The 72,089-nt window shown below is 43.9% G+C and overlaps 1 protein-coding gene across 1 annotated transcript; it reads left to right on the plus strand.

Moving 5' to 3' along the window:
- Positions 1–568: 568 nt before the first annotated feature.
- Positions 569–18,914, plus strand: GPR160 (G protein-coupled receptor 160). Its single transcript, XM_075864042.1, has 4 exons — positions 569–865; positions 16,472–16,526; positions 17,520–17,601; positions 17,794–18,914. The coding sequence occupies exon 4, from the start codon at positions 17,823–17,825 to the stop codon at positions 18,888–18,890; it is 1,068 nt and encodes a 355-aa protein (XP_075720157.1). The 5' UTR covers positions 569–865; positions 16,472–16,526; positions 17,520–17,601; positions 17,794–17,822; the 3' UTR covers positions 18,891–18,914.
- Positions 18,915–72,089: the final 53,175 nt, after the last annotated feature.

The following is a 72,089-nucleotide window of genomic DNA, read 5'->3' on the forward strand; positions in this document are numbered from 1 at the left end:
CTGTTACGGACGCCGTCGTGTGAACATACCCCTAGCGTCGTACGTAACTATGATGCTAGGAGCCGGTCCCTGCAGTGTGCTCGGTCCGGGACTTGCAGCCGAAATACGTTCCGTCCTTTACAGACTGAACATGCTCGTGTGAATCCAGCCTTAGTATCGGCGTCCTGGGGACACAGATACAGTTCAAAGTGGTCCCCCGTAACAGCTGCTTTGGCGGTTATTACACCACTGTATCTGCGTCCTGAGGACTAATTTATAGTTAAAAGTAGTGGCGCTGTCGGTGGCCTAACAAGGACCCCTTGACCTCTAGGGGCCCAACACAATTGCGTTGGTTGCATGATAGCAAAGACCGCCACTGGTTCTTGGAATGCTGTGAGGCAAAAACAGAAAAACTTTCAGCGTCTTGCAGACAAAAAGTGGCAGTGTTGCCCATAACAACGAATCATCACTTTTTTGAATGTAGAATGTAAATGACCAATAAACAATCTGTGTGTAGAACAATTTGTACAGAGAGTGGATGCAACCAATCTAATCGCGGCTTCCATTTTCTACCCTGCCCTGAATACTAGTGACCTGACAGGTTGCTATGGGCAACTGCTCCATTCTTGTCTGGCCTCCTTTACATACATGAAGCCCAGTAAACAGGGGCTGACTTATCACCACGGCTCACAGTCACCGGGCAGCGCTGCAGGGAGAACGTCTCTCACACCCTAGTGTACAGAACCCGCCCTACAGGGAACCGCGCTGCTCACACCCACCGCTGGGCAGAACACGGGGGAGGAGCGCACATGAGCAGCAAGAGGTCGTGTGTATGTCCCGCAGATAAGACGGACTGCAGCCAGTATGTGACCGCCGGAGACTCGAGGTAAGAGCTACGGTCTATGTACAAAGGTGTCATGGCTACAGGTAAGGTAAAGTCCTCCACAGGTACTCCGGTCCCAGTCCTGCCGCTGTACACAACACTAGAGGCTCGCTGCTTCCTCGTCTTCACAATAAGTATAGTTCTCAATGATAGCAGCTTCTTGTATCAGCCCTGTCTGTATATACAGCGTTTCTAGGACCCTGTGACATCATGGGGATGGATATACATGGTCCTGCACCTGACAGGTATTCTGTCTCTATTACAAGATGTTTCTAGACCCAGGGAAGATTCTCCCACTGCAAATATTATTCTCCCCCCGGTCACCCCTCTTTCCTAATTGGATCCAATTCCATATTTTGGTCAATATAGACCCACATATACAGCCGTGTGCATGTACATCGGACAAAAGAGGAGCGACAGAGTTGCACAAAAACAGACAAAAAAAACAACTACGTGCCAGTAACTGCTGCGCTGTCTAGGAATTGTCATTGCGGTACAACACGTTACTTGTAGTTTTTATTGTGATTAAAAACCGCGTTCTGTTGTTTCCAATGACATGAGCAGCTTCCAGACCCTCCACTTATTTTACATGACCTAGAATTAACATCTGATATTTTAGAAAACCTTTGACACGTCCTAGAGATCTGTCAGAAGAAGATGAGGTCAGGTCGCTGAGACCCCCACGATCTGTAGAGCAAAGGGGCTGCTGCGCTCTACTGACTGCCATGCCACTTTTAGCTTCTTTTTTTTTTTGGAGAGTGGAGTTTGGGTACTGCTACCCAGCCTGACTTAACACCAGGACTCTTCCCCCCCCCCCCCCCCCCCCCCCCCCCCCAACAAAACCTGTCACAACTTGTGACGTGGTGTTTTTTTTTGTTTTTTTTTGTTTTTTTTCCTTACAGTCATCCCAGACGTGTTGGTATAGATATGTCACGAGTGACGAAAAGTTTTAGAAACTGAGATCACACAAAACACTTTTTTCAGTTTTTTCTCTCAAATGGAGCATTACAAGGGAGTGGCAGGAACTGGCGTGTTATTTGCAGCAGTGAGATATTTATCAATGGCTAAACACAGAATTTGCCAGGTGAGATAAGGGCCTGAGCTTGTGCCTGTTTCAGAGACATTGATCATAAGTTAGAAGTTGTCTCCAAAACCAGTCAAGGACATTGTTAATGACTCTGCTCCGGTGTCCACATGGCCGCACAGGCTCCGTCAGGTGCCGTATGTATGAAGATTTTTCTCCCCACTAGAGCATGCCTTTTTTTGGGTTAATACAGAATCTGACACCAAAAAAGACTCCGTATAAAAGCAGGGACATAAGGAGGTAGAGTCAGGCTGGGTTCACACACCCTATTTACGGACGTAATTCGGGCGTTTTAACAAGGAATTACGTCCGAAAATACGGCACCAAAGCCGACGGTCATTTTTTTTACGCGCCACTGTCAAAAGACGGCGTGTAAAAAAGACGCCCGTGTCAAAGAAGTGCCTGTCACTTCTTGAGACGTAATTGGAGCCGTTTTCCATTGACACCATGGAAAAACAGCTCCAATTACGTCCGTAATGGACGCAGCGAAAAGCGCCTGCACATGCCATTACGTCTGAAATGCCGGAGCTGTTTTCTCCTGAAAACAGCTCCGTAACGGAGGCTGACGTGTGAACATACCCTCAGGGCCTGTACGCTCGTATGGGGCGCCTTATTACAGCTCCCTGCCACTCGAAGTTTATATGGAGCCGTGATACGGACTTGTGGATGAGCCCTAATTTTAGAGCTGTAGATGGACAGACGTGCTGGTGGCATATCGTCAATATGTAATTTATTGTCAAGTATGAGAAAATGTACTGTAGACTGATGGAATTTCCTAAATCCGCTCACAGTGGCCTACTCTCCTTATGTCTTGTTGGATGGTAACCATTCCAATAGATTGTGCGCTACACGTAACTGGTCCTTCTGTTCCACGTACGTACACGTATTTTCTCATAAATAAATGACAACTCACGAACGTCACATCCAGTTATGGACCTGGTTGTTAGACCTGTGTAATTTGTCACTTTTTCTCTTGCAGCTAAAGTAAATAGCCGATATTATTTTTCACACTTCCTTTAGAATCTATCAACGCCCCCACATCATCAGTATGTTCCCTATAAAGGGAGGCTAAGCCAGGAGCAGGTGAAAATATACAACCACCATTTATAGTTTGCTTATTATCAAAATATATATATTTATTCCACTCACCGTACTTCATATACCCAGGGCACAACAGTAGTACAAGCCCTAATTATAGCATAGGTGTCCGACAATTACGGATCTCCTAACGCTGGGTTTCACACAATATATTGTCCCCAATGCACACATTCCTTAAACATTAAACGACCCTACGCGTTTCAGATACTCATCCTCAGGGGTCCGTATCTTGGTAACTCTGGCCTCATCACCAGCGATATTAGTATTTCAACAGCGGATATTCCGCTGTGCGTCACGGGAAGATGCACGTATCGATGTCAACGGCATACTCCATAGCAGGCGCTAGGTTACTATAAACGCTAAACTCCACCCATCGTGTACGGCGGCAAAACATGAATTGACCAATCACAACACCCTCTCAATTCGTGACACCTGCCCATGTGACCCCCCGCCGTCAGCTGACAGCCAGGGGTCATCATCGGCCGCATCAGGCCGAACGCGCAGGCGCAGTGGAAGCCAAGGACGTGTCGCCCGGACTGCCAAACACGAGGAGGTAAGCGCTAAAAGATAATATATTGTAAGTATATCTTGCGGCACAGTGTACCACCGCAAGTGGGCAACCTCACAAAGCAACTCAAGAGAAAAAGACACATATGAGGTGGAAGAAATTGCTGAGGTCCCTATTCCTTAGAAAAACTGACAAAACGATCTCTTTGTATGTTGGCTAACAAGTATAGCCATCTCAAATAAGTAATGCACAAATGCAGATAAACACTCACCCACCCCAGGGTGAAACACCTATAGGGGGATGGTATCACACATTTTAAATAAAACATGTATAGTTAGTCTGCTCATTTAGACCTAGTGGTTGTATGCATTCCAGTCTATGGATCCACTGCGCTTCCTTCCGTAGAATCAGGTTATCCCAGTCCCCTCCTCTCTTGGGGGGTCTGACAAGTTCAATTGCTTGAAATTTTAACACTGCTGCCTGGCCTTGGTGTTTTGCATGCACGTGCTTAGATATTGGAGTGTCCCTACCATGAATAATGTCTCCAACATGCTCCCTAATACGACGACGAAATTGTCGTGCTGTTTTACCCACATAATTTAGGGGGCATGGGCATGTAATGAGGTAGACTACTCCAGCTGTCTTGCAATTGACATAGTCCCGAATATTGTATTGTTTTTGGGTGACAACACTGGTAAAGCTATTTCCTTTAAGAATGAAATCACAGGCTTTACAACCACCGCATCTAAAAGTGCCTGGTGTTTGTCTATCCAGCCATGTACCCCTAGGTGAAATGGGGTCAAAACAGCTGTGCATGACTCTGTCCCTTATATTTTTCCCTCTCCGATACGTGACAGAAGGCCTCTGTGTGATCTGATCTGCTAGATCTATATCAGAACTGAGAATACGCCAATACCTATTCAGTATCTGCATAATGTCATTCTGTTTTGAGTCATAGGTGCCTATGAGTCTGGTAACTTGTTCCTCTTTCCGTTTTTTAGGGACCAGAAGACATTGCCTATCTGCATCCCTAGCTCCCTCATAGGCCTTTCTAATAACACTCTTGGGGAAACCTCTATCCTTCAATCTTGTTTTGAGTTCCTGGGCCTGGCACTCAAAATCACCCATAGAGCTACAGTTCCTACGTACTCTCATAAATTGGCCCTTCGGAATGCCACGTTTGAGGGAATAAGGATGACAGCTATTCCATTGCAAAAAACTATTTGTTGCTGTCTCTTTCCGATGTACCTTTGTGCGAATTGTACCTCCTTCCGTTTTTATGATTTTCAAGTCTAGAAAGGACAGTTCATTCTCACTGATCTCACATGTAAACCTAAGTCCTACATCATTTTTATTGAGGGCTGCTACGAACTTATGGAACTCGTCTACTGAAGAGTTCCAGAGAATAAGCACGTCATCAATATATCTAATCCACAGTCCAACGGATGAAGTCCAATTTACAAATTTGTCACCAAAAACAATTGTCTCCTCCCACCAGCCAAGAAATAGATTTGCATAGGTGGGAGCAGCGGGACTCCCCATTGCAGTTCCACATTGCTGATGAAAGATCTTATCTTCAAATATAAATATATTTTTTTCAAGAACAAACTGTAATAACTGCAAAACAAATTGGTTATGAGCAGCAAACTGTGTACCTCTTGATCCCAAATAGTACTCAATCGCTTTATAGCCACATTTGTGAGGTATGGATGAATACAAAGCCTCAACATCCAAACTAGCCAGGATTGTATCTTTCTCCAGAGAAATACCATCAATCTGTTTCAAGACGTCCATGGTGTCACGTACATATGATGTAAGACTTAAGACAAAGGGGCGCAACACCTGATCAACATAAGTACTCACATTTTGAGTTAAATTGTTAATGCCTGAAACAATGGGTCTGCCACGTAAGGGAGGATACCCTTTGTGGATTTTGGGCAGGCTATAGAAACACGCCATAACAGGAAATTGTGGGTACAGGAACCCAAACTCTCCTGCACTAATCAAGGATCTGCTCTTTGCATCACTCAGAATGCTCAGCAACTCCTTCTTGAATAGTGCTGTGGGGTTATCCTTTAAAATGGTGTAACAATTATGGTTAAACAATATGTCCTCACACATTTTTTTATAATCATCCCTACTCATGACCACAATGTTACCACCCTTATCAGATGCTTTTAACACGATGTTCTGTTTTTTCTCTAGAGTGGTCAGAGCTAATCGTTCGGACCAGGACAAATTGTTATCCATGCCCCCTATGAACTGTCCTTTCTAGACTTGAAAATCATAAAAACGGAAGGAGGTACAATTCGCACAAAGGTACATCGGAAAGAGACAGCAACAAATAGTTTTTTGCAATGGAATAGCTGTCATCCTTATTCCCTCAAACGTGGCATTCCGAAGGGCCAATTTATGAGAGTACGTAGGAACTGTAGCTCTATGGGTGATTTTGAGTGCCAGGCCCAGGAACTCAAAACAAGATTGAAGGATAGAGGTTTCCCCAAGAGTGTTATTAGAAAGGCCTATGAGGGAGCTAGGGATGCAGATAGGCAATGTCTTCTGGTCCCTAAAAAACGGAAAGAGGAACAAGTTACCAGACTCATAGGCACCTATGACTCAAAACAGAATGACATTATGCAGATACTGAATAGGTATTGGCGTATTCTCAGTTCTGATATAGATCTAGCAGATCAGATCACACAGAGGCCTTCTGTCACGTATCGGAGAGGGAAAAATATAAGGGACAGAGTCATGCACAGCTGTTTTGACCCCATTTCACCTAGGGGTACATGGCTGGATAGACAAACACCAGGCACTTTTAGATGCGGTGGTTGTAAAGCCTGTGATTTCATTCTTAAAGGAAATAGCTTTACCAGTGTTGTCACCCAAAAACAATACAATATTCGGGACTATGTCAATTGCAAGACAGCTGGAGTAGTCTACCTCATTACATGCCCATGCCCCCTAAATTATGTGGGTAAAACAGCACGACAATTTCGTCGTCGTATTAGGGAGCATGTTGGAGACATTATTCATGGTAGGGACACTCCAATATCTAAGCACGTGCATGCAAAACACCAAGGCCAGGCAGCAGTGTTAAAATTTCAAGCAATTGAACTTGTCAGACCCCCCAAGAGAGGAGGGGACTGGGATAACCTGATTCTACGGAAGGAAGCGCAGTGGATCCATAGACTGGAATGCATACAACCACTAGGTCTAAATGAGCAGACTAACTATACATGTTTTATTTAAAATGTGTGATACCATCCCCCTATAGGTGTTTCACCCTGGGGTGGGTGAGTGTTTATCTGCATTTGTGCATTACTTATTTGAGATGGCTATACTTGTTAGCCAACATACAAAGAGATCGTTTTGTCAGTTTTTCTAAGGAATAGGGACCTCAGCAATTTCTTCCACCTCATATGTGTCTTTTTCTCTTGAGTTGCTTTGTGAGGTTGCCCACTTGCGGTGGTACACTGTGCCGCAAGATATACTTACAATATATTATCTTTTAGCGCTTACCTCCTCGTGTTTGGCAGTCCGGGCGACACGTCCTTGGCTTCCACTGCGCCTGCGCGTTCGGCCTGATGCGGCCGATGATGACCCCTGGCTGTCAGCTGACGGCGGGGGGTCACATGGGCAGGTGTCACGAATTGAGAGGGTGTTGTGATTGGTCAATTCATGTTTTGCCGCCGTACACGATGGGTGGAGTTTAGCGTTTATAGTAACCTAGCGCCTGCTATGGAGTATGCCGTTGACATCGATACGTGCATCTTCCCGTGACGCACAGCGGAATATCCGCTGTTGAAATACTAATATCGCTGGTGATGAGGCCAGAGTTACCAAGATACGGACCCCTGAGGATGAGTATCTGAAACGCGTAGGGTCGTTTAATGTTTAAGGAATGTGTGCATTGGGGACAATATATTGTGTGAAACCCAGCGTTAGGAGATCCGTAATTGTCGGACACCTATGCTATAATTAGGGCTTGTACTACTGTTGTGCCCTGGGTATATGCTGATTCCTACAAATATCGTTTATACACAGAGATATAGGTATCATAATAACTCAGTGTTTCCTTGTTTAATACATTTTTTAAATTTTCACGGTGGGGCTTATGTCACAGTGGTGTGTTACCCCTGTTTTTAAACTAGTTACTATTAAAGATATCTTTTTACTCAGTTGTCAATTCAGTGAACCTTATAATTAAAATTCTTTATATTGTGGGAGCACAATTAGATTCTATCTAACTATACAGTGAAACACTCACCGTACTTCCTATCGTATCAGGGGTCTCTTCATTCAGATGGTACTCGGATTAATCCGCATCGGCAGACGGGATAATCCATGAAGAAAGGCAATTGAAAAATCCAGCATTTCATCAACCAATTTTTTAATGTTGAAACAAATGGAGATGTTTTTAATCTCACTGGATGAAGTGCTGGATTTCTCAATGGCCTTTCTACATGTATTATCAAAATAGTCGCATGTTTGGCCAAATGTTCATGTTATTTGGGGAGCCTTTAACATTAGATACAACATGAGGTGAGGGAAGGTTGGCCGCAGCAATGTTCTTACCACGGTGGCAGATGTGTAATGTGTGTGAATAGGATGTTATTTGGGGTCTGTTACGGTTTATTAAATCCCTATTCCTGGTGGTTTTGTGACCCTTCAAATAGAGTTCTATCAAACAACATCTTCTATGGCGGTTTGTTGTTGTGATAGTGGCGTGATCAAGAAACGCTACAACAGTACAAAGTGTGAATAGAACCTAAAGAAACCCCTAACTGCTAATGACTAACCAATACTGATCCCAGTGAACATATAATACAGTATAGTCCTATGTACTTGTACGTAATATAAATGTGAGTTAAACCATAGGTAGAACAGCTGGGCGAGACTTTGTAAATGGACACCATGGCTATTGTATGTGTAAGTTGAGTACTTCTAAGTCTACAGGTGTGTGGAACCTGAGCTCGGCATTGTTGAACGTGTTAATGACTTCCTTTTGTATAGGACTGCTCCTCCTGTATCGGAGTACAAATGGGCTGTGTTGTTGCATGGTGCCGAAACTGCATGTAGCTGGCGGAGAGGGGTATTGTCCCACCACAGCTCCGCACCCTCGTCTAAGTGTAGTGACATGGAAGAACATAAATACAATTCTTTGGTCAACACCATAACGTGTGACGTAGAGCCATGGATACAATGTCTGCATTCAATTAAGCCTCGGCAGCCCTCTATCTAGTTAACTAGATTCACATACAGCGTTTACTCAAATTTTCTTTGTCTTTTTTGCGCTTTTAGTTTTTTGCACAAAAAATTCTACAGCCAGATGTTGGTTCAAAATTTTTAGTAAAATATGAGAATACCTACAAACATAGGCCAAGATTTACGAAGACTAGTGTTTCATACGAGGAGATGTGAATATGCAATGAGTAGCTCTCTTACATAATACACTGCACTACTTATCTAGCGCTGTGTATTATTACTGCCTGTCAGTATTATACTGACAAGAAATCTATTAGGCCTTCCTCTGGAGGACTTGGTAGGAGTTCAAATATGGCAGACCAGGGGGACTGTTAGGCCCCCGGTTTACATAGAAACTCATTGACACCCAACGATTGCATTGCTGGTGCCCCCTCCCTCTGTCAAACTGCTTAGATGTTGCAGTCATTATGGGGTTAAACAGCCAGGATCGAAACTACCTCGTGTCCTTGCTGTTGTGGCATGGTCTCAGTTGTATGTTATAGCTGACACCAGTTGCTGACGGTGTGGCAGTATTTACATTTATGGCACAGGGCGAGAAAAGATTTAAAAATGTGTTTAAAATTGGCCAAACTAGAAGTTTATAAACTTCTTAACAGACTAAGGCCTGATTCACACTGGCACATTGAATTACATAGGTCCGTGGGACGGCCGCTGTTTCAACGGCTGTCCCACGGACATTTAAGACGTTCGTGTGAATCGGGCCTTAATGAGTTGCTACTAATAGGTTAGTAGCTATGAGCGCTCATTCCTTCACTAGCGGCAGATGTCGCAGCATAGCGCAGCTCCTGATATTTCTACCAACGCAATCCGACAGTTTGAGAAAGGTCTTATTGTTTTGACCGAAACATCACTATTTAAGTCTGTGTATTGCAAACGAAAATTGTTTTGGTTCAAAGAAATAACTTTTGGAGTGGCCGGTCTTCTATAATATTACGGAGTTGAACCCTACCTGTGCACCCTCTATTCCGTGTTCTGTGGTTTCTTCAATAATTATATATATATATATATATATATATATATATATATATATATATTCGAAATAGTACCCGGCGCTGCCCATGTATAACGTGTCAGTCTGTCTGTGTGTTCATTGGATTTGTTCCAAGGGTGCTCAGGAGTCTAATCCATGCCCTCATATTTTCTTGGTTAAAGGGGAAATTGCTACTAGCCCTTTATACCCCGGCAGTTACACACTGTTTATTTCAATTTTCACTTCCTAAATACCTAACAGCTAAACTGGTAGGAAATAGTCCAATGACTGTGTCAGAGCCTTTTGATTATCAACATTGGCAGTTTTATTACCAGTTGGCCATAGACTATGGTTGGATCATAATTGAAAACAGCATCATGAATGAACGGCCACTCATTAGCACGCTGAACACGATGCGCTCTATCAGCTTGCTTTCTGGTCTGGGTTCGGGCAGGAGTCTCTGCGCTACTGAGAGCCACATGTCTGATCTGTTGCTGAGAGAGCCCGAGTTTGATGAGGAGTTTCAGCAGCTCGAGCAGCAGTATGACGCATTTCATCAGCTTGCAGTTGGGCAAGAGGAGTCTCTGCAGCTAGTAATGCAGCTTTCCTCCTGGCCATCAGTAATCTGATATGATGCTATGGGTAACATGTAGTCTAAAGAGAGAAATGGCTTGGTTGTTATGGAAACCTGGTCTAAAACTGTGTGTATGTGAGTGAGACTAAGAATGAAGGACCTGCGAGCTTCTATGGGCTAATAGGGGTAATCTCATGTGATATGGAGGAAGGTCCTGGATGTGGAAGCCAGTGGTGCCATATTTGCTTTCGTGAATATGTAGAACGGTCGGTCCTAGAGAGCTGAAACCCATTCTAAAACCTTCGGAAGCGCGTGATATACATATCTGCTAAATTTGGTGCAGATTGGTCCAGTCGTAAGGCCTTATTCACACAAGCGTATTTCAAGTTCGTGTTACGCGCGTTAAAACCAAAGGATGTCACACGGATCAATGCAATTCAATGGGGCCATTCAGACATTCTGTTTTTCATGTAGCGTGTGTCCGCAGCGTGAAACTCACTGCATGTCCTATACTTGTGCATTTTTTTTTACGCATCACGCACCCATTGAAGTCAATCAAGGACAGCACACGGACGTCATCTCTGTGCTGTCCGTGATTCACGCAGTTGTTAAAGAAATGATGGAAAAAAGAAACACCTTCATTTTTTTGCTGATGTAAAAACACGTGACATACGCACGTAAAAAAATAGACACGCACCGTACACTGATGTCACACGGAACTGCAACGTGCCCAAAACTTTGTGTTTTTTACGTGCAAAACGGACACGCTCGTGTGAATAAGGCCTTAAGAACAGACATCAGAAATTCATTTTTATATATCTCTACTAGCAGAATTACCTGACTTCGCACCGGTCTATGTTGTTTGTGTGTGATTTAAAACTTTGTTTGCTACTGGTATGGATTGTGGCGGTACAACATGTTTTGCAACATGCGGACAATGTGCGGCCTAGTGAGGGGATTGTTTCTATGACCGACATCTACATCTGTAGTGCTGTCATCCATGAATAAAACTTGAAGGTATAAACGCGATGCTTACAGATTGTCTTAGTTAAACGGTGGTAATAGAGATCCGATCGTGTGGTAGACTTGCCCCTGGATCTTGGACGTTGGTACGTATCCTGGCTCCAGCACACGTTACGTCACAGCCAACAGCGATCTGCTGAAACTCCTCAGCAGACTTAGGCAAGACTGCAGTCTCAGCGACACAGATAAGCGTTGGCTTCCTATCGGTAGGACACAGTTTTTAACCACACACAAACCACTAGACCCATGAAAAAAAACAAAAAAAAAACAGATCGCAGCTAGATGGGCTGGGCGTAACTCCCTAAGGTGCTGGTAGGTTGTCTCCGGTATCTGGAGCCTTGCTGACTGTAGGGCATCCCACATTTGCTTGAGAGTGCGTGGAGGAGGGTCTATAGAGCGAACAAGACTATCGAGGTGGTCCCACAGATGCTCAATTGGGTTCAAGTCTGGTGAATTAGGGGGCCAGGGAAGTACTTGGAAGTCTTGGTCGTACCCATGTGACATGTCGCATTGTCTTGCTGGATGATTCCATCTGCCCCAGGGAAGACAAACCGCATATGGGTGGACGTGATCTGCAACGCTGGATTTATACCCAAATTGGTTCAGAGTGCCTTCCACATGTATCTTCCAGCAATGGTTGCAGGGTGTTTGTTCTCTGATGTTTCTCGTCTGACACCCCAACGTCCATCCGTTCGACGAAGCAGAAAACGTAACTTCACTCATCGGAGAATTCAACCCTTTGCCAATTATCGGTGGTCCAATTCCGATACTGCCGTGCAAATTGAAGCCTTTTTTTTCCAATGCACCTTTGTTGGAATAGGAGCAGTGACCATCCGCCTGCTTCGGCGCACCATGCGCAGTAAGGTCTCGCTGAGCTGTTTTAGACTCACGTCTGGTAGCCCCTTGGTTGATTTTCATGGTGAGCTGCTCCGAAGTAGCGTGACATACCTATGTGACTGGACTGTGTGTATGTGTGTGTGTGTGTGTGTATATGTATATATATATATGTATATATATATATATATATAATCTAAAAAATTTTTTTGTGTGTGTATTAAAAGTTGAAAAGAAAAACTTTTTACAATTTACTCCTAAGGTAATGTAGTAAAAAAAAACGTAAATGGTATCGTCACATCCGTATAAAAGTCAGAACTTTGTGGGGGGTTTTTTGTCACCTCGTCTCTTAGAAAAATTTGAATAGAAAGTGATCGAAAAGTTGCATGTACGCCAGAACGGTACAAATAAAAACTGTCTCGTCCCGCGAAAAACAAGCCCTTACAAAGCTCAATGGAAAAACAGGTTAGAATATGGCAACACAAAATGTTTTAATAACAAATGTTTTACTATTTTTACAAAGAAAAAAACTATATGAATTTGGTATCGCCGTAATTGTATTGACCCACAGAATAGAGTTAACATGTGAATTTTACCGCATGGTAAAAACGGAGCTTAAAAATACAATGGAGAAAGCGCTGGGTTTTTCTCATTCCACCCCACAGTGTTTTGTGTTTTTTCAGTTTTCCAGTACATTATATGATGCAGTAAATGCTGCCACTAAAAGCTACATCTCGTCCAGCAGAAAACAAGTCCTCGTAAAGATATATTGACGGAAAAATAAAAAGTTATGGCTTTTGGAATAAGTGTAGACCTTTTTTTTTTTTTTTTTTTAAATGTAAAGCCAAAAAATGGCTGCGGCAGCAAGGGGTTAAGGGGCTAAGGCCTGAAATGTTTTGGTATCTCCGCTTATTTTGTTTGTTCTCATCATAGAACCACGAGTGTTTCCCCAGGTGATACTACTTTTTTTACTCATCTTGCATAGTTGAGGAACTAAAACTAGACTCTTCTCGTAGTGAGAACAGGCTGTCTGGTTTCACTTGTAATTTTGGCCACTTTCACATGGTAATATTTTGTATTTGTAAACTAAAACCAGGAGTGGAACCTACATAGAGAAAAATTATAAGGGTCAGTTCACACATTGTGTAAATAATGCGTTTTTTCAGCAACGGAATTCAGGGGAGAAAATCGGCAGAATAATACAGTAGCAGCAAATGGATGAGATAAAACATTGCATCTACACGCTGCATAAATGAGCGGAAAAAAACCACTCAAACTACCCTGCAGTGTGGAATCTTATTCCGCAGTATGTCATTTTTGTAATTGCGTAAATGCTGCTTATCTGTTGCGGATTTTCCCCATTGAATTCAATGACTAGGTAAAACTCTTAACAAATGGCAGTTGTTGCGTTTTTATGCTGCGAGTTTGCAGCGATTCCAGCGCAAAAAACACAACTCAAAAAAAAAAAAAATGTTATACTTACTCAGTTTCTTCCTCCAGGCCGGCCTCCTGGGATGACGTTTCATCCAATGTGGCCGCTGCTCCCAATCATATGGTCTTCCCAAGAGGCCTGCCTGGATGATGTTAGGGGGTTGGCCTGGGATGGTGCTTAATCCCATGTGATCGCCGCTGCAGCCAATCACCAGCTGCAGCAGTCTCCTGGGATGAAACGTCACCCCAGGAGGCTGGCCTGCTAGCAGTTTTCTACAGCGAATATTCTGGGCGAAAAATTGCACCACAGTTTGGTGCGGTTTTTCGCCAGGAAATCCCCGCGGCGCACAGGGCAGATACGCTGCGTGCTTTTACGCAGCATATCCGCCCTGTGTAAACACTTTATTTTAAAAAAGATGTTTAAATGTATGATGGTATTTATGGCAACTTTTGAATAGCTGAGAATGCATGCAGAGCTTCTGGTGTGCTAAGATCGCATTGTCAACAGCACCGCTAACTCGTCTTCTGCCATCAGATTTAAACGTTTGGTGAGAGGCTTAGCAAAGAGCAGCATTAGGGCCAGTTCACACTGAGTTTCTCAAAGCTCAATTTGACACGGAAACCGCGTCTGAGTCAGCGCCAAAAAGAAACTGAAACCACCTCCCATTGATTTGAGTGTGAGGCGGAGGCGTTTTTTTCCCTGTGTCTGCTTTTATCCGCTCGTGGGAGAAAGAAGCGGCATGTTCTTCCTTTCCGCAGTTCCGAATCTGACCTCCCATTGAAATCAATGGGAGGCAGAAAAACATTTTTTCCGCAGCGTTTTTTGCCCGCAGTGCTCAATGGACGCGGGTGAAAAACACTGCAAAAACCGTGGCAAAAAAGTGCAGGCAGGTCAAAATGTGCTTCAAAATTCCTGATGAAATTTTGAGGCAGATTTATTATTATTTTTTTTTTCTGCCTGCAAATACCTCTGTGTGAACAGGGCTTTAGAGGAACCCTTTAATGACAGATAACACTATTAGGGTATGTTCACACGCCCTATTTACGGACGTAATTCGGGCGTTTTTGCCCCGAATTACGTCTGAAAATAGCGCCTCAATAGCGCTGACAAACATCTGCCCATTGAAAGCAATGGGCAGACGTTTGTCTGTTCACACGAGGCGTATATTTACGCGCCGCTGTCAAATCACGGCGCGTAAATAGACGCCCGCGTAGAAGAAGTGACCTGTCACTTCTTTGGCCGTAATTGGAGCCGCTATTCATTGACTCCAATGAATAGCAGCGCTAATTACGGCCGTAATTGACGCGGCGTTCAAGCGCCTGCACATGCCGGTACGGCTGAAATTACGGGGATGTTTTCAGGCTGAAACATCCCCGTAATTTCAGCCGTAACGGACGCCCTCGTGTGAACATACCCTTATGTTACAGTGTTTATGTCTAGCATGTGTTGGGAAGCCTAAGGCTATGTTCACACTGAGTTTTTTTGCAGGCGGAATTTCTGCCTCAAAATTCCGTTTGGACGTTTGAGGCAGATTTTCCTCTCCCTGCACGCCGATTTTCGTGGCGTTTTTCGACCGCGGCCATTGAGAGCCGCGGGCATAAAACGCCATGAAATACGCTTTCTCTGCCTCCCATTGAAGTCAATGGGAGGTCATAGGCGGATACGCTCGAAGATAGGGCATGTCGCTTCTTTCTCCCGTGAGGCGGTTTTACCGCTCGCGGGAGAAAACTGCCCCCGCCTCCCATTCAAATCAACGGGAGGCATTTTTGGGCTGTTTTTGACGAGTTTTTTGGCGTGGTTTCCGCGTCAAAAAAACTCAGTGTGAACATAGCCTAAAGTGGTTTTCCAGCCATCAATAGCTCATGGGTTGGGGTCTGACTTTCGGGACTCCCTGCCAATGCGTGTCAACGACTCACAGTGAGCAAGGTGAAATGAAAGGGAAGCAGCGCTCGTACAAAGCAGGAACCGGGAGGTCAGCTGTCCCCGACAGCTGGCGCTCCACACTTGCTGGCCAGCGGTCCATCGCCGCTGATTTTGGCAATTAACCCCTTAAATGTGGCGATCGATTGCGATCGCCGCATTTAGGGGGTTTGAAGCTGATCAGCAGCCCACACAAAGCGTTTTTGGTTTTTTTCTCCACATATCGAGCTGCTTTAATTCCTGTGAAACGCCTAAAGGGTTAAGAAACTTTCTGAATGCTGTTCTGAATATTTTGAGGGGTGCAATTCTTAAATTTAAGTGATTTAAGGGGGTTCTCTAATATTTAAAGCACTTAAAACCACTTCAGAACTGAACATGTCCCTGAAAAAATAGCCTTTTGATATTTTCTTGGAAATGTGAGAAATTGCTGCTAAAGTTCTAAGCCTTGTAACGTCCTAGAAAAATAAAAGGACACTCATAAAACGATGCAAATATAAAGTAGACATATGGAAAATTGTTAACTAGTAACTATTTTGTGTGGTATTACTATCTGTTTTACAAGCAGATAAATTTAGAAAAATGCTAATTTTTGCACATTTTCTCAGTTTGTGTTTTTCACATACTGAATTTATTGACCAAATTTTTTCACTAAAATAAAGTACAATATGTCACGAGAAAACAATCTCAGAATCGCTTGAATTTGAAAAAAATCGGCTGTGTCCTGATGGGCAAAACAGGCCGCGTCCTGAAGGGGTTAAGTATACTAACTGATATTTAAAAAAAAACTTCTGGGAAAGTAAATCTGACAAATTGCTCATACATAGTACTCATGCAACAAGCAATGTTTTGACGCCTATACGTTTTTTATAATTTTTTTTATTTTTGTTCTTCTTTGCAGGTTTCTCCGTTTTTAATTCCTGAATAGTCCAAGCCACACTGGTCATTTTATGCAAGTAAGTATATGCACAACACCTTTATTGAAGTGAAATGTTCTTTCCTGCTTTACACAATGCTTTTAAACATTAAACTGATAAATGTGTTTCCGAATTATCCCCATCTTATATATGGCCACTTTCACGCTGCAGTATATAAAGCGTCCCTCCACTTTCACTAAAAAAACGATTCTAGTGCAGGACTGTGCCCAATAATGGTTCTTCTAAATAACATGTATTAGGGATTCCGCTTCTAGCAGCAGCACAGACTGTGTATAGTCCATGCTGCTATAAGAAGCAGAAACCGTTATATAAGTTATTAAGAAAAACGATTATTGTGCACAGTCCTGCACTGTGATGATTTTTCAGTGAAAGTGGAGGGACGCTTTAACTCAATACCTGGTGTGGAACCTTCACAGAGGAAAAGTATAATGCTTTTGGCTAACAAACACTTTTGATTAAACATTTATCTTCTGTAAGATGGGACACTTGTTGGGACGAGAAAAGTTAGGTTTTCATGTTCCCTTTATAAGGAGACGCGCGTTCGATGATCAGACAGTGGATAAGTATGAGCTGAGCATTACCGGAGAACATCAAGATCAGTCCTATCACTATTTACAAGCTATTGTGCAGTGTATTATATACATCTTTCAGCAGTAAAGACTATTCTCAATACCTGGAGAACTAATGATGGGTTCTGTATGTTTTCAACCTTTCTGATATTATAATTTCATTGGTTAAAAACAGGGTCAGCAAATTGTTAAAATATTTATCAGAGACTTCAACAAAAAATAGTAATGGTGGGTTTAAGATAAAACGGTTATATTTCTGAGCTAAAAATGTCTTACCCTTCTTTTTATGCAGTTATGGTCCAGGCTGCAGCTATATTGATTTATAATAAAAGTAGGAGGAGAAGCTAGATATTTCCTCCATCACTGAAGCTGTACTACACTTCCCAGCATTCCTTGATTCTAATGTAAAAAAAAAAACAATAAAATCATTGTAACCTTACAGGCGATCTAGGAGTATGAAGACGCTGTTCTGACACATCCCGGATGGAGAAATAAACATTAGGTCACTTAATACCACTTTACAGGTAATGTCTGAACAGTGAGGGAGATGGGGAGTCCTTGTGACTTACAGGTTTCATTCTGTCCATAAAATAGCTGCTGTGAGTCAATAGAATATTTTTAATTAAAAGATACTTGTTTGGTTTTTGATGGGGTGGGACTTTTATCAATCTTTACCTAGGATATTATTTGAAATTAATCTCTTTTTTTTTTTCCAGGAGGAGGAGGAAGTTCGCACATCCTCACCATGTACAATGGGCTATTTTTTATCAGTATTTCTGTGGCAGACAACACTTCTGACCAGGACACAATGAATGGACATGAGGTGGTGCTCACAGACTCGCAGAGCCTTGAACCCAGCTGTATGCTGATCTTGATAATAGCCGGCAAAGTAATCATGAACATATTTATATTTGGGGCGAGACACAGGAACGTGAGAGACAGCTTTTTGGGCTATTGCTGCATCTCTCTTGTCATTGTTGACTTTGCGTTATTATTTGCCATCTCTGCCATCCATTACTTCCAGGATTTTACCATTTTAGGCTTCAGGTTCACCAATTACCACATTTGTCTGTTTACACAGATTATATCTCATACCTATGGTATCCTGCATTTGCCATTTTTCTTGGCATCTGGACTGGATTACTATTTGACGATCGTCAAGTCTATACATATCCCATGTGGATGCTCAGGACTTCTATACACAGCTTGTGTTCTTCTTTTATGGACTGGGGCCTTTACCATTGTTCTTTTCTCCTCTGTTGGATCTCCAGAGTTGGACATAGGACAGTCTTCATATCTGTGCAATTTTTACAACAGCAGTCAAAGTTTTTACTTATCCATTTGTTTAGTCTGCACCATTTCCATGGCGCTTGCTTTCTGCTGTTTGGAAATTGTGACTATCTTAAAGTCCTTAAAAGTGATATCCTACGCCAAGAACACAGTGGTCCTATTTTCATTTCCTCCGGGAGAAAGATGGCCTGTCCAAAGAGGCAAAAGTCTCATGGCTGCTCTTTTGTTTTCCTTTTTGGGCACTTGGGCCCCATTTGTTATTTTCCAAATAATCATATTCGTTATGTGCGCGCATATTCCAGGATACATGGATATGAATGTCCCTTGGTTGTATTTCATGAACAGTTTCCTAATAGGAGTGTCCTTTGGACTTAAATATCCTGACCTACAAGTGACAGAGAAGACTTTTTCCATAGATCCATTTATTAGCTGGAAATACTGTGTTTTGCCTTTTATGGATGCTGAAAATAACACCGCAACGTTTCTCGTGAAAGAGCTGACGTCTCCGGTTATGATTGTTTAATGATTTTGTTATATTTCAAACTACTCAGGTTGTAAAGAATAAAGTATTCTTTTTTTACAATAGTATATATGGTCTTCCTTGTGTGTGTATATGAGATCATTCACAACCATTCCCCAGTGAATTTGTAAAAGCATAATTGGTATTTTGGATGATGGTTCTACCTATAAGGCCGGATTCACACGAGCGTGTGCGTTTTGTGCGCGCAAAAGTTCCGTGTGGCATGAGTATTTGGTGCGTGCCTGCGTGATTTCCGCGCATATGGCAACGTGATGAGACACTGTTTTTATGTTTACAAACATAAAAGCAGGAGGTGCTTTTTCTTTTTTCATTTATTTTACTACTGTAGCGCGAATCGCACGCGGAAGTGCTTCCGTGCGCGATTTTCACACACCCATTGACTTGAATGGGTGCGTCATGCGCGAAAAACGGCCAAGTATAGGACATGTCGTGAGTTTTACGCAGCGCACATACGCTGCGTGAAAATCACGGACTGTCTGAACGGCCCCATTCACTAACATAGGTCCGTGCGACGAACGTAATACACGTTCGTGTGAATAAGGCCTAAAACTGAAAAGTACTCCGATTGACAGACATAGCAGTAATACAGAAGATTGAGGAGAACATTTTCTTAGTAGTAGATCATGTTTGATTTCTCTAGTCACAAGTAAATCCCTATTGCTCCCTTGTGCTTTGGGTTTATGTGCGACTAACAATGTGTAATTCTTTTTATATGGGTTTGTTCACACAGTGCAAATTTGATTCAGATTTTGCATGCGTTTTTTTTTTTTTTTTTTTTTAAAGCCAAAACCTGAATTGGATCCAGTAGAGCAGACTCTTTAGGGCCTTCCTTTTATATATTTCTTCTGTTCAGGTTCTGTTCCTGTTTTTGGATTAAAAACAACATGCAAAGTCTGCATCAAATTTGCAGTGTGTGAACCAGGCCTTAGGCCCCTGCACATGGGACGGAAATAGTGCATATTTTACGTGCGGCTTTGCGCATTGAAAATCCGCAGCAGATTACAGTTCCATCCATGTTGATGAGATTTAAATAAATATCAGCTGCATGCTGCAGAAGATTTCCCACACGGCACTCTACGAGGCAACGTGTTCTCTGCTAGAAGGAATGCTTCTAGTGTAGATTACCTCCATAATATAGCACGCAATTTGATCTGTCACCAATTTTATTTTTTTAAAACCCTATGTACCTCCATATTAAATCAGAGCCATAGAGAAGTGCCAATATGAGCAACATATTATGGATCCCTAATACAGCTGTGTGCATGAGCCCTAATGTTTTTTCAAAATAGTCCCTTGCCAGTTCCCTTATTCAATTCGTATATGATATTAAAAAAAAATAAGTAATTTGCCTCTGCTTCCCTGTAATGGAGTAAGGTTAATCGTTCTTGGTTCTTCTATGGTGCCAGAACCCAGTTACTGGCGGCTCTTATCAATCTATGCCATAAGCAGTGTTTCTATGCCAGGGTATAATAACTATGTACAAGAGCGTCTAAGGCCCTGTTCACACAGAGTTCTTTGACACGTTTTTTTGCCGCGGCAAAAGACGGCCGAAATTGCCTCCCATTGTTTTCAATGGGAGGTGGAGGCGTTTTTTTTCCCGCGGGAAAAAGCAGCAACATGCCCTATCTTGAGGCGTTTTCCGCCTCAAAAGCCCCATTGAAATCAATGGGAGACGGAAAAACACAGAACGGCCGATGCGTTTTTTGACGCGTTTTATGTATTATGTAAAAAAACGCTCACTGTTTTTCCTTTTGCCTGTTCAAGAAATAGGTAAAACAAAACTGCGTCAAACGCCTGAAAACCACTTAAAGAGGCTCTGTCACCAGATTTTGCAGCCCCTATCTGCTAATGCAGCAGATAGGCGCTGCAATGTAGATTACAGTAACGTTTTTATTTTTAAAAAACGAGCATTTTTGGCCAAGTTATGACCATTTTCGTATTTATGCAAATGAGGCTTGCAAAAGTACAACTGGGCGTGTAGAAAAGTAAAAGTACAACTGGGCGTGTATTATGTGCGTACATCGGGGTGTGTTTACTACTTTTACTAGCTGGGCGTTGTGTATAGAAGTGTCATCCACTTCTCTTCACAATGCCCAGCTTCTGGCAGTGCAGCACTATGACGTCACTCACAGGTCCTGCATCGTGTCGGCACCAGAGGCTACACTTGATTCTGCAGCAGCATCAGCATTTGCAGGTAAGTAGCTACATCGACTTACCTGCAAACGCCGATGCTGCTGCAGAATCATCTGTAGCCTCTGGTGCCGACACGATGCAGGACCTGTGAGTGACGTCACAGTGCTGCACTGCCAGAAGCTGGGCGTTCTGAAGAGAAGTGGATGATACTTCTATACACAACACCCAGCTAGTAAAAGTAGTAAAAACGCCCCGATGTACGCACATAATACACGCCCAGTTGTACTTTTACTTTTCAACACGCCCAGTTGTACTTTTGCAAGCCTCATTTGCATAAATACGAAAATGGTCATAACTTGGCCAAAAATGCTCGTTTTTAAAAAATAAAAACGTTACTGTAATCTACATTGCAGCGCCTATCTGCTGCAATAGCAGATAGGGGCTGCAAAATCTGGTGACAGAGCCTCTTTAAATAAAACCGGAGTGTATTTTTCCAAGCAGAATTTTCTGCCAGCAATAAACTCAGTGTGACATACTCTAAAGGACTCCCTAATGAATAATTACAATGGGAACTCTAAAATATCTCTGTAATAATGAGCTCCGTAAAAATATGCAGCATGATAAAAAAAAAAAAGAAATTCACAGTATTAGCAATTAGGCCGTGAAATGAATATCACCATTTTTTTTCACTAAAGTGTTGACATTTTACATTTCTACGAAGGTTAAAAGAGAATTAGCCACCCCACATTTGTAAAGCAATTTCTCCAGAGTACGGCAATATCCCACATGTGGTCATAAACATTTGTAACGTGAACTTTTCTGAGCACGGCAATACCCCATATGTGGTGATAAACTGTTGTTTGGACACACGGCAGGGCTTAGACTTCTGTTTGGATACACGGCAGGCATGCCGATTTTGCTGGAATAGTTTTTGGGTGCCATGTCGCAATTATAAAACGCCTGCTGGACCAAATCAGTGGAAACTCCGCAAATTTAACCGCAGTTGGGAAACTATACCCCTAATTTTTAGTTTACCAAATGAAGTTACTTTTGGGGGGTTCCACTGTTTTGGTCCCGCAGGGGCTTTGCAAATGCGACATGGCACCCAAAAACCATTCCAGCAAAACTTGAGCTCTGAAAGCCAAAGGGTATGTTCGCACGCAGTGACCAAAAATGTCTGAAAATACAGATGTTTTCAGGCGAAAAGAGTTCCTGATTTTCAGACATTTTTGTAGCAACTCTCGTTTTTCGTGGCGTATTTTACGGCCGTTATTGCAGCTGTTTTTCAATGGAGTCAATGAAAAACAACTCCAAAAACGTCCCAAGAAGTGACATGCACTTCTTTTTCGCGGGCGTATTTTTACGTGCCGTATTTTGACAGCGACGCGTAAAATTAAGGCTAGTGGGAACAGAACACCGTAAAACCCATTGAAAGCAAGACGTTTGTAGGCGTATTAGGGGCGTTTTTTTCAGGCATAATTCGAGGTGTAAAATGCCCGAATTACATCTGAAAATGCTTCGTGTGAACATACCCAAATAGTGCTTATTCCCTTCTAAGCCCTGCCATGTGTGTCCAAACAACAGTTTATCACCTCATATGGGGTATTGCCTTGCTCAGAAGAGTTCACGTTACAAATGTTGGGGTGCTTTTTTTCTCCTTTATCGTGAAAATGGAAAAATTTGAGCTAAACCTACATTTTATTCAAAAAATCGTCGATTTTTTTTCCTGGCCTAATTCAACTAAATTCAGCAAAAAACCTGTGGTGTCAAAATGCTCACTATATACCACTCGATAAATTCCTTCAGGGGTGTAGTTTACCAAATCTGGTCACGTTTGGGTGATTTCCACTGACTTGCTCCTGCAGGGGCTTTGCAAATGTGACATGGCACCCTAAAACCATTCCAGCAAAACTTGAACTTCAAAAGCCAAATGGTGATTCTTCCGTCTAAGCCCTGCCGTGGGTCTAAACAGCAGTTTATTACCACATATAGGGTATTTTTGTAATCTGGAGAAATTGCTTTTCAAATGTTGGGGTACTTTTTCTCCTTTTATGCCTTGTAAATATTGAAGATTTCTACATTTTATTGGAAAAAGTTTTTTGATTTTCATTTTGACATCCTAATTCCACTAAATTCAGCAAAAAAAAAAAAACTGTGGGGTAAAAATGCTCACTATACCCCTTCATAAATTCTTTGAGGGGTGTAGTTTTCCAAATGGTGTCTTTTTTTGGGGGGGTTCCACTGTTTTGGCACCACAAAACCTCTTCAAACTTGACATGGTGCCTAAAATATATTCTAATAAAATGGAGGCCCCAAAATTCACTAGGTGCTCCTTTTCTTGTGAGGCCGGTGCTTCAGTCCAGTAGCACACTGGGGCCACATGTGGGATATTTCTGAACACTGCAGAATCTGGGCAATCAACATGGCATTGCGTTTCTCTGGTAAAACATTCTGTGTTACAGAAAAAAATGACTTAAAACAGATTTTCTGCAAAAAAAAATTACATTTGTAATTCCTGTGAAACACCAATAGGGTTAAGAAACTTTCTAAATGCTGTTTTGAATACTTTGAGGGGTGCAGTTTTTAAAATGGGTGTTTTTATAGGGGTTTTCTAATATATAAGGCCCTCAAAGCCACTTAAGAACTTAACTGGCCCCTGTAAAAATAGCCTTTTGAAATTTTCTTGAAAATGGGAGAAATTGCTGCTAAAGTTCTAAGCCTTGTAACATCCTAGAAAAAGAAAAGAATATTCAAAAAAACAATGCCTACATGAAGTAGACATATGTTAACTAGTAACTATTTATTGTGGTATTACGATCTGTTTTACAAGTAGATACATGTAAATTTAGAAAAATGCAAATTTTTTAACATATTCTCTAAATTTTGGTATTTTTCACAAATACACTCAATGTATCGACCAAATTTTACCACTAACTTAAAGTACAACATGTCATGAGAAAACAGTCTCAGAATCACTTGAAAAAATAAAGGCATCCCAAAGTTATTATCACATTAAATTACATGCAAGATGTGAGCAAAATATGGCCTAGTCCATTAGGTGAAAACAGGATGTGTCCTTAAGGGGTTAATGCTCATATTTGTTTGTTTTTTTTCACTACATGTGGATGGTGTTTTTAAAACTGCAGGCACATGTATTGTACTTTAAATTGCAACGGATTTCCAGTACGGATTATAAACCAATAACTCCCTCAGTGTACTCCTCTTTGTCCATGTCTCCTCTGCTGCTCATCTCTGTTGCGGGCTGCGGCTTCCCCGTCACGTGGGACGCCCCTTTAACATAGAGGCTGAGCACCAAGTCCTCCTCCCCCTTGCATGACATCACCCCCTGCGCCCCATGGCAACATTCTTTCTGACCCTCACCGGGGCTGTTGAATGCTGGTTGCTCACCAATGAGCAGAGGATTGGAGCTGTCGGTGAGTTTTAATTTTTTGGGTACTTAGTTGGGGCTTAAGGGGCACTATTGCTATGTGGTAGGCAGTGGCATTACATTGCGTTATTAGCATGGCAACACTGTTCCTTTCCTAGCGGTATTAACTAGTCCAGGGGTCTCAAACTCGGCCGGGTAAGTGGACCGCAAAATTTCACTCTGTAGATATTGCCACGATGCCCCCTGTAGATACTGCCACACTGCCTTTGGCCTGCTCTCTCCTCTCCCAAGGGAGCTTCTGTGCCTGAACTAGTCTGATCTGACGCTGTATTTAACTATACTAGTACCTGTGTGTACTAGTTAAAAAATCTCTTCGATAAAACTGAACATAAAATTTGTGTAAAATAAAATGAAACAAACCGCCCTCTGTGGATGGTGCCACACCGCCCTCTGTAGATGGCGCCACACACACACACACACACACACACACACACACGCACACGCACACACACACGTGCACACACACACCCCTATAGATAACTCCATTGGGACTCCCTCTAGGAGTGGAATCCCCAGCCAGAGCGTTGCTGGCGATTACTCTGCTGGAGGAGCCCCTGAAGTCACCGTCCGTATATGGACAGTGAAGTTGGGGGATCCCCCTGGACAGGATTTCCTGCCTGAGAGTTGCTGATGCTCGAGCCGGTGACTTCTCTGCTGGAGGAGCGCCTGAAGTTACTGTCCAAATATGGATAGTGACTTCAGGGGTTCTTCCAGCAGAGGAATCCCCGGTCAGAGGGTAGACAACGCTCTGTCTGGGGTTTCCACTCCTAGAGGGAGCCCCAATGGAGCTATCTACAGGGAGGGGGTGTAGCGCTGTCAACAGGGTGGGGCACTATCTACAGGGGGCTGTGTGGCCATTGCTCACCTACCACCAACGATCCAGCAGCACGGGAAAGGGACTGCGCTCCTTCATGATGTCATGAAGGAGCACCAGCGTGCTCCTCCTTCGGCATGCTCTCTCCTCACCCGAGGGCGCTTCGGTGCCTGAACTAGTCTGATCTGACACTGTATTTAACAATACTAGTACCTGTGTGTACTAGTTAAAAAAAATCTCTTCAATAAATCAGGACATGCATTTTATTTTACATAAAAAATGTTAACATATTGCATCAAAATTTTCTGCATTTTTTCGACACATTCCAGACACAGAAAATTTGACCCATACTGTATTGTTTTTGGTGTTTCTGTAGCATTTTTCACATCAGTGGCATTTTTATCAAAAGGCAGCTAAAAGTGTTCAGACATACAGTATTTACAAAACGTGGATTTCTCCTTTAAGGTGTAACTTTCTTTGTAGGTTGGGGGAAGGAATATCAGTAAAACTTTGTTTTATATTTTACAACCACAGGCAGTACAGCACCAACAATTTGCGTAAACTTTTGGAATGGTCAGTACTATGATAATAAGTGAACATAAAGGGTATGTTCACACAGGGCGGATATACTGTTTAAAAGCACATAGCGTATCCGCCCTGTGAGTCGCAGGGTATTCCGGCCGAAAAATCGCATCAAATTGTGGTGCAGTTTTTCGTCCAGAATGTGAGCTGCAGAAAACTACACGAAAAAAGAAAAAAAGATTCACACTTACGTGGCCATGGTGACGCGCCCCTCCGCCATCCTGCAGTCCGGCCTCTGGGATGACGTTTCATCCCATGTGACTGCTGTAGCGGTCACATGGGATGAAACGTCATCCCAGGAGGCCGGCCTGGACAAAGGAACACACACTTCTGGATAAGTATAAGGTTTTTTTTTCCTGAGTTGCGTTTATTGGGGCGGAATCGCTGCTTTTCCGCCGCAAAAACAAACAACATCTGCTATTTGATACAGGTTTTACCTCCCCATTGAATTCAATGGGGGAAAACCTGCAACAAAAAAGTAGCGATTACGCAAATACAATTGACATTCTGCGAATGAAAAACCTGCACGGCAGGTCAATTTCTAAGCGTTTTTTTCCGCTCAGCATTTATGCAGCATATGATTATTTGTTCAAATCTCATCCACTTTGCTGCTACTGTATTATGCTGCGGATTTTCCGCAACTAAATTTGTTGAAGAAAATCCGCAGTATTTACGCTACGTATGAACTTACCCATAGCATGAGTGTTCATGCTGTAGCGACCGCATGCAGTGGCCAGCGGCCACACTATTTTACCGGTATTACCACAGTTACCGGAAAAATTTTGCGCCCATTGGCCACCGCAAGCGGCCTCTGCAGCATGAGGACATTACCTAAATGTTAACACAAAAGTAGCTTTATTAGCTTGTAAGGGTTCATTCAGACAAGCGTGATTCTCTTCCGAGTGCTGTGTCGAAAGAACGCATAGCACACGGACCCATTGATTTTAATGGGGCTATTCACACGTGTGAGGTTTCACGCAGCGGATGTCCGTTGCATGAAACTCACTGCATGTCCTACATTGGTGCGTTTTCACGCACCTAGTCATCCATTAAAGTCCATGGGTGCGTGAAAATCCATGTGCTGCCTCTGTTTCACGCATCAATTACATTGAAAAAAAGTGCCTGAAAAGCACATGCCACACGCAAGGCACGCAGACAGATTTACCCGTGTTTTTTACCTAAATCTGTCAAACTCGTCCAGGCACATAGCTGTGGAACTGTACATATTGTTTGTCGATTGTGCTCCGTATAATTATCTGTTATCTTTGTAAACAGTCCACATTTCTGACAAACCGGAAAATCTGCTCTTTAAGAAATCTATTGCCATAGCAGTAGTAGAATGAGGAAGTGGTCTTTAAGAAAAAACCTGTAAGTTAGGTTCAGCAAAAGCTTTTCAAGTCTTCGCCTTCAAGTCACCTAACAAACACTATATGGACAAAAATATTGAGACACACCTCTTAAAGCAATAGCCAATTTGAGTTTTTACATTTTCATTTTTTTTCCTCCCCGCCTTTCAATATCCATAGCCTCTTTCTTTTTTCGTCGACTTAGCCGTATGAGGGCTTGTTTTTTGTAGGACAAGTTGTTGTTTTTCATGGCACCATTTATTGTACCGCATAATGTACTGGGAAGCTGATTATTTTTTTTTTTTCATTTGTCGGGTGAAATTGGAAAAAAACACTGATTACGTTGTTTTTTTTGGGGGGGGGGCTTTGTTTTTACGGCATCCATCAGGCAGTAAAAACGACATGTGCATCTTATTCTACAGGTTGATATGATTATGGTGATACCAAATGTTATGTTTTTTGCTTTACCACTTTTAGAAAAAACAAAACAATTTGCTAAAAAAAAAAATGTTTTGTGTTGCCATGTTCTGAGAGCCATATCTTTTTTTTTTTTCTTCCGTCAATTTAGCGATGTGAGGGCTTAATTTTTGCGGGGCGAGCTGTAGTTTTCACTAATATTTTGGGGTATATGCGACTTTTTGATCACTTTTTATTAACATTTTGGAGCGCTAAGATGACTAAAAAACAGCAATTTGCGTGTTTTGTATATATATATTTTTTTTTTACAGCGTTCACCGAGCGGATTAAACAACGCTATATTGCCATAGTTCTGACTTTTTCGGATGTGGCGATACTGGTTGTTTTTTATTTTGTTTAACATGGGAAAAGTTGGAAAAGGGTTTTGTTTTTGTTCTTTAACTATTAATACTTTTTTTTATTTTTTGGGAACATAAAAAAAAAACTCACTTTTTTTATTAGTCCCCCTAGAGGACTTGAACCAGCGATCGCTTGCATGATATACTGCAATACTAATGTATTGCAGTATATCGTGATACTGACAGTCTCCTTTCAAAGGAGTACAAAGATGGCAGACCTGGAGGCCTCCCTTACCCCCCAGGCTGCCATGACAACCATTGTCATGGGCCGGTCGCGGGTGGTGGCGCGATGTCGTGTTTGAGGTGGCGCTCCCTCATTCTAACAATTTAAATGCAGCCGTCGCGATTGACCGCGACATTTAAAGTGTTAAACTGGCGGAATCAAAGTGATTTTTGATTCCATCCATTGGAGTGAGGTGTCGACTGTATAACACAGCCGTCACCCGCTGATTATGGAGTGCACTCCGCTTGTGAGAGTGCTCCATGCTTCCTCTTAGCGACATCTCAGTAATAGTACGTCAGATGTCGCCAAGGGGTTTCATTGATTTCATTCGGTCCCATTGCCACAGGTGTATAAAATCCACCAACTAGCTCTACAGTTGCCTTTCCAAACATTTGTGAAAGAATGGGTCGTTCTAAAGAGATCACTGAATTCCATTGTGGTACTGTAAGGGTATGTTCACATGCAAACGCAAAATACGTCTGAAATTACGGCGCTGTTTTTAGGCGAAAACAGCTCCTGAATTTCAGACGTAATTTCAAGTACTTGCGTTTTTCGCGGCGTCTTTTACGGATATAATTGGAGCTGTTTTTCATTGGAGTCAATGAAAAACTGCTCCAAAAACGTCCCAAGAAGTCCTGCACTTCTTTGACGCGGGCGTATTTTTACGCGCCGTCTTTTGACAGCGACACGTAAAATTACAAGCAATGGGCAGATGTTTGCAGACGTAATTGAGCCGTCTTTTCAGGCGTAATTCGAGGCGTAATACGCCTGAATTACGTCTGAAAATAGGTCGTGTGAACATACCCTAATAGGATGCCACCGATGTAGCAAGTCAGTTTGTGAGATTCCTTCTCTCCTAGATATTCCACGATTAACTGTGAGTGGTATTATTGCGTAGTGGTAGTGGTAACGTTTAGGAACCACAGCAACTCAGCCATGAAGTGGAAAACCACGTAAAGTTACGGAGTGGGGTAGCCGAACGTTGAAGCACGTAGTGCATAAAAGTCGCCACCGCTCTGCTGAAACCTCTGGTATTAACATCACCAAAGACTGTGTGCCGGGAGCTTCATGACATGGGTTTTCATGGCCGAGCAGTTGCATGCAAACATCACATCGCCTATTACAATGCCATGTGTCGGATGGGGTGGTGTAAAGCACACTGCCACTGGACTCTGGAGCAGTGGAAACTGTTCTGTCAAGTGACAAATCATGCTTCGCTTTCTAGCGGTCTGATGGATGAGTCTGGGTTTGGCGGATGTCAGGAGAATGTTACCTGCCTGACTGCATTGTGCCAACTGTAAAGTTTGATGGTGGTGGGATAATGCCATGGGGTTGTTTTTTAGGGTGTGGCCTAGGCCCCTTAGTTCTAGTGAAGGAAAATCTTCGTGCTCCAGCATAAAAATACATCTTGGAAAATTGTAACTTCAAACTTTGTGGGAACAGTTTGGGGAAGGCCCTTTTCCGTTCCAGAATGATTGTGTCCCAGTGCACAAAGCAAGGTCCATAAAGGCATGGTCGGGTGAGTTTGGTGTGGAAAAACGTGACTGGCCTGCACAGAGCCCTGACCTCAACCCCACTGAAAACCTTTGGGATGAACTAGAATGACTATTGCGAGCCAGACTCTCTCGTCCAACATCAGTGTCTTAACCCATAAATGCTCTTCTGGGTGAATAAGCAAAAATTCCAACAGACACACAGAAAGGAAGCTGTTTATCCTGCAAAGGTGGGACCACCTCCATATCAATACCTATGGATTTATAACGGAACTGAATGGGATTATGAGGATGGAGGAGTTAATGTCTGCTGATCGTGGTAAGCCCGAGATTTTTGTTCGAACTTGGTCAGTTTGGTCAGAATTCCGGGGGTGTCCTGATATACCTCTTTGGTTAGATGGCCTCTATTGAACACTGCTTTCGCCAAATTCTGTGTGCTTTTGTCCGTGTGTGTTTCCCTTTGTTGTCTTGTGTTTGTGTAACTTTGTGTTAGACTTTGCACTTAAACGTGTCATTACTTTGGGACTGGTTTCCCTACATATTGCACTACTTTTACTGTAGTTATGATGTTATTACTTACCATTAGATCTTATTATGTAGTTCATATTACTTCAATGTTCAGGAGGCTACCTCCTACCATTAATCTTATGTTTTTGTAACATTTCTTGCAATTTGACTTTCTTGTATTGCACTATGTGCCAACTTTTGCAATTTTGTGTAATGTTTTATATGCTTTGTTTATTTTCTAATAAAAATGCTTTGATAATGAAAAAAAAAATGCCTATGGATTTAGAATAGGATATCATGAAAGCTGCTGTAGCAGTAATGTATAGGTGTCCAAATACTTTTGCCCATATAGTGTAGGTGAGTGCTTCTTCTAACAAAAGGCTGGGTGTGAACAGCTAAAGCCTCTCCTAACTAAGAAAAACAGGTGTTTTTTTTTTGTTTTTTTTCCCTGAGGTTTAGCTGTTTTTATTCAATGCCTTGTTTGGAAAGTCTCTATTAATAATTTGCTCACCGCATTATTCTATTGAGAATATCGGGGGCAAAAGGAAAACGTATAAATCTATATGTACATAATTTGGGCTAAATAATGCTGAAAATTTGGCAAAGATTCACCCAAATTACAAATAAAAAAATAGGGTCATTCAGGCACGGGAGGTGGACATGTATGGCTGTCCTGACCTGTTGTAAATGTGCAGATGTTCTGTAACTAAAGCTGGCCGTAGAGACAAATATTATAGTAATGACTCATATGATTTGACAATATTATTGTCTGAAAATAATACTTCAGGTGATTTTCCAGGAAACACGCAGGGCGTTCCCTGGTGGCTCATGACAACCATTGCTCTGGACCTGAACAAGCAGCCACTCGTATAAAGACCCCCATGGATCTTCATAAAGGTGGGGACCAGGCAATTATAAAGTATCTTTATACGATTATATAGTACCTTTATACGATTATATAGTACCTTTATACAATTATACAGTACCTTTATACAATTATAGAGTACGTTTGGGGGTGGGGTGAGTGCCTTCCTTTTAGCAAAAGCAGTAATTTAAGCTTTTTCCTGGAGAGTTGCTTTCATACTGTCTGAAATATCAGTTATGACCCTTTTCCCACATGCAGTCTGAGTTTGGAAGAATCTTTAGGCTGGGTTCACACAACCTATTTTCAGGCGTAATGGAGGCGTTTTACGCCTCGAATGACGCCTGAAAACAAGGCTCCAATACGTCGGCAAACATCTGCCCGTTCATTTCAATGGGCTTTACGAGGTACTGTGCCGACGACCTGTAATTTTACGCGTCGCTGTCAAAAGACGGCGCGTAAAATAACAGCCTCGTCACAGAAGTGCAGGACACTTCTTGGGACGTAATTGGAGCCGTTTTTCATTGAATCCAATGAAGAACAGCACCAAATTACGTCCGTAATGGACGCCCCACAAAACGCGAGTACGAGCAATTACGTCTGAAATTCAGGAGCTGTTTTCTCCTGAAAACAGCTCCGTAATTTCAGACGTAAATGCAGTTATCGTGTGCACATACCCTTACATCTATGGTAATCTTAAGACTTGACATATGCCGTGATAGCCATGCTCTAATGGCCCTTCCATAAGTAGGGTCTAATTCATACTTGCGTATTTCAGTCAGTATTTTGCACCAGTATTTGTAAACCAAAACTAGAAGTGGGTCTAAAACACAGATAAGGTGCAATCTTTCCATTATACTTTTTCTCTGTGTAGGCTCCATTCCTAATTTTGTCTTTTGAATACTGATGCAAATACTGCAGTGTGAATGAGGCCTAAGGCCTGTTTCACGCACATCGTTTTGTCACGTTTTGGGTATGTTCACACATACGCTGCGTAAAAGTACACATCCTATCCACCCTGGGCGTCGCAGGAAATTCCGTCCGAAAAACTGCACCAAATTGTGCTGCAGTTTTTTGGCCGGAATGTCAGCTGCGGAAAACTGCACATAAAAAAAAAAGTTTGATACTTGCGTAGCCCTGGCGATGCGTCCCTCTGACGTCCTGTAGCCCGGCTCCTGCGGTGAAGTTTCATCCCATGTGACCACTGCAGCCTGTAAATGGCTGCAGGGGTCACATGGGATGAAACGTCATCCCAGGAGGCCGGCTGGATGAAGAAACACAAAATTCTAGGTAAGATTTTTTTTTTTGAGTTGCGTTTTTTGCGGCGGAATCGCTGCTTTTTCACTGCAGAAAAACTTATCATCTGCTATTTGTTGCAGGTTTTACCTCCTCCTTAAATTCAATGGGGAAAACCCGCAACAAATAAGCAGCGATTACGCAAATACTATTGACATGCTGCGGATTAAAAAACGCACCACAGGTCAATTTCTGAGCATTTTTTGCACTCAGCATTTACGCAGCGTGTGGATGAGGTTTGTTCAAATCTTATTCACTTTGCTGCTACTGTATTAGCTGCAGATTTTCCACAACAAAATCTGTTGTGGATAATCTGCAGTATTTACGCTACATGTGAATTTGCCCTTTCTGTGTTTTTTTTTGTTTTTTTTTACATATTTTTTCTTAGGACCGTCTGACCCATGTTCAAGTGCTGTTAACATGGAAGCTTCTCCACTTTGCCTTTAAAGTTCTCATTAAATATTTGCTACTGCCACCAAGATCTACTCCCACGACTGCGGCCAGATGATTATATATGGGTATAATTAAATATGAGTGCCTATCTACACAGTGTTTTGTTTATTGGCATTTTGTAGCATTTTTGGGGTAAGTGGTGTTTTTATCAAAATGCAGCATGCTCTAGGTATGTCTGTTTTCTAGCATTTTTTTTTCTCCAAACAACTTCAACAATGCCAAGAAAAACACCTACAAAATGACACAAATTAAAACATGCCATAAAACCACTTAAAGCACGTGACATTTTTTTTTCATGTTTTAAGACACAAGAAAAAGTTTGTGAAAGAGGCCGGCAGCAAATAAGGCAGTATTCAGCTGACTATAATATATCTCAATAGGGGCGCAGCATTCTTTGTGCCTAAGGCCGGATTCACACGATCGTGTGCGCTTTGCACGCGCAAAAAATGCTGCGTTTTGTGCGCGCAAAAGGCACTTCACAGCTCCGTGTGACAGCCCAGTATGATGCGCGGCTGCGTGCTTTTCGCGCAGCCGCCATCATTATGACACTCCGTTTGGATGTTTGTAAACAGAAAAGCACGTGCTGTTTTCATTCATCCTTTTCACAGCTGTTGCACGAATCACGCTTGTCACACAGAAGTGCTTCCGTGTGGCCTGCATGATTTTCACGCACCCATTGACTTCAATGGGTGCGTGATGCGCGAAAAACGCCCAAAGAACGGACATGTTGTGACTTTTTCGCAGCGGACTTACGCTGCGGAAAAATCACGCAACTGTCTGCACTGCCCCATAGAGTAATATAAGTCCGTGCGACGCGCGTGAAAATCACGCGCGTTGCACGGACGTATATCCCGTTCGTCTGAATAAGCCCTAAGTGTGTATTCACACGGTGCGGTCAAACAGCAGTTTATTCCCGCAATATTGCGTGAAAATGCAGCAGATATACCACAATTTTGCAAAAAATGCTGTATTTAGCCATGTTTTGTGGTAATAAACCGCAATTAGACAGCACAGTGTAAATAGACCTTTAAGAAATTTGATTCCATAAAAAATAAAAAAAATCTTTCCCAATGGTTTTGTTTGGTAAAATGTTGTTTCATTACTTAGCTCTTGTTGTCGGTACTTGGCATTAAAGTCTTCCATTAAATGCAATATTTGCATCCGATGATCTTTGAATCACGGTTTACTAGATATATACAGGGAATTGCTATAAGTCTGGGGATAACCCTAGACTTTAACCGTTTTTTTTATCTAACTACAAAAAAAATTGTTGTCCATAGGAATGCATTGAGCAGCTTCAAAATCTCTTCAGATTCGCTGCAGTCAAGCTTTGCTAGCGATTTTTGTTGTAATCGCTACATGCTGGGATTTCAGAGCTACACACTTGTCTGGAGCGATTCTCATCACATGGCTGATACAGTAATCTGCAACATTTCCAGCCCATATGCAGAGGGCCTAATAGTAGAATGTAAACCACGTTCAAAGTCGCGTACCTGGAGCCTGTAGGCAGCACACACCGTCCCATATGTCACTGTTTTAAGGCGATCTTCTCTAGAATCATTGCTGCTAGAGGAGAAGATTTCTACTATGGCCAATGTAACCAAGCGATACTCTAAAGTCATGGGGACAAATCGGCTTTAAGCGCAATGTGTATAGTAATAAAATGTCAGGGCAGAATATAACTTTTAGCCCCTGACATTTTATGAAAAATGACCCTCCAAACGTAAGGTAACTTTAAAGGCTATGGACAATTTATTAAGTGATAAAAAAAACACTTTTGTAATGCACTTTGAGAAAAAAAACAACACACTTCTTCTGCAGCTTCTATGTATCACAGTACAACCCAACAGTGGCTCCTGTGTGATCCTGAGTAATTTTCTAAGCTCAGTTTTGATCAAGTCAAAGTGGTCCAGATCACTGGCAGATTCGGCTTAGAACAGCTTTCTGCAGCTTCTATGTACTGCGATACATGGGGGCTGTAGAAGTGAAACAGTGCATTTTTTTTTAATACAAGTCCGTTACAAAAGTATTTTTTTTAATCACTAAATAAATCCATTTCAATAAAAAAAATTCCAAAAAATATTCTAAAGGTGTACATAGAGTTTAAGTTGGAATTTAACATGTGAAATAATAATTGCTTGCGAAAACTTTTTCATGAATTATCACACACAATGTTATAATTGTATTCGCTATAATGTTTAATAAGAAATCAAACTGGTATTGCAGGCCGGCCTCCCAACTTTCAATTATCGCAAATAGGGACAACCGATGCGGCGTGTGTAGCGCATCGTGGCAAAGGTTTTCCTTTTAAGCCAAACCTCTAATCCCGCCCAATGCCCACCCATACACACCCAGTTCAGCCCACGCAGTATCATGCTCCCAATGGCCTCCCACACAGATGCCCCCTTGCAGTATAATACCCACACAGATGCCCTCATGCAGTATAATGGCCAAATTCTGCCATACAAAATTGCTTCATAGCTGCCCCCATACAATATAATGCCCCCATAGCTGCCACCATACAGTATAATGCCCCATTAGCTGCCACCATATAGTATAATGCCCCTTTAGCTGCCACCATACAGTTTAATGCCCCCACAGCTGACCCCATACAGTATAATGCCCCATAGCTACCACCATACAGTATAATGCCCACTTAGCAGCCCCTGTGCACGTGCCCACATAGTGCCACAGTGCCCACATAGTGCCACAGTGTACCCTGACGATAGCGCCACAGTGCCCATGTAGATAGTGCAACCACCCGTAGCTATTGGGACTCCCTCTAGGGGTGGAATACCCGGCCAGAGCGTCGGCAACGTTCTGGCAGGGGAATCTGCACCAAGAGTAGCTCCTGACGTCAATATCCATATATGGATAGTGATGTCAGGGGTTCCCTCTAGGAGCCGAATCCCCGGTTAGGGGACTCTGCTCCTGGTGGAGCCACTGATGTTAAGTGTCCATATATTGACAGAGACGTCAAGTGCTTCCCCGGGCTCATCGCTTAAAGTAGCGCTGTGCCCTGGGAGTCCTCTATGCTAATGGTGAAGCAGGGAGCTGACTGTTCCCTGCTTCAGCATTAGGTTCAACTGTATCTGCGTCCTGAGGACGCAGATACAGCTTACATCGGGAGTCTGGGACATACAACCAGCAGCCTGGGACAGTGGGACACTGCCCGAAATCTGGGAATGTCCCGCTGAATCCGGGACTGTTGGGAGGTATGGTATTGGGTGCATACCCTGCAAACCACAGTCGGTAAATCTCTTGCAATTTAGAGTCAGGTTCAGAAGTATTTGGACAGTGATGCAATTTTCAGAATTTCGCCTCTGTACACCACCACAATTGATTTGAAACAAAGCAATGAAGATGTGATTGATGTGTGGACTTTAAGCTTCAATTCAAAAGGTTTAACAAAAATAGGAATTACAGCCATTTTTTACATACTGCAGTCTGTCCATTTTCACAGGCTCAAAAGTAAATGGACAATTGACTGATAAGCAGTTTCATGGCCGGCTGCGGCCTGTTCCCTCCTTATTTAATGACAAATGAAAGCGATAAAAGGTCTGGGGTGGATTCCAAATGTTGAGTTTACATTTGGCAGCTGTTCATGGGAACTCTAAATATGTGGTCCAAAGGGGAGTCAATGACAGTGAAGGAGGCCATTGTTAGGCTTAAAATACAAAACCAACCTCTCAGACAATATCAAAAACGTTAGGAGCGGCCGGATAAACATTTGGGTTCTTAAAAAGAAGGAATGCACTGTCTGTTAAATATGATGTCACAATTTAATTGCGATCTCACTATACAGATATACATATAGAATATATGTGTGTGATTGTGTTACGCACACTTTTTTTTCCAAAAGAAGAGTCAGAGCTGGCTAAATTTAAGTAGTCCCAAAGAAATCTTTTCAAAATATACACAGATAAATATATACTTAGCCGCTCTGACGACCCAATGAATCCCCATAAATCCAAGCCCTTACTTGGCGTGCCACGTTTTTAATTACAAGCTCTCTTTAAAACTGTTTGTGAGTAGCAATAAATACCTTTTGCTTTTTCGTAAGTTAGGCTTCGTTCTCATCTGCGTCAGGGCTCCGTTTACGGGTTCCGTCTGAGCTTTTCATCAGGGGAACCCATGAACGGAATCCAAACGGAAACCATAGGATTCTGTTTGCATCACTATTGATTTCATTGGGAACAGATCCGGTGCAAATGGTTTCAGTTTGTCCCCATTGTGTAAGGGTTTTGTTACTTTGACAGAATGAATAGCGCAGTCGACCACAGTATTGATTCCGTCAAACGATGGAACCCTTGCACAACGGTGACAAATGGAAACCATTTGCACCGGATCTGTCACCATTGAAATCCATGGTGATGCAAACGGAAACCTATGGTTTCCGTTTGGATACTGTTCATGACTTCCCCTAATGGAAAGCTCAGGCGGAACACATGAACAAATTCCCAATTCAGATTTGAACAAAGCCTTACTGGCGGTGCTACTGGTCGTCTCCCCTATAGTAGGCTTATTTAAAAACATCGGAAGAAGCCAGGGGCGGCTGTAGAACTACAAAGCCCAGCCATCACTGAAAACTGCTGCGCCAGTACCTTTTGTGTTCTTACCTTTACATAAGGTGGATTATAGAAAAAAAGGAGGACACCTTCAGTACCATTGGACTCCCGTTTTGTGGATACATTGGGTCATCAGAGCGGCTAAGTATATAAAAAATTGTGGAGGAATCCTCCAGCTCACCAGTATATGTGTCCAAGTTCAGACTGCGCACGGATCCACGTGGCGGCACACAATATAATCGGAACAAGAAGGAAAACTTGATCCAGCGCTAGTTGATTTGAAAGGAAATGATATTCCACCTTTATTCTAGATAATGATAAAATCCAATGTATGCAGGGGTTGTTGCCTCAGCAATAAGCCTATGTGTTTCATACACACAACCTGTCCTTAAGGGCCTTTTACACCGGCCGAGACTTGGCCGGTGCAGCGAGCGCCGATCAACAAGACATCGTTGATTGGTGCTTGTTTGCTCCTGTCACACGGAGCTGTGGATGGGGACGAGCAGTTGTTACTCCGATCGCTCGTCCCCATACAATATCATCACGTCGGCAGCGCGCAGGGAGGTGTGCTGACGACAATATTTCACTTTTTTAAAACGATAAGACCAGCGGATGATCAAGCGTTTGCTCGTTCATCTGCTGATCGCTGCCCTTTTTACACCGGGTGATTATCAGCAACGAGCGTTCTCAACGCTCGTCTGCACGATAATCGCCCAGTGTAAAACCTCCTTTAGTCATGGCACGTAGATCAAGTTTTCCTTTTTATTCCGGCTAAGTATATATTTATCGGTGTACAATTTAATAGCTAACGATACACTTTGCTGATAAAACACACCTGTATTTTTTGGTATATATGACAGACTTGGGAGGGAGGCCCAAGACACAATCTGATGCTGGCTGATGGTCACACAGAGACCTGGGGGGGGGGGGTCATGCAGTGGCAGATTAAGTAGACCATAGGCCCTGGGTTATTCCACAAACTTGGGCCCCCCTTCCCCACCTGCTCTGCCGTGTCTATAGTGAACACCAATTTTCTATACGAGCATTGACATTGGGTGTTATGATTCCTCTTGTCAAAGGGCTGTGTCCCTACCTACTGACAGTCTCCAACCATTGCTGACTGTATCACACTGTGCAGGGACACATCCTCTTTACAATCGAAATGGTAACACACATTTGTCTGTTAGTCCTGGATACACAAAGACTTTATGTGGAATACAAGGATTTCCTACAACAGACATGTCAGGAGAGGGGACAGATCCTTTATAGATCCAGTGACTCACAAGTGACGTCTTCTCTGATGGGAGACATTCTCTTTTCTTCTCCATCCTACCCCGACCTGTATGGCAACTTCTCCTGAAGAGACATCTTTGCTCCTCGCTACTGCAGCCATTTCCAGTCTCTATAGAAACACAAAAATTAAGAAACCAAGGCCCAGCACCATACTTTAAAGGGGTTGTCTGGGCACGGACTGGTTTTTCATACTGATGATCCATCGATGTGCCCGGACAACCCCTTTTACTCAGACTAATAAATTATAATACATACAGACCCCAGACCTTCTAAACTATTGTAGTCCTTAGACCAGACCCCCCTAAATAAATACAGATCCCAGAACAAGCATCCTAAATACTGATCCCAGACCTGACCCCCTAAACTAATAATGACCCTAGACCTGACTCCCTGAACTAATACAGACCCCAGACCAGACCCCCTAAACAAATACAGACCCCTATATCAAGACCCCTAAACTAATATAGACCCCAGACCAGACCCCTAAATACAGACCCCTTAAACTAATACAGAACCCAGATCCCCTAAATACAAACCCCTTAAGCTAATACAGACCCAGACCGGACCTCCTAAATACAGAACCCCTAAATACAGACCCCTTAAATGAATACAGACCTCAGGCCTCCTAAATACAGACCCCAGACCACCTAGGTGGTCTGGTCTGTACTTAAGTACAGACCCCAGATCCCTTAAACAAATCCATCCCCTTATACTTACATAGCACCTCACGGTCTTCTCTCTTGCTGCTGTTCTAGGACCTGTGGTCATGTGACCAGCAGGTCTCTAAACCGTAACAAGGAGTGCAGACATAAGGCCATGTGACCTTTACGTCTGCAGGTCCTTTTGCAGGACATACACAATGCTGTTTTGTCGCGGTACAACTGCATTGTACTTTGGGCGGCCATGGGCCCAAAACGCCCTAATGATGATCCGCCATTGGGGTCATGTACCTTCAGCGTGACTTCTGATTGAGACAGAGCATGACAGCTGCATATGTAAAACTATTTATCTTTCTCCTGTAAATTACAAATTACTCTATTTTCTAATGTATATTTCCTGTTTCTTTTCCCGTATCTTTAAATATTCACAAAGATTTACATAAACTAAAAAATTTTGTGTAAGTATCGTGGTCCTCCGCTTATAAATCAACAAGAATTTCTGACAACTGCATAATATTTAACACTGGTGTGCACTATAATAGTTTTTCTTAATCATATTCTGATTTGGCTTCTAGCAGCAGCATGGACTGTATAGCCATATCAATATTTTTTTCCTTCTGATTGCTGGGGGCAAGTGTCGAGTACTGTACATGCAGGCATCAGAAAAATAAAAATCGAAGAATCTAGGAATCTTACAAGTGCTGGACATGCTAAGACATACTGATGACAGAAACCCAGATGATCCATAAAGGAAAGTTACAGAAGGAAATCTTCTAAGGCTGGCCATACATATTAGATGTATGTCGGTTGAAACCGCTGATTTCAGCGGGAGCGGCCGACCATCTAATGTGTATTGTGGCTTATCGACTCTCCCCCAAAGCCAGAAGGGGAGTGAAGGGTCTAGGATGTTGAGTTTCAACATGCTCAATCCTTTTGTTTGCAAATAGATAAGCTGCTGCCCGGGACGTCTGGAAGCGGCTTTCTCACTTCTCCCTCTATAAAACCAATGCACGCTCAGGCGAGCCGAGCGTGCATCTGTATGGGGGAGTCTGGAGGAATAACGGCCTGTCGAAAAATCATAAGCAAGTATATGGCCAGCTTAAAGTGTACCTTTACTTTCAGTGAAAAAATGATCACAGTGAAGGAGTGTGCAGTATAATAGTTTTTCTAAATCACTTTACCGAATTGGTTTCTAGCAGCAGCAGCACGGACTGTATAAATCCCGTGCTGCCAGCTGCTCATAACTATGCAGTTAGAGACAGAACGTCCTGCTTGTCTCCATGGCTCCGGTATTCAGATCGGAAGTTAGTGCTATGGGATTCTATAAAAACAATTATACTGCACATTCCTTTACTATAATCGTTTTTCACAGAAAGTGGAGGTATGCTATAAAGTTGTAAGTAAGGAGTGGCCGCACTGCTGCCCTGCGAGAATAAGGGGATGCCGCCATGATAGGATAGGAGGGAGTGGGTAGGAAGGAGTTAATGATGATGCGTAGCGGTTAGGGGAGTGAAGGTGAGTGACTAGGAGGGGAGGAGGGAGTGAGTAGCGTGGCTTCCTGCTGTTTTCCTCAGGTCGAGGGAGACAGCGAGTGAAGCAACAGCAGCAGAAGTCGGCAGCGTCTTACCTGATCGAGATGACTTCATTTGAGGGACTCGTGGAGCGGCTCCGGACGGCGGCTGAGTTCCAGGAGGCAGGATGGTTAGAGGCGGCAGTGACAAGTTTAGTGGGGATGCCTGTGCCGTCGACAGCTGGGCCCCGGCGCTCACATCGCGCGCTGTCCGGGGAGGGGGGAGGGGCGGTTTCTTCCCTGTCGTCCCCTGCTGTGATGGATTTAGCTCTGGGCAGCCCTCTGCTGCTCAGCCCCCCGGCTAGTGGAGGGATCATCCCTGATGCAGGTTCATCTGTTGCCGTGCCTGCTCGCAGGTCAAGGCGTGCCCGCCCTCCAGCTAGATTAAGAGCTGAAGAAATCCTGCAGGCACGGCGCCGCAGGGGAAGGCCCTCCAGGGTCGCTGCAGGCTGGTCTCCAGGGAGAGCTGCATCCCCTCGAGGGCCCGGCCTGGCAGAAATCCCCAGCCGCGGCGGTGCTTGGCGGTTAGGGGGGGTTGGCTCCTGGCTTCCCAAATACCCCCCCGCCGTCTGGTGTGGTGCAGGAGACAGGGACGTCGGCAGCCCCGCCTGGTGATGCGCCAATCAGGGGGCTGGCTGCTTCTTGGCCTTCTTCAGGGGGGACGGTGAGTCCGGTGGGCCGTGGCGTACAGTCCGAAGTCTGGATACCGCGGACCGGGCAGCAGGCGGCTGGCCCTCTCAGCATCAGGGCCTCTAGGGAGGCCAGCCCTTCAGGACAATCGGTTCAAGGATCTCCGTGCTCACATTGTGGGTGTGGGCAGCGGTCGCAGATGGGGGTTGCATTTGAAGAAGGAGCGGTTGAGGAGCCCCAGCGTGTTCAATTTCGTCTGGCTGGCGGGATCACAGCGCTTGAGCAGCCAGGTGGGTGTTTCTCTTCTGTCTCTTTTGCTAATACTTACATGTCGGGGGTTGCGTCGGGCAATGCGGACATTGGCGGGTCGTCAGGGGTGAGTGGTAGTGGTTTCACTGATCTAGTGGGTTGCTTGCGCGAGCTGGTCAACAAATCGGAAGGGTCGCGGGCCCTGGGGTCGGGGGGAGTGGCTCCGGTTGCGGTTTGGGTGGGTGGCGGCGCTGGCGGTGGTCGGACAGCCTCAAGATAGGGCGCCGGTAGGAAGTTCTGGGGGGGCTGTGGCGGTGGCGGTGCAGACGGATGGAGCGCAGGAGGGTAACAGGGTGCGGTTAGATGATAGAGCGCGGGGGGAGGTTTATGTATGTTTTGAGGGCCCGTTGGGGGCGCATTTGAAACAGGAGGTGTGCAAAATGTATGCGAAAAGGAAAAAAGGGAAGTGGAACAGGGGGTACAGCTGGTCAAGGGGGTGACGCCGGTGAAGTTGGAAAAGATGTCCCCCTTTCTAAGTAGGTATCCGGATAGGGCTGGGGCGCAGTTGCTTGCAGATGGTTTTAGTGTGGGTTTTGTGATTTCTCCCCCCCCCCCCTTATGTTGTTCCGGTCACTCGTCGGAATCTCCTGTCCGCTTATCAACACTCTGGGGTGGTGTCGGATAAGCTGCGTAAGGAGGTGACCTTGGGCCGCATGGCTGGACCTTTTATGGAACCACCGGTGCTGGATCTTGTTGTTTCCCCGTTGGGTGTGGTGCCTAAGCATGAGCCAAACAAGTTTAGTTTGATACATCATCTTTCTTTTCCCCGGGGGGCTTCAGTGAATGATGGGATTGATCTGGTGTTGTGTTCAGTGGTGTACGCGTCATTTGATAAGGCGGTAGTTTTGGTTCGGGAGGCGGGTGAAGGTGCCTTGTTAGCAAAAACAGGTATTGAGGCAGCCTTTCGGCCATTGCCGGTTCATCCCAAGAGTCAACGGTTGTTGGGCTGTTTTTGGGAAGGGGAATTTTTTGTGGACCGTTGTTTGCCTATGGGTTGCTCCCTGACATGCGCCTATTTTGAGGCTTTCAGTTCTTTTTTGGAGTGGGTAATTCGGGAAGTCGCAGGTGTAAGATCTGTCATTCATTACCTTGATGATTTTCTGTGTGTTGGCCCGGGTGGTTCGGGGGTGTGCGCCAATGTTTTGTATGCTTTGCAAGGTGTCATGCGAGAGTTTGGAGTCCCGTTGGCTCCGGACAAAACGGAGGGGCCGGTCACGGTTATTTGTTTTTTGGGCATTGAAATTGACTCAGTGTTGATGGAATGCAGGCTCCCGGAGGACAAATTGACGGCTCTGCGGGCGGAGGTTCAGGCGTTGTCTTGGCTTAAGAAGGTTACGTTACGCAGTTTGCAGTCTGTCTTGGGGAAGTTGAACTTCGCGTGCCGGATATTGCCCATGGGCAGGGTTTTCGTTTGGCGGCGGCAACTGCGGGTGTGGTGGCACCGCATCATTTTGTGAGATTGAGCGGTGAGCATCGGGCAGACTTGGAAGTGTGGCATCGGTTTTTGGGGCAATACAACGGTCGGTCTCTTTGAATGGCCGGGGCTCTTGATTCCGTGGACTTGGACTTGTTTACGGACGCCGCTGGAGGGGGCGGTTTTGGGGCCTATTGTGGGGGCCAGTGGTGTGCTGGGGGGTGGCCTGATAGCTGGGTTGAGCACGGTCTGACAAAAAACTTGGCCCTGCTCGAGCTATTTCCTATCATGGTCGCTGTGACCATTTGGGGGGATAGGCTCAGGGACAAGAAGATCCGTTTCCACTGCGATAACATGGGGGTGGTTTTGGCTATTAATAATATCTCGGCGTCGTCTCCTCCGGTGGTTCAACTGTTGCGGCATTTAGTGCTAGTTTGTTTGTCATTGAATGCTTGGGTGGTGGCGGTGCATGTGCCGGGGCTTGACAATTGTGTTGCTGATGCCCTTTCTCGCTCGCAGTGGGATCGTTTTCGTCAGCTGGCGCCGACAGCAGATCAGATCGGCAAGGTGTGTCCGGATCATCTATGGGATTTGGTTTCTCTGCAGCAGAAGCGTTGATTGAGCGATCTTTGACGAGTTTTACGTGGGCAGCATATCGGGCTGGCTGGGCTCAATGGGTGCGTTGGTTGGGAGCACTAGGTGACGTCCGGTCTGACGGACAGATTAGTGGCCCTGTTTTATTGGCTGGGGGACGTGTATGAATCAGGTGTGTCAGTGTCAAAAGTGAACAAGTTTGTATCTGCGGTGGCGTTCGGTCTGAAGTTGAATGGAGTCTCGGATGTGACTAAGGAATTTCTAGCGGTGCAAGTGTTGAAAGGGATTCAAAGGGGGAGAGTGTCGGTTGACAGGCGGCGGCCAGTTTCGTTCCGGATTCTTTGCTTGTTGGGTACGGCGGTGGAGGGGGTATGTAGTTCTGGCTTCGAACTCCGATTGCTTTGCTTGGCTTTTTCGTTAGCCTTTTTTGGGGCTTTCAGAGTGGGTGAATTGGTGTCGCCGAGTGTGTCGCGTGCCGGAGGCATATGTCAGGATGATGTGGAGCTGTTTGCGGATAGGGTGGAGATCGTGCTGCGCAGGTAAAAAACTGACCCGACAGGCAGGGGGAGGCGGATAGTGTTGTTTTCGACTGAGGGTTCGGTAATGTGTCCAGTACATTGCGTTTCTGCCTTGGGTGTACAGGTGGGGTCACCGGGGGTTCCGTTATTGCGACATGAGGATGGGTCTTCTTTTTTATTTAGGTTTCAGTTTGGTGCGGTGTTCAAGCGCTGTTTGCTGGCAATCCGGATACGGGCGACTGACTACTCTTCCCATTCTTTTCGAATTAGCGTGGCGACTGAAGCGGTGAGATGGGGGTTGGATGAGGCAGGGGTTAGGCGTATTGGGAGATGGGAGTCTAACCGTTTCCGCTCTTACGTTCGGCCGCAGCTGCTGTAAGTCTGTTCAAAGATGGCTGGGGTGTACATTATGCCTGTGTCTGATGGAGTGTGAATGGGATTGGTAAGCGGTATGTGTTTTTTCTCTTTACAGGTTCACGCCCTTGTCTGGTTTGGATCTTGGGGCACTCCTTTGTGTATTGGGGCGCACTGAGGGCGGACGTTCGCCCTGATGGTCGCCAACTGAGGATTCTGCGGGATGATGCTGTTCTGAATTGGTTAGGTTTTAGAAGGATGGTTTGGTCTAGGGTGTTGCAGGAATTTCAGGTGTATACACAGCTAGATCGGGTTCCCGAGATTTTAGTCTTGCATGTTGGGGGGAACGATTTAGGTGTTTGCCCCTTTCGCGATTTAGTTAGGGACATTAAGCACGATTTGTTGTGCTTATGGGCGTTACACCCGAGACTTATTATAGTTTGGTCGGATATTGTGCCTAGAAGGACCTGGCGTTTGGCCCGATCCGTGGAGAGGCTGAATAAGACCAGGATAAAGGTTAATAGGGCGGTGTCGGCATTTGTGGCAAAAAATGGAGGTGTGGTGGTCAGGCACAAGGACCTGGTATCGGGTGTGGGGTGTTACTGGAGACAGGATGGGGTGCATTTGAATGAGGTGGGGATGGATTTGTGGAGTTTGGCCCTGGCAGACGGGATTGAAAGAGGGGTGTTGGTGTGGAAGAGCTCATGGGCTTGAGGTGGTCAAGGCCCATTTCGCAGTGGAAGGGGAGTCCTTGAGGTTGGTCAGTAAAACTGGTGGGGGGGGGTCGCATCAGGGGTATGCGTCCCCCAAAATATGTGGAAGGCTTCTTAGGGTGTTACCCCTTTGAAGTGCTTTATGGGCAAAGCCATCTGCAGAAGTGAGCGGTGCCTTCGAGCCGGGTTACGGCTGGAGGTAAAAGCAAGTGGTGGTGGCAGATGGCTATTTTTTCTAAGTGGCGGTAACCTCAAGGGCTTCCCCTGGTCATGTTATTGATGTTACTATATTGACCCTGTTAAGGGTCTGTTATGTGTATTTCAGAAGAATTCCAATTTTGGGGAATTCTTGGTTATTTAATGTTTGGTTATAAAATTTTATTTTCGTAAAATTTGTATTAATAAACGGCTGCTGTGGCCATTAAAATCCAATTTTGGTGTCGTGTGTTTATTCCTAAAAGGGTAAGGAAGTATTATGGATCACTCGACTCTACTTATCCAAGTCATGGAAATTATTAATTATTTTGCTGAGAAAAGTAGCCTGGAATTTAAGTTTGTGCCTAGTGATAAATCAGATCTAGACACTATTTATTTGGTGTAGTTTGTATGCAGAATGCGAAAAGAAAAATAAGTTTATAGGCTGTGAACTTATTTCCGTTAGTAAAGAGAGAGAAAAGTTGAGGAATCTTGTACATATTGTAATAATCTTTCGTAAAAATCTGTGTTAAGACAAATCCATATTTCCAGCGCTGTCCCAAAGACAGAAACTGCGATCTATGAAGATACAGTTACTGATGGCTGGAATTGTCAAAAAGTAAGAGTGAATATTAATGATGTGAAAATCTAGCAGATTGTTGTTAAACATATCTGTAGTCTCTGCCGAAGGTGACCCTGTGAGGTTAATTCTAGAAAAGGGTTGCAAGTCAAAGATGCTTAAATGTAAAATTGCATAAGCAAGTACTGAAGTTAAAGAGGACCAGTCACCAGGTGCTAACATCCAATTTACATATATTACCTTTATCACGCTCCCTCCCAGTTTCAAACACTCTTTTTTTTTTTCTCTCTCTACTCCCCTTCTTGAGTAATTCTCCAGTTGTTTTGGCACCTGATATGGTAATTCATTGTTGTTTGCCAATGGGGCGTGAACTACAGTGAATCTCTCAGGGTGGAGTAAGCTTCACTGTCTCTGACACGGTCCAATCAGCATGAGGCAGCTTATGACAGCTATAATACGATTCACTACTATTACTCAAGTCTTGCGAGATCAGCAGATTAAATACAAATGGGGGTTCCAGTGAAGTTACTGGTATCCCGAAATAACGCTCTCACAGTGTTCCACTTAGTGGAAGATGTGCTGGACTCCCTTAAGAATGGTCCACAGTGGGTCTGCCGGACAGGATCACTTGACAGTATATAATTTATTCTTAGGTTTATTTTCTAACATAAGAAGTTTGGAAGAGTTTTCAATGTTTTTCTTTTTAAATTTTCTTCCCCATTGGATTTCGGTGTAATTCGTGTTTCTTTTTTAATAGTTATTATTGTTTTTCTGACTTTTTTTTCTTTGTGTGACCCTTCCCCATCCGTTCTTTCTGACTACAGGTATATCATGTATACTGTATTGCTTTTTGTGTGTATATTTATGTGCTTGCTTGTTGGACTGGATGCAACCTGTGAGGCTAGTCTCGCCATGCATCGTCACAGCTTCTTTGTCATTATGACGAATAAGTTTTCATCTATTAATGCACGTGGCTTAAACAGCCCTTTTAAGCATAATTTTCTTTGAAAGGAAGCGCTGAAATGTAAATGTGACGTTTAAACGGTACAGGAAGCCCACTTACATAGACTTAAGTCCCTATTACACTGGCCGATTTTGGCCGGTGCAGCGAGCGCCGATCAACGAGACAGCTCGTTGATTGGCACTCGTTTGCTTCTGTCACAAGGAGCTATGGATGGGGACGAGTGGTCGTTACTCCGATCGCTCGTCCCCATACATTCATGTCGGCAGCGCGTCTCCCGGTTTACACAGGTAGATGTGCTGCCGACAACGATAATATTTAACTTTTTTAAAACAATACATTCAGCAGATTAACAAGCATTTGCTCGTTCACCTGCTGATCCCTGCGCTGTTTACACATAAAAAAATCGTCCAGTGTAAAACTCCCTTAAGTCTTCCACACTGTACCAATAAAGCTTTTTCTCACATTTTCTTCAGCTGCTACTAAACTTAAAAGGAATTATGATAGCAGTGAGAGATTCTGTTGTATTGTCTTTGAAGTCATTAATAACTGATGTCCATGGCAGATATCTGATTTTGATGTGTGCCATTAACAACATCACATATACTATTGCTAATATTTATGCTGCCAACTCCCGCCAAGGGCGTATTTTTTCTTCTGTTCTGTCCAAAGTTAAAAACTTAAAAGGACATCTGATTTTGGTAGGGGGTTTTAACGCAACTTTTTTTTTTTTTTGTAAACAAATTTTATTGGGTTTTATAGCATTACAAAAAAAAACAGAAAAACAATGAGAAATCAGATATTCTGTATCAAAATTGATCCCTGAGAAAAGGAAATGTACAATAATAGCAACATATTGCATAAGATACAACAGATAATACCATATTCTGCTACATTCACAGTATCACCGATGTACATTGAGGTACTTGTTTTTACATATAATATTAGACCCAGGTAACTTAAACAATCAAACAAACACCCCCCCCCCCCCACCATAGCTCAGGGGCCCATCAGTTTTCAATTAATCTTTAATAGAAACCAATATACGACATTTGGGCATCAGATCTAATAATCATATATATCGTCATGATCAAGCTTTGTGCATCCCCCCTCCTTGCGCTAGTCCTTCACTGAGGCCCCAAATTACCTAGCGTCCCTGCAACCGCTCTTGTCAAATACCAGGACGTGTAATGAAATGGTGCCATCAATTCCACAATCTCGCTTTGTTGATAATGCTTGCAGATAAAGGTCTTCCATTTCTGAAAAAATTTGGAAGCTTTAGCTTCCGGTGTACGCTCTATATCTAACTTATCCATATGTATACCCTTCTTCATCTGGTACATTAGATCTGTAAGTGGAGGTATAAGGGGTGTAAGCCATTGTGCCAATAAGCATCTTTTAGCGATCAGCAAGAATACATGAAGGGCTTGTGGTGCCCTAGGGAGATCAGGAAAGACATGAAACAGCAGAGACAGTGGGTCCAGGGTTAGTGAGATTTCCCAAGTATCCTTTATAAATTGCACTATCTCGGTCCAGTACGGAACAAGTTTGGGGCACTTCCATAATCCATGTAAAAGATCAGTTTTGGGAGTGGCACATCTTGGGCAAGCCTCCAATCTATCTGGCGCATTTGGATGTGGGGGAATATTGAAACCATAGATAGCGCGATGTATAAATTTAAAATGTGTTTCACGCCATTGCTCATTTACTACCGCTTTCCTCACTTTTAACCACCCTTCCAAGATTTGTTGAGACAACTCTGAGACCGGGAACTCTTTACTCCATGCTTTAAACAGCAATGCTGCCGTAGACCTCCCCTGTTGGTCCCGAAGTGTTTTATACAGATGTGATAAGGAGGTTTTAGCTGGAGGAGATTCAATCATAGAATCAATGGGGTTTTCCAACCACACCTGTGTCACACCTCGACTCAAGGAGCGTATAAACGAGTGTAGCTGACAGTAAGCTAAATGATGATGTGAAGGGACATTAAAAGTATCCACCATTTCCTGAAAGCTCCTTACACGGTTTTCAGAAGGGTGTAGAATGTGCCTGAGTGTTGTGATGCCCAAAGCCCGCCAATGTCTAAAATTAGAGTTTTCTCTCCCCTGCGAAAAGCCCGGGTGTCCCCATAGATTCATGTGTGGGGATATACGCTGAGGAAGCCCAAATGAAGACCTAAGTGACTTCCATGCCATTATTGTATCTCTTAATAATATACGGTATCTCACATTGTCAGGAAGTATACCATAAGCAGTATGCAGTAACGATGACAACTGTAGCGGGTACACCACTCCTGCCTCTAGGGAATAATTGGAATAAAAGTTAGATTGCTGCAACCAATCTATCCCATGCCGAGCAAGGCATGCTAAATTGTACCTACGAAGGTCTGGGAAATTGAGGCCTCCCTGGTCTTTGGGTAACATAAGCTTCCTCAGCGCTATCCTTGGTCGTTTTTGGGACCATATAAAGGAAGTAAAGGCTGCATTAAGTTTCAAAATATCTGTGTGTCTAAGAAGAAGGGGTATAGTCTGCATCGGGTACAGCAATCTGGGAAAGCTTATCATCTTAACTAAATGACATTTTCCCATAAAAGATAATGGCAAGCTGCGCCACCTCGTTAATTCATTAACCAATTTAGACAACAGGGGGGATAGTTGAGAGTATATATAGAATCAGGGGTACGTCCTATATGGATTCCCAGATATTTAATTGAACTTTTGGCTATGGTCACAGGGATGTTTAGAGTGGACCAGTTACTTGAGGTTCGTGTACGGGACAAATCTAAGAGTTCACATTTCTCCACATTCACCTTAAACCCTGAAGAGGCCTCAAAAGCCCTCAGTAGATCAAAAACCCTAGGAAGATCCCTAAGCGGATCTGATAAAAAGACCAATACATCATCTGCAAAATATGACGCCTTAACTACTGCCGAACCTACCGCTATACCATGAATGTCCACATCAGCCTCCAATGCCCTAATAAAAGGTTCAAGGGCAATGTTAAAAAGAAGAGGGGAAAGCGGGCAACCTTGTCTAGTGCCCTTAAATAATGGAATAGGGGATGACAGGAAACCAGGAGTGTATACCCGTGCTGACGGCTCTGTGTAAAGTGCAGACAAGTATTTACGGAAAGGGCCCACTATATGCATGGAATCTAGAGTCCTGCCCAACCATCCCCAGTCCACCATATCAAAAGCTTTTTCGGCATCCACGGTAAGGATTGCCGGAGATGGATGAGCAGAAGTATTAAGATTTACGTCGTCTAGAACACTCAGAATTTTCCGTATGTTTGACACTGCTGAGCGGCCCTTGACGAAGCCCACCTGGCTAGGGGAAATTAATCTAGGGAGAATAAAGGCTAGCCTATCTGCCATTATTTTAGACATCAACTTAAGGTCCAAATTAATTAACGAGATTGGCCGGTATGATGATGCTAAAGCAGGATCCTTATCCTGTTTCGGCAATACCTTTATATATGCGACATTAGAGGCTGGTGGGATCGGCTGCCCAGACAGGTAGCCATTATATAGTTGAAGCAAACATGGAGCCATTTGATCCCTCAGAGCTTTGAAATATTCCCCTGTATACCCATCGGGGCCTGGCGCTTTATTAAGTTTCAGGGAATTGATCGCAGATTTGAGCTCATCCTCCGTAATTGGGGAATCTAACAGGACCTTCTCTTCCTCAGTAAGAACCGGCAAATTTAGGGAATCTAAAGAAAGAGGAGTCACCCCCGGTATACTCTGGCGACTAGCGTATAAAGTGGCATAGAAATCCCTCAAAATGGAATTGATCTGTTTGGGGTGATTCTGTATCTGCCCCAATTGATCCTTTAACCTAGCGATAACAGAGTGTGACCATGGACCTTTTGAGAGCCTAGCCAGAAGACTGCCTGCCTTGTTGCCAAAACGAAACAATTTCGCCTCTAAGGCCGAGCGCTTCAGTTTCTCACCCTTATCTAACCATAGCTCGTAATCGCTTTTGGCTTTTTTCCAGGCTTCTCTATTAACTAGAGAAGGCGAATTCTGGAAAAGAGTGTAAGATGTCCTGAGAGTAGTACTGTAAGTCTCAATTTTTTGTTTAGTTACTTTCTTAAAATTAGCGACATATGCCATGATGTGACCCCGCATAACTACCTTCGCTGTATCCCAGTAAAGCTGGGTGTTATCTGCATGAACTCCATTTGTCAATTCATACTCCTGCCACCATCCTTTAAGTTTGCTTTGGAAGGATTCCTCCGCAGCCAGATTTGACGGAAATCTCCATAAGTAATCCGTACCGTGGGGGAAGCTATCATGTACGTCCAATACTACAGGGGAATGATCCGAGATAAGCATCTGCTCAATTACACACCCTCGCATTCGGTGTAATAAAAGTGGGGATACTAACATATAGTCAATGCGAGACCAGGATTGGTGTGGATGTGAATAGTGGGAATATTCCCTACCGTCCGGGTTTTGAAGTCTCCAGATATCCGTCAAATCAGTGGCCGCAAGGAATTTTTTTAATATCGTTTCAGTTGTGATAGAGGGGGCTCTCCCCCCCTGAGCTGTGTTGGTCCTATCCTCACTCGGGTGCAAAGCAACATTTAAGTCACCTCCAAGAATTTTATGTGGATGTCCATCCGCTCCAATTGTAGTGCTTAAATTATGAAAAAAGGATGAGCTACGCGTGTTTGGGCCATAGACATTGTACAGACTGATTTGTTCTGTGGAGCCAGTAAGTAATACATTTATCCATCGACCTTCCGAATCTCTAGACACCTGTGACACTGTTGAGGAAAACTTTTGGTGTATGAGAACAATAACTCCCGCCTTCGAATCGACAGCCGGGGATCCGAACACCTGACCCACCCACAACCTTTTCATCCTAAAGAAATCTGCCTCTGCCAAATGCGTTTCTTGTAAAAGCGCTATGTCTGCACGCAAACGCTTCAGATGACGCAATACCATCATGCGTTTATGTGGAGACCGTAGCCCCTTGACGTTCCAAGATACAATTCTCATATAAGAGCTATTAAATATACGGTACAGAAATAGATGTCCCTGAGCATGGATTCCCACAACATAAACTGCCTGTTCAACTGTTTAACTAAAAACAATAATACAATTCCCGCACTGGAGGTGTGGATTAATACCTTATCACCCACCCATTGGTGCAATAAGACTTCACTTATTTCCGACACACAGAAATACATTACCAAAAAAGCAACTAGGTTATGTATCATAGTGCAATTACATTCAGTAGCCTTCCATTCCCCCCTTCCTAAGTAAAAGCAACTGGGGTTGCTTAATAAAGAACAACATAAAACAGTTAGTATGTCCATACCACATCTTCCATATCGGCAAGACTCAGAAGAAATGAAAAACCGTCATCCAGACCCTTCTCTTTTGATCTGGCAGGTAATATAAAAGCTGACTCAAAACAGGCAATCACCGGTGATCATCAGCTCTGTCCGACCGTATTAGCCATCAAAATCTTGTCAGGTATCAGCTGCAACCAGACGACCCACCCGCTGAGGCTTCGGAGAAGATGGCGGAATTGTAGTAATGTCCCGACTGTCTTCTACACTCTGCTTCCGAGATCCCTGAGCAGAGCGATGGGGTACATCCTTTGAAGTAGAGGGCTTCAAGCCTGCAATGGCCTCTTCCGGAGATTGAAACGAATCAAATGACCCATCCGAATGAAAAACTTTTAAAACCGCAGGGTACAGTAAAGCGAATTTCATCTGGCGTTTGTATAAATCTGAGCAAATTTGAGAGAATGCTCGCCTTTTCTTCGTAACTTCCGCCGAGAAGTCTCCAAAGATGAGGATACGATGGCCTTTGTAATCTAATCCATCTTTTCTGTTCTTGTAGGATTTGAGCACAGACATCTTGTCAGAGTAATCTAGGTACTTTACAATTACTTGTCTCGGGCGATCTCTCATTGTATTCACCTCGCTACGATTATCTGGCTTTGCCGCACGCAGATCAGCTCCAATTCTATGCGCTCTTTCCACCCTGCATGGATGGTGAATGCCCAAAGCTGCCGGCAGATCCAGCTCACATAGACGTCTCAGATCTTTAGCTGGTACCGATTCCGGTAAGCCGACAATGCGCAGATTATTCCGCCGAGAGCGGTTCTCTAGATCTTCTACCCGCTCCCACAGCTTCTTGTTCTCCAACCGTGCATCTCGTACCAGTTGTTGTACCTCCTCAAGTCCAGAATCCACATCTTGAATCGCCGTTTCCAGCTTATCAAGACGTTCCTCATGCTGTGTCACCGAGGTATGCAGATGTGATAATGAGGTTTCTATCGTTTTAGACAAAGATTCCTGCAAATCTGGGGTAATTAACTGTGCCACCTGTAACGCCAGTTGCTTGTAATCAATGACACAAGATGTGTCGCCCATGCCCTGTATTTGTGAGGAGCTGAGCTCCGAATGTTCAGGCAATACACTAGGCGGGACAGGCCCGTCCGCCATATTGGGCAGTTGTTCAGCCACGCGGCCTGATTTGCTTTGCGTCTTGGATTTCCCCATTACTGAGACAAATCTGTCCATGCACTCACCGGTCGAACGGGTACTGCGCCCGGAAGATGGCTGGATGATTTGTGCTTCCCCAGAGGACGTAAGTACGGTCTGACAGGGAGATATGTGGAACGGAGGCAGGAGCGCTCTCAGGCGTGCATCTCTACATGCCGGGGCCGGAACCGGAAGTCTTAACGCAACTTTAAATCGAGATATGGATACCACCTCACAAAATACTATTAATGATTCCTTGAAAAAGTGGCTGAGGAGGTGTAGTTTGACATATGGAGATGCCAGCATTGAACTGAATAAGATAAAAAAAAAATTCTCGCAAACCTTTATCTTTCTACCGATAAACACACCTTACTTTTGACACCGAACTCCAGTATTAGGGACCTCACCTATTCAGATCGTACTCCAATTTCTCTCTCATTCGACTTCATTCACATCTGCGTCGACACTCCGTTCATGGGTTCCGTCTGAGCTTTTTCCCAGGGGAAACCATGAACGGAATCCAAACTGAAACAAACGGAAACCATGGGTTTCCGTTTGCATCACCATTGACTTTAATGGTGACGGATGCGATGCAAATGGTTTTCGTTTGTCCCCGTTGTGCAAGGGTTCCGTAGTTTTGACAGAATGAATAGCGCAGGTATTGATTCCATCAAAGCGATGGAAACCATTTGCACTGGATCCGTCACCACTGAAAGCGATGGTGATGGATACGGAAACCTATGCTTTGTTTGTTTCAGTTTGAATTGCGTTCATGTGTTTCCCTGATGGAAAGCTCAGACGGAACCCATGAACGGAGTCCCGACGCAGATGTGAACGAAGTCTCAAGCCTTATTACACCGGACAATTTTGGCCAAAGCAACGAGCGCCGATCAACGAAACAGCTCGTTGATCGGCGCTCGTTTGCTCCTGTCACAAGGAACTATGTATGGGAACGAGCGGTCGTTACTCCAATCGCATGTTCCCATACATTATCATCATGTCGGCAGCGCATCTCCCTGTTTACACAGGGAGATGTGCTGCCGACAACTATAATCGTTTACTTTTTAAAACGATATGATCAGAAGACGACCGAGCGTTTGCTCGTTCATCTGCTGATCGCTGCCCTGTTTACACAGGGCAATTATTGGCAACGATAATTCTATGAATCCCGGTGGGGATTGGCCAACGACACACCACATGACTACCAGGGTCGAGGATTTAAACTGGGGCCGGACATGGAAACAATACCCCCTGAAGAAGCGATACGCGAAACGCGCGTTGGGGCACCTCTTTACTCACTGGGTCATACCACTACACCATTGATTATGGGTAAGCATTGAACTATGACTGCTTCAAGCTGTAATTAAAAACCAGGACACTCTTTACGTCTATTTAATAGGAAGTGTGATTACCTACATCCTACTTTCACTTTCCTTCTGCTTTTTTCTCCTACTTATGTTTACTTACATGAGTTTGTTCCTAAAAGTGATCCCATTATATCATATATTACGTGTATTTGAACTTTTATTTTTTTCATGCATTACCTGTATCCAATTTTTATCTAAATGTACATTCATTTATGATCCAGTTAAAACATTGTATTTTAGATTCTCATGTGTTGTTTAATAAAGATTTTGTACTTTTCTAAATATTTGGATACTTTGGACTCCTTTTGTTCTCTAGTTTATATAATGTAGGTGAAGAGTAGTGCTTTTTATTTAGAAAAACTATCTATTTTTACCACATTAGGAGCGATTTTAGTTTTATGCTAATTAGTTTCTTAATGCCCAAGTGGGCGTGTTTTTACTTTAGACCAAGTGGGCGTTGTACAGAGAGTGTATGACACTGACCAATCAGCATCATGCACTTCTCTCCATTCATTTAGTCAGCGCATAGTGACACTGCGTTATTCGCTATGTGCTGTCTTATACTCAGTGTCGTAGCTATAGGGGACACAGCGGTCGCGGTTGCGACCGGGCCCCCAAGCCTGGGGTGCCCGCAGGGCCCCCGTTGCCACGCAGCACGCAAATACAAATTTTGTATGTGCCGTGATGCCGGCACTTCCTGATTACGGGCATGGTTTGTTTAGACGTCACAGTCACATGGTACACTCAGTGTACCATGTGATCGTGACGTCACGTGAGGGGGCGTTCCAGCCACTGTGGAAGAGCCGATGCGGAAGAGCATGGAAGACTGTAGGTGAGCTGCAGAGGGGGCCTGTAATGTATGTGTGTTGTATTGTACTGTCTGTTGTATTGTACTGTCTGTGTTTGCTCCACCACAAACTTCATGACACAATACATTACAAACTGTGGGTCGCACTACCCCTGGGGGGTCGTGTGAAGACCTCCGGGGGGTCGCGAACCACTCACCGAGGTCCTGCTTCCAACTGCATTTGCGTCCTCAGGACGCAGATCCAGTTGAATTTAATCCTGGAGCAAGGAGCTGACTACTCCTTCCTCTAGCAATCACTGTGCCATGAGCTATTAGCGGCTCGGCGCAGACAGGCGCGATTTAGTGACGTCATCGCGCCTGTCTGCGCCGAGTCACTCATAACACAGGGCAAAGGATCTCATCCTCCACCCGTCGTGGGAACAGGGATAGGTAAGTAACGTTATTATTTTTCTATTATGCACATATGGAGGAATTATACTGTATAAGGAGGGGGGCATCATGCAGTATGGGGCTGCTATGAGGGACATTATACCGTATCGGGTCTGCTATTGGGGCATTATACTGTCTGGGGCGCTGATATGGTCGCAGCTATGGGGGCATTACACTGTAGGGAGACAGCTATGGGGGCTTTATACTGTGTGAAGGCAACTAAAGGGGGCATTATACTGTATGGTGCTGCTATGCGGGCATTATACTGTATGTGGGCATTATACTGTGTGGGGCAGATAAGGAGGGCATTATACTGTGTGGGGGCAGCTATGAGGGGCATTATACTCTGTGGGGCTGCTATGGAGGCATTATACTGTATGGGACAGCTATGGAGGCATTATACTGTATGGGGCAGAAATGGAGGCATTATACTGTATGGGACAGCTATGGAGGCATTATACTGTATGGGGCTGCTATGGAGGCATTATACTATATGGGACAGCTATGGAGGCATTATACTGTATGGGGCAGAAATGGAGGCATTATACTGTATGGGGCAGCTATGGAGGCATTATACTGTATGGGGCAGCTATGGAGGCATTATACTGTATGGGGCTGCTATGGGGGCATTATACTGTGTGGGGGCAGCTATGAGGGGCATTATACTGTATGGGGCTGCTATGGGGGGATTATACTGTATGGGGGAATTTATTAGGGGCATTATACTGTATGGGGTCTGCTATGGGGGGCATTATACTGTATGTGGGCATTATACTGTGTGTGGGGGGGTAACTATGCGAGCATTATACTGTGGGGGGGCAGCTACGGGGAGCATTATACTGTATGGGGGCAGCTTTGAGGAGCATTATACTGTATGGGGCAGCTACGGGGAGCATTATACTGTATGGGGCAGCTAGGGGGGCATTATACTGTGTTGGTGAGGCTATGGGGGGAATTATACTGGGGGGGCTGTTGGGCAAGGCTGCTGGCCATAGGCGCGGCAGGTGTCTTGTGGTGTTGGGGAGGGGGTTGCACCAGGGCCCATGAGCTTTTAGCTACGCCCCTGCTTATACTGACATATTAACGTTACTGAAGTGTTTAGACAGTGAGTAGACATTCCTTCCAGACAGGACCGGATGTCTATTCACAATCCCTGCAATTCGTTAACGTTTGTGTGGTACTTACAGCAGAGCAAGCGTAATCTTGTGAGATCTCGCTGTAAATGACAGGTTACAGCGAGATTACGCTTTGCTCTGCTGTAAGTACCAAACAAACGTTTAACGAAGTGCAGGGATTGTGAATAGACATCCCGTCCTGGCTGGAAGGAATGACTATTCACTGTCTAAACACTTCAGTAACGTTAATATGTCAGTATAAGACAGCACGTAGCGAACAACGCAATGTCACTATGCGCTGAGTAAATGAATGGAGAGAAGTGTATGACGCTGATTGGTCACCTATTGGTCAGCGTCATACACTTCTTTACAACGCCCACTTGGTCTAAAGTAAAAACACGCCCACTTGGGCATTAAGAAACGAATTAGCATAAAGCTAAAATCGCTCCTAACGTGGTAAAAATAGATCGTTTTTATAAATAAAAAGCCCTGCTGTCACCTACATTATAGCGCCCATCTCCTTATGTAGGAGATAGGGCACTTATAATTTGATGACAGAGTCTCTTTAACCCTTGGGATGAACGGCCGTCGTCTCAAATGTTATGTCTGTCCCCATCAGAAGTAGAGACACTCCTTGGCGAGATACCAGTTAGCTTATGGGCAATACCCCATTGTACCCAGTCAAAAAGAAGACAGACCAGGAGGAACCAGCCAAATATCGTATGGTACATGATCTTCCGGCTATCAATTTTTTGTTGGCCCAAATGCCTCACAATGCCACACATTTTTCTGTAATTGATTTGGCAAATGCTTTCTTTTCTGTACCATTACATCCTGACTGCTGGTACTTGTTTGCCATCACCCATTTCGGCAAACAATATGCATGGAAGGTGCTCCCACAAGGCGCCCAGAATTCCCCTAGCATGTATATGGATGCAATGGGCCTAGTTCTTAAAGATTGGAATCCCGACCCCGATGTGGTCCTTTTTCAATATGTAGATGATCTTTTATTATGTTGCCCCATCCAGGATCAGTCTATCCAAACATCCCTGTCATTACTGTAGTTTTTGGCAACAAAAGGCTGTAAGGTTTCATGAGCGAAACTTCAGTTTTGTTGTACCACGGTGATATTTTTGGGCCACTGTGTGTCACAAGGGATTACAGGATGTGGAGAAGAAAAGTTGCAGTATTCGGGACACGCCGCCTGACAGGTAAGTGTTCAAAACGAAGTATTTTTCAGTAGATTTTATTGTAATAGATACTACGTGTTTCAGGACCGGGCAGGTCCCTTCCTCAGGTTTAGAGATGAGCGAACTTATCAAAAGTTCGGTTCGGCTAGTTCGCCGAATTTCACAAAAAAGTTCGGTTCGGACCGAACTAGTTCTGACCGAACCTGTCACTTCCGTGCGCCGAGCATGCTACTGTCCGGGGTGCTGATAAAGTTAATGGGCTGCACTAACTCTTTCAGCAACCTTCACAGTACATGCTCGGCGCGCGGAAAATACAATTTAAATGTAATAAAAAAATAAAAATTATACGTTCGTACTTACTTTCCTCCTGTCCGGCCTCCAGCGATGACGTTTCATCCCTTTCGCCGCTGCAGCCAATCACAGGCTGTAGTGGCGGTCACGCACGTCAGGATGACGCTTCATCCCACGTGACCGCCTCTGCAGCCAATCACAGGCTGCAGCGGCGACATGGATGAAACGTCATCGCTGGAGGCCGGACAGGAGGAAAGTAAGTATGAACGTATTTTTATTTATTTTTGGCATGTATGTATGTTGGCATGTATGTTGGCATGTATGTATGTTGTCATGTATGTATATCTGTGCATGTAAGTTGGTATGTATGTATATACAGTGGAGGAAATAAGTATTTGATCCCTTGCTGATTTTGTAAGTTTGCCCACTGTCAAAGTCATGAACAGTCTAGAATTTTTAGGCTAGGTTAATTTTACCAGTGAGAGATAGATTATATAAAAATAAAAAAAAAGAAAATCACATTATCAAAATTCTATATATTTATTTGCATTGTGCACAGAGAAATAAGTATTTGATCCCCTACCAACCATTAAGAGTTCAGCCTCCTCCAGACCAGTTACACGCTCCAAATCAACTTGGTGCCTGCATTAAAGACAGTTGTCTTACATGGTCACCTGTATAAAAGACTCCTGTCCAGAGACTCGATTAATCAGTCTGACTCTAACCTCTACAACATGGGCAAGACCAAAGAGCTTTCTAAGGATGTCAGGGACAAGATCATAGACCTGCACAAGGCTGGAATGGGCTACAAAACCATAAGTAAGACGCTGGGTGAGAATGAGACAACTGTTGGTGCAATAGTAAGAAAATGGAAGTCATACAAAATGACTGTCAATCGACATCGATCTGGGGCTCCATGCAAAATCTCACCTCGTGGGGTATCCTTGATCCTGAGGAAGGTGAGAGCTCAGTCGTAAACTACACGGGGGGAACTTGTTAATGATCTCAAGGCAGCTGGGACCACAGTCACCAAGAGAACCATTGGTAACACATTACGCCGTAATGGATTAAAATCCTGCAGTGCCCGCAAGGTCCCCCTGCTCAAGAAGGCACATGTACAGGCCCGTCTGAAGTTTGCAAATGAACATCTGGATGATTCTGAGAGTGATTGGGAGAAGGTGCTGTGGTCAGATGAGACTAAAATTGAGCTCTTTGGCATTAACTCAACTCGCCGTTTTTGGAGGAGGAGAAATGCTGCCTATGACCCAAAGAACACCGTCCCCACTGTCAAGCATGGAGGTGGAAACATTATGTTTTGGGGGTGTTTCTCTGCTAAGGGCACAGGACTACTTCACAGCATCAATGGGAGAATGGATGGAGCCATGTACCGTCAAATCCTGAGTGACAACCTCCTTCCCTCCACCAGGACATTAAAAATGGCTCGTGGCTGGGTCTTCCAGCACGACAATTACCCAAAACATACAGCCAAGGCAACAAAGGAGTGGCTCAAAAAGAAGCACATTAAGGTCATGGAGTGGCCTAGCCAGTCTCCAGACCTTAATCCCATCGAAAACTTATGGAGGGAGCTGAAGATCCGAGTTGCCAAGCGACAGCCTCGAAATCGTAATGATTTACAGATGATCTGCAAAGAGGAGTGGGCCAAAATTCCATCTAACATGTGTGCAAACCTCATCATCAACTACTAAAAATGTCTGACTGCTGTGCTTGCCAACAAGGGTTTTGCCACCAAGTATTAAGTCTTGTTTGCCAAAGGGATCAAATACTTATTTCTCTGTGCACAATTCAAATAAATATATATAATTTTGACAATGTGATTTTTTTTTTTTTTTTTATATAATCTATCTCTCACTGGTAAAATTAACCTATCCTAAAAATTCTAGACTGTTCATGTCTTTGACAGTGGGCAAACTTACAAAATCAGCAAGGGATCAAATACTTATTTCCTTCACTGTATGTGCATGTTTGTATGTATATTTGCATGTATATATTTGCATGTATGTATGTTTGCATGTGTGTATGTTTGCATGTATGTATTTTTGCATGTCTGTTGTCATGTATGTATGTATGTTGTCATGTATGTATGTATGTATGTATATATGTGCATGTGTATATGTATATTTGTATGTATGTATGTTTGCATGAATGTATGTATGTTTGCATGTATGTGTGTTTGCATGAATGTATGTTTGCATGAATGTATGTATGCATGTTTGTATGTATATTTGCATGTGTGTGTATATATATATATGTATGTATGTATGTTGTCATGTATGTATGTATGTTGTCATGTATGTATATATGTGCATGTATGTTGGCATGTATGTATATATGTGCATGTGTGTATGTATGTATATTTGCATGTATATATTTGCATGTATGTATGTTGTCATGTATGTATATATGTGCATGTATGTTTGCATGTATGTATACATGTGCATGTTTGTATGTATATTTGCATGTATATATGTTTGTATGTGTGTATGTATGTTTGCATGTATGTATGTATGTTTGCATGTATGTATGTATGTTTGCATGTATGTATGTATGTTTGCATGTATGTTTGTATGTATGTTGTCATGTATGTATGTATATATGTGCATGTATGTATGTTTGCATGTTTTTATTTTTTCATGTATGTTTGCATGTATGTTTATATATATATGTGCATGTATGTAATTATGTTTGCATGTATTTATGTTTGCATGTATATTTGTGCATGCTTGTATATATGTATGTATGTATCTTTGCATGTTTGTTTGTATGTATGTATGTTTTCATGTGTGTGTGTGTATGCATGTATGTATGATAGTTTGCATGTATATATGTGTGTATGTTTGCATGTATGTATATTTGCATGTATATATGTGCATGCTTGTATGTATGTTTGTATATATGTATGTATGGCCATGTATGATACTGTCTGCTGGCGCCCTGTATCTAAGTCAACTTCACGGCAGGCTTCTATACATGGTATAATAGTCAGTATCACACATTAAACTGAATCTAAGCCTACGACATGTTTTATTTCATTTTTTTTTTTTACAGGTTTGGTGTTTGGACTTCGTCGGTTTCGAGGACTACTTAGATGACGTTTTTTTTTCTACAATAAAATGGTTAATGAGGGTTGTGTTGGGGGTGCTTTATTTCAATAAAATATTTTATCTATATCTTTGTCTTTTTCTTTTCAAATTTTATTACTACCACTTTAGTAATGGCCGCTGTCTGAGTGACAACATCCATTACTAAGGCGAGGCTTAGTGTTAGCCGGTGCAGAGGCTAACACTAACCACCATTATTACCCCGGTACCCACCACCACCAGGGGTGCCGGGAAGAGCCAGGTACGATCCAGTACCCGACCATCTGTTGTGATGGTCGGGCTCTGGGGCGGCCGCAGGCTGGTATTATGAGGCTGGGAAGGGCCAAAAACAGTGGACCTTCCCACCCTTGTAATGCTAGGCTGCTGCTGCTGTGTTGTATCTGGCTGGTTATAAAAGTGGGGGGGACCCCACGTCATTTTTTTAAATTATTTATTTATTTAAATTTTTTGTTTTAAAAAGAAATGGGGTTCCACCCAATTTATCATAACCAGCCACATACAACACAGTGTTATTAGCCTGGGAATGGACAAAACCAGTGGCCCTTCCCACCCATGTAATGCCAGACTGCTGTGGCCTTGTATATGGCTGGTTATTAAAAATGTGGGGGACCCGTCTATTGCTAAATTTGTTAAATTCAAAAAAAAAACGACGTGGGGGTCCCCCCCATTTTTATAACCAGCCTGATACTACACAGCAGCAGCAGCCTAGCATTACAAGGGTGGGAAGGTCCACTGATTTTGGCCCTTCCCAGCCTCATAATACCAGCCTACGGCCGCCCCAGTACCCGACCATCACAACAGATGGTCGGGTACTGGATCGTACCAAGCTCTTCCCGCGGCACCCCTGGTGGTGGTGGGTACCGGGGTAATAATGGGTGGTTAGTGCTAGCCTCTGCACCGGCTAACACTAAGTACCGCCTTAATAATGGATGCTGTCAATCAGCCAACTGCCATTATCTAGGCACTAATAAAGTTTAAAAAAAACCACAAAGACAATTCTTTTTTATTGAAATAAGAAATCCCCAACAAAACCCTCGTTAACCATTTTATTAAAATTTGAAAAAACGTAGATCTACGCAGTAGTCCAACGAATCGAAGATGTAGTCCAATCGGTACATCAAAATCTGCAACAACATAAAAAAACAGTTATCAATGTGAACAATACCAATACTTCTACTCACCTACACACATATATACACGCACACACAAACAAACAACCATACACAGACACACACATATATACACAAACACAACAAGATATACACACACACACACATAAACAGACAAACACACACACATATACACGAACTCACACATATACAAACAAAAACACACATATCCAAACACACACACACACAGTTATACACACACATACACGAACACATATACACAAACACATATACAAACAAAAACACACATACCCAAACACACATATACACAAACACATATACACAAACACACCCATATATACACACAAACACACACCCATATACACACATATACACAAACACACACATATACAAAAACACACACAAACATCTACACACAAACATATACACAAATACACCCATATATACATAATGCTTGAGAAAGGCTCGTATTGAGCTGAAACGTTGCACCGTGGAATAAAAGGATCTTCACTTTGAAAATTCGGTAGTGCTGTCTCCATTTCTTCTTTGTCTTGACTGAGGGGTCACTCGGACTGTGACCCAGGAGACGTGCACCCTCTTGATAAATTTATCCTGTGCTGCTGATCTATATCTATCCATATATACACAAACATATACACAAACACACCCATATATACACACACACACACACACACACATATACACAAACACACATATAAAAACAAAAACAGACAAAGTCACATACCCAAACACACACATATATACACAAACACACACATACACAAACACGGTTTCTTTTAAATACTGCTGGGGAACCCGCTCGATCCACTATATAAGGCTGCGCTACAGTGCAGCATTTAAAAGAAACAGGATCCTGACCTGTCCATAGAGTTTAAGGCAGCACAGAGTATTTCAGGAGATGAGCGTGCAGATTCAGTACTTCTGTGAACTCTGCTCTTACCATTACGTAGCTCTCAGTCTGTTACCTCTTCTCCACTCCTGTCCTCCAGAACACCTTCACATGATTGGCAAGTCACCACGTAATGGTAAGAGCAGAGTTCACAGCAGCACAGAGTATTTCAGGAGATGAGCGTGCAGATCTTGTGCGGGGTGGTGACTTGCCAATCATGTGAAGGTGTTATTGAGGACAGGAGTGGAGGAGAGGTAACAGACTGAGCTACGTAATGGTAAGAGCAGAGTTCACAGCAGCACTGAATCTGCACGCTCCTCTCCTGAAATACTCTGTGCTGCTGTGAACTCTGTTCTTACCATTACGTAGCTCAGTCTGTTACATCTCCTCCACTCCTGTCCTCTATAACACGTTCACATGATTGGCAAGTCACCACCACGCACAAGATCCGCACGCTCATCTCCTGAAATACTCTGTGCTGCTGTGAACTCTGCTCTTACCATTACGTGGTGACTTGCCAATCATGTGAAGGTGTTCTTGAGGACAGGAGTGGAGGAGAGGTAACAGACTGAGAGCTACGTAATGGTAAGAGCAGAGTTCACAGCAGCACTGAATCTGCACGCTCATCTCCTGAAATACTCTGTGCTGCCTTAAACTCTGTGGACAGGTCAGGATCCTGTTTATTTTAAATGCTGCACTGTAGCGTAGCCTTATATAGTGGATCGAGCGGGTTCCCTAGAAGCATTTAAAAGAAACAGGATCCTGACCTGTCCACAGAGTTTAAGGCAGCACAGAGTATTTCAGGAGATGAGCACGGGCAGCCGTTCGTTTTTCCGAGCCGTGCTCCCATTATGCACACGACCGTAAAAACACCCGTTATTGCGGGTCGTAATTACGACCCGCAATAACGGGCTCATAGACTTCTGTTACCCACGGGTACCTTTCCGTTTTCTCACGGGAAGGTGCCCGTGCCGTTAAAAAAATAGAACATGTTCTATTTTTCTATTTTACGGGCCGTGCTGCTATAATTATAATGACAGCACGGTTCGCAAAAGCGGCCGGCTGCCCGTGGCCGGCCGGCCGTGCTCGTAGTTACGAGTCGTAATTACGAGCACGGCCCGTAAAATAAAAAAATAGAACATGTTCTATCTTTTTAACGGCACGGGCACCTTCCCGTGAGAAAACGGGAAGGTACCCGTGGCTAACAGAAGTCTATGGGCCCGCTATTTCGGGTCGTAATTATGACCCGTGATAACGGGTGTTTTTATGGTCGTGTGCATGAGGCCCCGTAATGACGGGTGGCTACATGTGTGCACCCGTCATTACGGCAGCGTTGCTAGGCGACGTCAGTAAGGGTATGTGCACACACACTAATTACGTCCGTAATTGACGGACGTATTTCGGCCGCAAGTACCGGACCGAACACAGTGCAGGGAGCCGGGCTCCTAGCATCATATTTATGTACGATGCTAGGAGTCCCTGCCTCTCCGTGGAACTACTGTCCCGTACTGAAAACATGATTACAGTACGGGACAGTTGTCCTGCAGAGAGGCAGGGACTCCTAGCATCGTACATAACTATGATGCTAGGAGCCCGGCTCCCTGCACTGTGTTCGGTCCGGTACTTGCGGCCGAAATACGTCCGTCAATTACGGACGTAATTAGTGTGTGTGCACATACCCTAAATAGTCACTGTCCAGGGTGCTGAAAGAGTTAACTGATCGGCAGTAACGGTTTCAGTACTCTGGACAGTGACTACCGATCACAGTACCTGTAAAAAAAAAGACGTTCATACTTACCGGGAACTCCCTGCTTCCTCCAGTCCGGTCTCCTGGCCGTTGCCTTGGTGACGCGTCCCTCTCGACATCCGGCCCGACATTCCTTGATGACGATGCAGCCCATGTGAGCGCTGCAGCCAATCACAGGCTGCCGCGGCCTCTGCAGCCAATCACAGGCTGCAGAGGCCACTGCAGCCAATCACAGGCTGCCGCGTCAGAAAAGGTCGGACTGGAGGAAGAAGAGGGACTCGTCACCAAGACAACGACCGGGTACGTATGAAATGCTTTTTATTTTATTTTTAATCAGCAGCCTCTTTTCTCTATCAGTGATTGATAGAGACAAGTGGCTGCCGATTTGTATAATGTTTTTGACCGGGTTCGGTCAAAACGGGTTCGGCCGAACCCGGTGAAGTTCGGATTCGCTGCGAACCGAACTTTTCCGGAAGTTCGGACCGAAACCGGGTTCGGTTGTCCCGGTTCGCTCATCTCTACTCAGGTTCATACAGCGATACACAAAAAGCAAGCATCATTTTATGCACAAAAAAACCGGGAAAAAAAGACCAGCGTTTTTTCTGGGATGGCAATTGCACCTCATTTTTCAAACAGGAAGGGAGGAGTGAACTAACCCCAAAGGTCAGTATAGATCAAACAGTGATGTCAGATAATAGCTCCCTAATCTCCCCTAATCGTATGCAGGTGAACTATATATACGCATTTGCAATGACGGGTATTTGACCTTGCCATCACAACAGTTATACTCATAATAACTATTTACCATATTGGAAAACGACATTAACATGTGTACATGTATATGTGTGTGTGTGTATCAAGGCTTGACAAAGATCCCATAGAGACGGATCGAAACGTTGCCTGCCTGGGGTGAATAAACACACCACTTTTTTTTCACCAATTTCCTTGGAGTGCTGCCTCTTCATTTTTTGGGATTTCATTAACAAGGGTTCCTAGCCTCAACCTAGGAGGCCTGCACCCACTGCTGTTGCTGTGCTGCTTTACTCTTTTTCTCATTTTATATATATATATATATATATATATATATATATATATATTATATAATTATAAAATGTATACAACTATAAAGAACAAAACACAATACTGCGTGTTTGTAGTAAAAATCTGATCAACTTTCTATCAGAATAAAGCTAGTGCGTAAAAGCCCATCTTTATTCAGCATCAGTGGGCAGGATAAAAACTAGCAAATTTTAATAGAAATATATAAATATAACCTGGTTCAGCACTCGGATTTGTGCTGTTTTTTCTAAGGCACCATAAATGTATAACAAGTCCGTCTGAAATTAAGTTGATGATGTATAATGCAGATAAAATAATATGTCCCAACAATAGCGCTGTCATCCTTCGATAACATCAATGTTTGCATCACATGAGATTATATATTTGTGAAATTTTGAATGAAGGGTGCTTTAGAAAGTTAGAAGAGGTCTCCTGTAGATGTTTTGTTTTTGGTTGCCCTGGTTACACTGTATTGCTAGGTCTACCAATAGTACTGCATTTTTTTATATGCTATTTGATACTGCGGACCCCATATAATATATATTTTATTTAACAAGTGTTCTCAAGGGTCTCATCACTGTTTGATCTATACTGACCTTTGGGGTTAGTTCACTCCTCCCTTTCTGTTTGAAAAATTGAGGTGTAATTGCCATCCCAGAAAAAACACTTGTCTTTTTTTCCCGGTTTTTCCGTGCATAAAATAATGCTTGCTTTTTGTGTATCACTGTATGAACCTGAGGAAGGGACTTGTCCGGTCCTGAAACACGTAGTATCTATTACAATAAAATCTACTGAAAAAGACTTTGTTTTGAACACTTACCTGTCAGGCGCCGTGTCCCGAATACTGCAACTTTTCTTCTCCACATCCTGTGTTCGATCTCCCCGGAAACAGATTTTTCTCCTGTGGGATAGCAGCGGGTGGCAGCCGACACCTACAACGATCTTCAGCAACATTTGTTTCCACACTAAGCAGTAGTGTTGTGCCTATCCTTGCACAACACTGACAGGTGAGTGTACCAGCTCACCTCTCTGCTCTCACTGTCACCCCGTTCCTTACAATATTACCTTAGAGGAGCGTCGTTGTCCTCCTCTTTCCTTTTTCTTCATTTAGATATTACAAGGGATTAGACACCTAACACCTGAAAGGATGCAAGTGATGTCAACAATACCCTCACCACAAATTTTTTGTGTCCTACGTACCTTTTTAGGGCTAGTGTCATATTATCGACCCTGGGTTCGTAATGCTTCGGCTCTCATGCAACCACCTTATGATTGTCTTAAAGCTGAATCTTTTTCTCTCACAGGAGAGGCACTGGACAATTTTTATTCTCTTAAAATAGCCATACACACAGCCCGCCGCTTTAGGAACTCCAAATTATGCCAAACCCTTCAGCCTTTATTGCACTGAATTACAAGGACATGCCAGCGCTGTCCTTACACAGTCACATGGTCAACAACACCGTCCTGTTGCCTACTACTCTGTCAGACTCGACCCGGTAGCCAAAGGGGCCCCATCTTGTGTCAGTGTAATAGTATCAGTGCAGGCAGTCCTGGACAAGGCAGCAGATCTTGTACTCAACCACCCTATGACTGTTTACACCCCCCATGATATTTCAGCAGTACTCACACAGGTTCAGCCGAAACACCGGTCTACTGCTCGACATCTGAGATTACAATGTGTTTTGCTTCTTCCTGAGCAGGTGACCATACAGAGATGTACCATCCTGAATCCAGCTACCTTACTGCCTTTGGCGCAAGGGGGAGAAAATACAGGTATTTGGTCTAAATTTCTTCCTTCTAGGGAAGATCATGATTGCATGGCCCTTATGGCCCAGTAGACTGTTGTTTTTTCACATGTCAAGGATTCACCATTACATAACCCTGACTTTATTCTCTTTGTGGATGGTACTTCAAGGTACTTTGAAGATGGTAATTTTCCATACATGATATCAGTGGCGGATTAAGTAGACTATAGGCCCTGGGCTGTTACCCAAACTTGGGCCCCCCTTCTCCCCCGCCACACCGTAACACTACCTTTTTGTGCAAGCATTAACAAATGGGTGTTACGATTCCCCTTGTCAAAGGGCTGTGTCCCTACATACTAACAGTCTCCAACCATCGCTGACAGTATCACACTGTGCAGGGACACATCCTTCTGACAAGGGGAATGGTAACACGCATTTGTCTATCAGTCCTGTACTGCACAAAGACTTTTTGTGAAACACAAGGATTTCCTATAATAAACATGTCAGGAGAGGTGACAGATTCTCTATAAATCTAATGACTCACAGGTGACGACTTCTCAGATTCTGGTAACTTTTTTCCTCTTTTCTTCTCCATCCGGTCCAGACTTCATGACGACTTCTCCAGGCCATGACCCATTTCTGAAGAATTTGCCACTTAGATGTCTTCTGTTACTCACTTTTCCAACATTTCTACACCTATAAATGAAAATAAAATTATCATGGTGCCACATACTGTGCCTCTAAATATAATAGCACCATACACTGCGCCCCTGAATATAATTGTGTCAAACAATGTATAGTAAAGCACCACATGCACAAAGGCCCCTGTAGATAGCGTCGCACACGCAGCCCCTGTAGATAGCGTCGCACACGCAGCCCCTGTAGATAGCGTTGCACACGCAGCCCCTGTAGATAGCGTCGCACACGCAGCCCCTGTAGATAGCGTCGCACACGCAGCCCCTGTAGATAGTGTCACACAAGCAGCCCCTGTAGATAGCGTCGCACACGCAGCCCCCTGTAGATAGCATCGCACACGCAGCCCCTGTAGATAGCGTCACACACACAGCCCCCTGTAGATAGCCTCAGACACAGCAGTGATGAAGGGAGGGAGTGATGGAGGGAGTGATGGAGGGAGTGATGAAGGGAGGGAGTTATTAAGAGAGGGAGTGAGGGAGGGAGGGAGGGAGTGAGTGATGGAGGGATGTAGGGAGTGAGTGGAGGGATGTAGTGAGTGATGGAGGGAGGGAGTGAGTGATGATGAAGGGTGGGGGGTAATGGAGGGATGAATTGATGAAGAGATGGGGGTTTGGAAAAGCACTCCCCAGCCTGGAGCTCTGTGTAAAGACCTGACTGGTGGGCGGGCCTTCTCCCCTGCAGATATTCTGCTTCTTCACTGTGGTAGAAGGACCTGATTGGTGGGCAGGGTCACATGGGCATGACGTCATCAAAGGTCCTTTAGCCTACTATTCGGAGCACATTTATGTAGAGAGGTGTAACTTTCACTATCCCGGCTAAGCCCGCCCCGAATTGCTCTCCCTGCACCTTCTCGCCATCTCTGCAGTGACAGTTAGCAGCGCAAGTGAAGTGCGCTGCATAGTTTTTAAGATTATGTGCAGTTCAGGCAGCCATGGGCCCCCTGGGTGTCTCCAGCCCCGGGCGGCCGCCCGAACCGCCCATATGATGATCCGCCATTACAGGATATGCAGTAGTAGATACAAAAGTAGTGCACAAAGCCGAGGCACTACCATCACACATGTCAGCACAGGACGCGGAGTTGAAAGCTCTTGCAGAAGATAAGACAGCTGACCTATATACGGACTCAAGGTATGCTTTTGGGATTACTCATGATTATGGCCTTATTTGAAAAGCTACAGCATTCCTCACGTCAGCAGGCACACCTATCAAACACTCAGACCTGGTAAAAGTCATAATGGAAGCCCTAATGGAACCTACTCAGGTAGCCATTATAAAACTAAAAGCACACACAAAGGTAAACAGCATGGATAACCAAGGGTAATGATTTAGCAGATAGAGCAGCAAAAGAAGCAGCCAAAACATCTGCCCCCCTTGCTACCACAATGACTACTACACCCTGAGGATATGGGTGACTTTGTAAACCATAAAACGTTACAAGTTCTACAGAAACAAGCCAGCCCAGAGGAACAGCGGACATGGCAGGAAAAAGGTGCCATCCAAAGAGGAGATGGGTTATGGACTTTGACAGACAGGCTCTGCCTACCTAGAACGTTACATCCTATGGTGGCCCAGGTAACTCAGGTTGGCCAAAAGTTTTCCCAGTGGTCAAAGCGACTGCAATATCCACTGCCAAGAAAATACTGGCTGAAGTGGTATGCCGGTAAGGAGTACCCGAGGTAATTTAGAGTGACAGAGGCTCTCACTTTACAGGAGAGTTAATGACTCAGATCATGACCGCTTTAGGAATAGATCAAGCATTCCATACACCATACCCTCCACAAAGTAGTGGGAAGGTCGAGAGGTTAAATGGGACTCCAAAATTAAAAATCCAAAAGGCAATGGTGGAAACTGGGAAACTATGGACCGAGTGTTTACCATTAGCCCTCTTTTCTGTGAGATATACACCCAACAAAAGGACAGGGTTGAGGCCTTATGATGTTTTATTTGGCTCGGTTCCTAGTCTAGGATGTTATTTTCCACAGTCGCTTAAAATGCAATATGGTAGGTTAACCGATTATGTACAAGCTTTACATGGGCACCTTACTAAAATACATTCTCGAGTTTTCTCTTCCATTCCAGATCCAGACAATTGTGAAGGTTCTCATAAGCTTCAGCCTGAAGAGTGGGTTGTGATAAAGAAACACGTGAGGAAATGTCTTGACCCCAGATACGATAGTCCTTTCCAGGTGTTGTTAACCACAAGTACCTCGGTGAAACTTGAAGGAAAACCCAACTGGATTTACGCCAGCCGCTCTAAAAAGGTTCTACATCCCGAGGAGAAGGACACGGAAGAACTCTAAAATCATGAAATTGCTTATTTTCTTACAAGTGTTGTCTGGAATATGCTAGTTATAGACGCCTGCTTATGCTCCTGCTCATTTGACTAAACAAATAATAACTAACAAACCAGAAACTCTAACACCCTTCGGTAAAACTGGTGCCTTTTCAGGATGTATGTATAATATTACACACATACAGTGAAAGAACCAAACCATTGTGTTTCTTCCTAATCTAGAAGAAACTATTAGTACAGTATGGGTACCAGAACCTTTACCCTACGGAAATCTTATTTTGCCCTTAAATAAAATTAGGGAAATATTACAAGGGTCTGACCAGGTGAGGAAAAGGATGACTTCACACAATGTGACTTTACAAACGGTAAAAAATGGCAGCCACTATTACTGGAGGCCATTTAACACATTTGGCATCGCAACTTCAGGATATCACTACACATCCTTGGT

The sequence above is a fragment of the Rhinoderma darwinii genome, chromosome 4 (assembly GCF_050947455.1).
Source record: "Rhinoderma darwinii isolate aRhiDar2 chromosome 4, aRhiDar2.hap1, whole genome shotgun sequence".
Taxonomy (NCBI): domain Eukaryota; kingdom Metazoa; phylum Chordata; class Amphibia; order Anura; family Rhinodermatidae; genus Rhinoderma; species Rhinoderma darwinii.

Excerpts from the sequence above, each read along its gene's own strand:
- GPR160 (XM_075864042.1), top strand. The coding sequence starts at position 17,823 with ATGTACAATGGGCTATTTTTTATCAGTATTTCTGTGGCAGACAACACT.